We start from the raw sequence: 72,089 nt of genomic DNA, 5'->3' as shown, positions 1-72,089 counted from the left end.
CGAAGAAGTACCATGCTCAATTGTACCTCAAAAGATTGCAACTCAATCATTGTCCTTGAAGATCAAACAAGCAACTTATTATACAATACGGGCTAGAACAGTAAAACCATCAATGGTATTGCAAAAACAGTATTCAACATTGACGACCTATATTTCTTTGAAACAGCAGTTCTGATGTTCACTAATATATTTCCTCCAAATGTGATAGACAGCAATGAAAATGACTTATTAACCAGTATTTACCAATTTGACTACACATAGTTTATATTTACGGTCACAGCCATGTAACTAAAGAAAACATTTTGAAAACAACAACTGACGAATGCATACTATCTACTAAAATCATAACCTTCTGATCCAAGGGGCTCTAATTCTCTAATCCTCGGGCGGTTGGCTAGCCTAGTGGGTAAAGTGTTCGCTCGTCACGACAAAGACCCGGGTTCGATTCCCGACATGGGTACAATGTGTGAAGCCCATTTCTGGTGTCCCCGCCGTGATATTGCTGGAATATTGCTAAAAGCGTCGTAAAACAATACTCACCCACTCTAATTGTATCCTCCTCTAAGATCTGGTCAAAGGCCTTTCTGTTTCAGAATAAATTCACTTTCAAAAGGTAACCTTTTGATAAGTCCATTGAAGAAATGCATGAAATAATGAATGGTCAATTAGATGAAAACAAAGTCCGAAAATGAACCTGAACACAACTTAAATCAATGCAATGCACGCATGTAATGATAATTGCAGATGCACAATGTCACTGTTGGCGTCATAAAAATATCATTGCTGATGTTGTGCAGACGCCATTATTGACTTAAAATGTGATGGCGTAACAATGGTGTTTTTTGTACGTTAGTGAGTTGGATTTATAGTCGCTTTGAAGAACATTTCAGTTACATGACGACAGGTCAGCTTGACGTGGGAGTAAAGGAATTCAGGTCTTACACGGTTACCACTTTGGTGAAACCCACAAACTAAGGTATGGTGTTGACAAACCTAGACACGGTATCATGAGGAACCGGCATTTGCACTAACGATGATGTATTTCTGGTACGCCTAAAGGAAACACCTGTGCACGATGCCTTAGACGACAAGCCCATCCGCTCCCCGTGATTCACACAAAAGGTCTAAAATACCCAAATGATAGGTAAAGTAACTGCAAGCGTAAAGAAAATTACAAACATGCACCTTTCTATACATTGTAACAGCTTGAATTCTTTCTTCCTTCCACGAAAACATTTCCAAGATCCATCAGCCATTGTTGTGTCGCCATTATCAGTATTATCGTTAAGACGTTGTTGTTGAATGTGTCTCTCAATTCGGCTCCCTTGATCGGCTTCGTGCTCATTTTCCTTCTTCTTGTTGTGTTTGGTGAGGAGGAATAATGTTGCCAGGATACACAACGTGCTATGACACTGAACAAGAACAAGATACAATGCAAGCCGAGGCACTTTTTCGGACTTTGGGATGAGATCACTGACAGAGTTCAGGAACACAGCGTAGGTGACAAAGATCGACACCAGGAAGGATATCTTCTCTCCGGAGTCTGCTGGGAACAGGAAGACGAGGGAATTGAGGATGGAGAGAAGAACCATCGGAAACACTATTCCCCAAATGTAGAAGGAGGCTTTACGTTTAATACGAAACGTTATTATGTTCTCGTTCAGATTCTTGGAAACAGATATATTCAAAATGTCCCACTCACCAGGAAGCTTCTCTGAGCGTGTTAGCTGGGACATGTCAATGGATGATACAGTAAATTCACCATCATAATCGGCTAGTACAACGTTGCATAGCTGCTCATCGAATGGAAACAGAGTTATGTCCACATCACAAAACGTCTGTATTCCAATTACGTCGTATACCTGTATATTCCCTTCATCGTCCGCAAATATGGGCAGGTCTTGGTCCATTTTATGATACACGTTGCCCGTTGCACTGTTTTTGATAGCAAATATCGGCGTTTTAATCATGTTGGGGGTGTAGGACATTGTTATTCTACGTCCAGAGAAAAAATGCCTGAAACGCGTCATTTTATAATCAAGATTTGGGTCTCGCCATTTAAAACCAAACTGAGCAGTAACGGAGAATGTTTGTGTCTTTGTATCCAACCCAGAAATGGAATACGGCAGAACTGTTAGGTTCGCTTCAATAAAGACACTTGATCGCATAGGATATTGCTCAAGGACCACTGCCCTTATGTCCAACAACTCACGCGGTGACAACGTTCTCATCACATTAGCTGTATCAAATCCTGATATCACAGACAGAATCAAAAACAGACACATGACGCCATGAGTGCCCGTTGATGATGTGAGTGTAAACATTCCGAATATTAGCTGTTCGACTTCAATTGATCATCAATAATTAGTTGAAAATGTTGTTGAAACCGTCATGAAAGGACTGACGTACCTTTTATCTTCCTCGAGCGAATTCCTCTATCACAGATTCTGTAGATAATCTATGAAAGATAAGCAGCAACCCTGGGACCATCATGTACAGTCATCATTGTCACTAATGATCTGATAATGGCCTTTCTCCAACAACATAATGGCAGCAAAATGACATTTGTCTTTCAATAATACTATTCTGACATCACTTTCCACCAGTAGGATTGCATCCTCTATTTCGAAGTCCATGAGAAACATGTTAATGTGCTGTTAAACATGTTCATGGCATGAGGAATGTAAACTGAAAACACCTGCTTTTCTATTACTTTTTTTTACAAGTTGATGTGATGAAAAGGGAGATAACTTCTATATTACAATAAATGCGACGTTTCGGTGTAGATACTAAAACCGTTTACAGACAGAGCTACAGAGAGATAAAGACAGAGAGAGTAGGAGAGAAAGAGCGAGAGACAGAACGAACGAGAGAGATACACACACAGAGAAAGACACAGCGAGCGAGAAACAGAACGAGGAGTGAGAGAGCGAGAACAAGAGAAGAGAACGCGAGAACGAGCGAGAATAAGAGAGAGAGACAGAGCTGCAGAGAGAGCGAGAGTGTGTGAGAGAAAGAACAAGAGACAGCGAGCGAGACAGAGAGAGAGAGAGAGAGAGAGAGAGAGAGAGAGAGAGAGAGAGAGAGAGAGAGAGAGAGAGAGTTATATAACCAGGTTGATGCGACGTTTATGGTAGACTTGGTTCAACAGACTTGCCTAGAATGTGACTCCGTGATGGAACACCATTAAGCCGCAACATGGTTCTGCATTACGCGGGGTTTTACAGTTTGTACATCGGTTTTTCGATTCATACCTCGATTAACCGGAAAAAAACCAGTCAATCCTTGAATGATTATTAAGTCAAAATAAAGGGACAAAACTTGAAAGTTACCTACATCCCTTACCGGAGTAAGTGTTACTCAGCTACACTTCAACTAGAATGAAGACAATGGTAAATGAAACGAACATGTTCAATGAGGACAAACGCGGATAAATGTCAAAAACATTATATTAACACTATACGGAATCACAATGCAACTACCACTTAGGACCGCAGCCGAGGCCTTGCTAAACTCTGACTCGCATTCCGAACTTCAAAACTCACCACAGGGACTAGCTTTCAAATTCCAGCAATTATGCTCAGGGACACTGATGAGGCTATTAACATTTTGACACATTTTAATATTCATTGAGCATCATAGACAACGATGGAAAGTGGCGTGCCTCCAAAATACTCAACAAACTTTTAAAAACACTCACTAATATTTCAACCACAAGTATAAACACAAATACGGCCGTGAAGATCCGGATAAGAATAGGTCTTTAGCAACCCATGCTTGCTGTAGGAGGCGACTATGATTGTCGTTAGTGGCCATTATACCAGTTGGTCAGGCTGGCTGACTTGGTTGATGCATGTCATTGTTTCCAAACTTTGGGTCGATGCTCATGATATCAATCATTGTATGTTCTGGTCCAGTCTCGATTATTGACAGACCGCAGTCTTATAGCTGGAATATTGCGGTATTAAACAAACAAACAAACGACGCGCAGAACACATGTAATGTTGATATGTATAAAATGCCCCCACACCCTGAACCAGAACGTATGCAGTGCTGTGTAGCGTGGCATGTATAAACGTGTTTGTTTAACCCTCATTACATGAACAGCAGTATACATATCGACCATGGTGATCAGAAAGGCGAGGCATAGGTAAAGATAAACCTGTCACAGTTGTATTTGTAATGGAGAAGGAAACAACTAAAGAAACGACAAGGAAATCTTGGATGCATAATCTCCCATATAGAAGAGCTAAATATGATGAATACTACGCCCATGTTTGAGTGAAACAATACGGAAAATGATACAAAATAAATTCTTCGTTTGACAACAGCACAGAGGGAGAGGTAAGTGCAAAATTGGTATAAAACACCCGTTCGGAACAAAGCAAATGCGAGCGAGGGAGAGACAGGGAGAGAGACAGGGAGAGAGAGAGAGATAGAGAGAGAGAGACAGACAGACAGACAGACAGACAGACAGACAGACAGAGACAGACAGACAGAGCACCCGAGAGAGCAAAGCGAGAGATACAGAGAAAGAGCGAGACAGAGAGAGAGAGAGAGAGAGAGAGAGAGAGAGAGAGAGAGAACGATCGAGACATGGTGCAAGAGAGAAGGAGAGCGAAAGAGAGCGAGAACGAATGAGAGAGACAGAACTACAGAGAGCGAGTGAGAGAGAGAGTGTTAGAGCGAACGAGGGGGATAGAGAACGAGAGAGCGAGCGAGACACACAGAGAGACAGCGAGCGAAGGAGAGTCCGAAAGAGAAAAAGAGAGACAGATAGTGTAAGTGAGAGAGCGAGAGACAATCAGCGATAGAGATACAGTGAGCAAGAGACAGAGGGAGAGAGAGAGAGCGAGAGAGAGAGAGCGAGAGAGAGAGAGAGAGAGAGAGAGAGAGAGAGAGCGAGAACGAGTGAGAGGGAGAGCGAGAACGAGTGAGAGGGACAGAGCTACAGAGAGAGCGCGAGAGAGAACGAGAGACAGAGACAGAGCGAGCGAGACAGTGAGAGAAACGACAAAGGAAATCTTGGATGCATAATTCCCAGAAACCTTTGATTGTGGGTTCGAATCCCGGTTCGCCCCGATTATGTTTCTGGGTTTGTCAGCACCATACCCGTGCTCGTGGGTTTCACCGAAGTGGTAACCGTCTAAGACCTCGCATCACTTCGGGCTTTCCTCCCACATTAAGCTGACACGCCGTGATATAACTGGAATAATGTTAAAAGCGGCGTTAAACCCAACTCACTCACTCACTATGCGATTCATGCTTGGGGCTTTTACGAAGAACCATAAGCCAGCATTTATGACAATGGAACATGTCAGAGTTAGTTTATAGATGATCATAAGCTATTACAGTGTCCGTGACATGAGTACCACAGAGAATATTGATGGCATTATATATATAGGCATTATGGATATGTGTCTGACTCCACGAATACGATACTTCACATCGTATACAACCCATATTGCTTCCAATCAATCTAATGTACGTTTCTGAATAATTTACGTACTGTGAAAAACATTAAAACGACAAAACCCCTTCCTTATTCATAAGAAAACTCTTAGTAAGAGCTGAGTCGATTGTACGATTCCGACTATATCATCAGCATGTGTTTATGAATCACTGTCCAGTAGTAATGATAGCAGGTGTTCGAGTCTTGATATTTTACGACTTGGAAGACACGAGGGTGAGATTCTATATGAAGTCTTTCTTCATTTTTTGTACACTGTAATAGCGCGTGAGTGAGTGAGTATGGTTTTACGCCGCTTTTAGCAATATTCCAGCAATATCACGATGGGGGAATTTAGAAATGGGTTTCACACATCGTACCCATGTCGGGAATCGAACCCGGGTCTTCGTCGTGACGAGCGAACGCTTTAACCACTAGGCTAGCTGACCGCCCTGAACACAGTTGAGTGTAAATAGTGCAGCTTCAATGGCAGAGAAATTAGTGATGACATTTGATTGTGACGTCATGGTCTGCAAAGACGAGGGATGCGATTTAATTGTAGCGATATCTCCAAGGAGATATCGACACTTGATCTCACACAAGCGATATCGCATGTTGAAGTCAGTTTTGGATGATAAATATGCCTCACCTTCGGCATGAGCAATTCCATAAACAAAGTCTGCACGAAGGTGGTGGTTTGAGAAAGGTGAGTGAGTGTACTTTTACGCCGCCTTCAGCAAAATTTCAGCAGTATCACTTCCGTGAGAAAAGTAATTGTTCTCTTTCTTTTCTAACAGAAATATTGTGAGTTTGACTGAGCCCGTTATATGGAAACTCTGATCAATAACTTGTGGAAAGAGTTTAACCAAAAGTGTTGTTGTCAAATGATTTTGTGTTAACATTTAACACCAGATGTCGTTTATATGAATTGAAACTACCTGAGGTGGGATAAAACGTGACACAATATGAGTAGTCCACTACCAGGCATCATGCCAGTATTGACATTGGCCTATATACCATAATTGAATGTTAACTAAAATGAATATTTTTAGGGTAAAAGCAAGACATTTTATGGAAGAAAACTTCACTATTCTATTATGATGCGACGTTTCGGTAAAGATCCTTATACAGATGTCAAGCGGGACTCGTAATAGAAAGAACCCGTGAAGATCCGGGTTAGAATAGGTCTTCAGCAACCCATGCTTGCCGTAAAAGGCGACCTTGCTTGTCGTAAGAGGCGACTAACGGGATCGTGTGGCCAGGATCACTGATTTAATTGATGAATATCATCGAATCCCAATTGCGTGGATCGATCCTCATGATATCAGTCACTGTATTGTCTGGTCCAGACTCGATTATTTACAGACTGCTGTCATATAGCTGGAATATTGCTGGGTGCGGCGTTAAACAACAAATTAACATACTAGAAAGAAGAGTTCCATGCAGGAAGCTAAAGTACTGTAAGTCCCTGTGGTCCCTCGTATGGTGATCTAGCTTCAGCTGCTGGCGATCATAGAAATTTTATTTTGTATTGTTATTTATAGTGAAATCTTTTTATAGTTGTATGCTAGTTTTAAATATTAATCTGTGATATTCTAGTAATTTTACTGTCCATCGATGACATGTTTTTTTTTAGTTAAAATATATGTATTAAAAATGTATAATTTCTCGTCAGGATATGGCTGAAATATTGCCGATGTGACGTAAAGCATTAACTCTCTCACTCATTACTAGAAAGAAGAAGTTGTCATACATAAAGCATCTTGGCTTTTCTGTTACTTACCAAATTCTAAACATGCTAATCAAACACATTATTTAAGGAATATGAAACACTTTAAGTAAACGTTTCACAAACGAAAATATACCTCCAAAAAACTAGGAAGACTCGTACAGTAACATCAGATGAGATTTTATTTGAAAACAATATTGAAAAGTACAAGTTAAAAGTATGCAAATGGAAAGAATACATCTCACATGTCAAGATAGAAGATCCTGTATATAAAAGGGTATATGTCACAAACAACATATAATAAAGTGACAATATTATGGCAAAGTTTAATTATTGTGTCAAAGAAACACTGATACAGTTTGGGCAGCCGAGTGTAAGCTAACATGCAGTGTTAACGATGGCCTCTAAATACCCAAACGGAAAGGGTAGACGTAAATCTATTAAACTGTGATTTGGTCAAAATACACATTTTATGAAGTAAACATTTCATCCAGCGGAAATGGGAAAACACATTAGAGTTAAATATTAAAACTTTGAAATGTAATAGTACCATTTCATGGAATTTCAATTTAATATACTAAGTGACTAAAAGTAACTGTACTTCATATAAAGTTGTGTAAATGTTATGTTATTGAAAATATCAACATAATATTTCATGAATTCGTCTAATAAGTTTTTCACCAATTCGTCTAACCAGTTTTTCATCAATTCTTCTAATCAGTTTTTCATCAATTCGTCTAATCAGTTTTTCATCAATTCGTCTAATCAGTAAATCACTGACAAAACCCATACCATGTAACAGGAGACAGCCATGCGCCCCATTAGAGGGTAGTGTAACAACTCTGTGCATTGAAGCCAACAGATGAATGAAATCAGCCTAGGGGATGTTGTTCCAAACGTCAACCAAAGATTGACCCAACTGAGCTAGCGTTACCGGCTTGTTCTGGTCCTGTCGTAGACGTCTCGGGGGCGTACGTCATTCAAATTGCAATTAACAATGATGAGTTGTGTTCATCCAAGAGTTGTGATGCCACCCCATACCATTATACTTCAAACCCCAGACTCACGAGGTTGAGTAACCACAAAACCCCCCAAAACGTTCTAGTGGACGCCAGTAGTCCCTTGCACGACCATTAGAGATGTCCAGATGAAACCTGGACTTATCCGTGAACAGTACACTGTCCCAGTCTTGTCTTCCGAACCTCAGATGCTGTCTACACCAAGAAAGGCGTACCCGCGGGTGACGTGGCCTTTGGCTCCGTCACAAGTTGACCTCAACCCAGGAATTGTCCGAGCTTTTGAGGCAATTTGGTATCTATTCCATAGATGCAGCAACGCAATATGGTTGTCTTGCTGACGTGACGTCACACTTGGACGAACTGGTCGCGGCAAGTCAGGAGTGTTGCTCTGCTGTCTCCAAAGATTATATTGTGTTCCGAAGAACATTGTCTGGCAACATCGTTTTACGTCATTCCTGTTTAGCGGCATGCCCAGGCGCGTATATATAAAAGGATGCATTATTTAAGTTCATAATAAGTTTATAATTTGTGATAAATATATAATAATTACTTTATATGAAGCACAGTTACTTTGTTTTATATATGCAAATGGAATAACTATATCTGAAGATATCATATAGGTCACCATATACGACCATCAGCTATAACAATGGTATAAGCGTATGTTCACAATACTAAAAAAACATGCAAAATAGGAATTGCCTCTATTTGTTTTATGTCTCAGTGTCATGAATAAATTAAATATCATATCATCAATTCATGTGTAAATAGTATAAAATTGCATTGAATGTCACACACTGTTTTGCACATGGATCAGCAACGTTATACATTCGAAAAATCAGTTGAAGAGAATATACCATATTAATAAAAGTGGAAGCATTACTTTAACATTATAAATATGAAAATGCGACAGCTACGATATACATGTCAAGCTATCTATAATACTTGATATATTTTAGTCATGTAGATTATATTATATACACGAGTGATTAGATAATGAAAAGGAACACCACTCTTTCCACGCTAAAAATAAAAGTAAAAATTACTATGAAAGATCCTTGTACGATCCCGATTATATTAGTATGTGTTTATTAATCACTACCTAAGAACAGTACAAATCGCATAAATATGCCAAGAATAAATTCAATACAACAATATTTATCTAATTGAAATAACTTTTTATTAGATGTCAGTGATAAAAAGAATTAGGATAATGTATATAAATGTAATCGCTGCGTTGTTTACTTTTACTTTTAAATAAACAGGCCAACACAAGCACTATATCTCCGTCTCAAGCCAGAGTTAAACCTGCCAGTTTTAGACACGGATCTTCATGTAAATGTGAGCGACAAAACCATTTCCTTCATCACATGGAAGCCCTGCCAAAACCAGAGTCCACTGTGCGATTCCAACTTTGTCACGAGCATGACTTATGGATCGCTATGAAATAGTGATGATACCAGGTGTTCGCGAAAAGGCGAGCGTATCCTTGCCTACCAGTGGCATCCGTCACAACACATAGAAAGGGCTCATCAATTGTTCCCCCCTACCCACCCCCTAACACCCCCAAAAACAATGAATCGCACACGAAATAACCGTTAAATTCCGTATTGTCCCCATCCCCTGCATGTCTGCCCCAAGACCCGTGAACATTCCAGGGTAGAATAGGTCTTCAGCAACCCATGCTTGTAAAAGGCGACTAACGGGATCGGGTGGTCAGACTCGCTGACTTGGTTGATGCATGTCATCGATCCCAATTGCGTGGATCGATGCTCATGATACTAATCACTGGATTGTCTGGTCCAGACTCGATTATTTACAGACCGCCGTCATATAGCTGGAATTGCTGAGTGTGGCGTTAAACAACAACAAAACAAACAAACAAACAAACATGTCTGCCCCCAAATCTTCCGAATGCTCCACTGAGGCCCTCAATGTTGTAACCCATTGATCCGTTTTGGAATCCCCGAAGAAAGACCATGCTCAATTGTACCTCAAAAGATTGCAACTCAATCATTGTCCTTGAAGATCAAACAAGCAACTTATTATACAATACGGGCTAGAACAGTAAAACCATCAATGGTATTGCAAAAACAGTATTCAACATTGACGACCTATATTTCTTTGAAGCAGTAGTTCTGATGTTCACTAATATATTTCCTCCAAATGTGATAGACAGCAATGAAAATGACTTATTAACCAGTATTTACCAATTTGACTACACATAGTTTATATTTACGGTCACAGCCATGTAACTAAAGAAAACATTTTGAAAACAACAACTGACGAATGCATACTATCTACTAAAATCATAACCTTCTGATCCAAGGGGCTCTAATTCTCTAATCCTCGGGCGGTTGGGTAGCCTAGTGGTTAAAGTGTTCGCTCGTCACGACAAAGACCCGGGTTCGATTCCCGACATGGGTACAATGTGTGAAGCCCATTTCTGGTGTCCCCGCCGTGATATTGCTGGAATATTGCTAAAAGCGTCGTAAAACAATACTCACCCACTCTAATTTGATCCTCCTCTAAGATCTGGTCAAAGGCCTTTCTGTTTCAGAATAAATTCACTTTCAAAAGGTAACCTTTTGATAAGTCCATTGAAGAAATGCATGAAATAATGAATGGTCAATTAGATGAAAACAAAGTCCGAAAATGAACCTGAACACAACTTAAATCAATGCAATGCACGCATGTAATGATAATTGCAGATGCACAATGTCACTGTTGGCGTCATAAAAATATCATTGTTGATGTTGTGCAGACGCCATTATTGACTTAAAATGTGATGGCGTAACAATGGTGTTTTTTGTACGTTAGTGAGTTGGATTTATAGTCGCTTTGAAGAACATTTCAGTTACATGACGACAGGTCAGCTTGACGTGGGAGTAAAGGAATTCAGGTCTTACACGGTTACCACTTTGGTGAAACCCACAAACTAAGTATGGTGTTGACAAACCTAGACACGGTATCATGAGGAACCGGCATTTGCACTAACGATGATGTATTTCTGGTACGCCTAAAGGAAACACCTGTGCACGATGCCTTAGACGACAAGCCCATCCGCTCCCCGTGATTCACACAAAAGGTCTAAAATACCCAAATGATAGGTAAAGTAACTGCAAGCGTAAAGAAAATAACAAACATGCACCTTTCTGTACATTGTAACAGCTTGAATTCTTTCTTCCTTCCACGAAAACATTTCCAAGATCCATCAGCCATTGTTGTGTCGCCATTATCAGTATAATCGTTAAGACGTTGTTGTTGAATTTGTCTCTCAATTTGGCTCCCCTGATCGCCTTCGTGCTCATTTTCCTTCTTCTTGTTGTGTTTGGTGAGGAGGAATAATGTTGCCAGGATACACAACGTGCTATGACACTGAACAAGAACAAGATACAATGCAAGCCGAGGCACTTTTTCGGATTTTGGGATGAGATCACTGACAGAGTTCAGGAACACAGCGTAGGTGACAAAGATCGACACCAGGAAGGATATCTTCTCTCCGGAGTCTGCTGGGAACAGGAAGACGAGGGAATTGAGAATGGAGAGAAGAACCATCGGAAACACAATTCCCCAAATGTAGAAGGAGGCTTGGCGTTTAATATGAAACGTTATTATGTTCTCGTTCAGATTCTTGGAAACAGATATATTCAAAATGTCCCACTCACCAGGAAGCTTCTCTGAGCGTGTTAGCTGGGACATGTCAATGGATGATACAGTAAATTCCCCATCATAATCGGCTAGTACAACGTTGCATAGCTGCTCATCGAATGGAAACAGAGTTATGTCCACATCACAAAACGTCTGTATTCCAATTACGTCGTATACCTGTATATTCCCTTCATCGTCCGCAAATATGGGCAGGTCTTGGTCCATTTTATGATACACGTTGCCCGTTGCACTGTTTTTGATAGCAAATATCGGCGTTTTAATCATATTGGGTGTGTAGGACATTGTTATTCTACGTCCAGAGAAAAAATGCCTGTAACGCGTTATTTTACAATCAAGATTTGGGTCTCGCCATTTAAAACCAAACTGAGCAGTAACGGAGAATGTTTGTGTCTTTGTATCCAACCCAGAAATGGAATACGGCAGAACTGTTAGGTTCGCTTCAATAAAGACACTTGATCGCATAGGATATTGCTCAAGGATCTCTTTCCTTATTTCCAACAACTCACGCGGTGACAACGTTCTCATCACAATAGCTGTATCAAATCCTGATATCACAGACAGAATCAAAAACAGACACATGACGCCATGAAGGCCCGTTGATGATGTGAGTGTAAACATTCCGAATATTAGCTGTTCGACTTCAATTGATCATCAATAATTAGTTGAAAATGTTGTTGAAACCGTCATGAAAGGACTGACGTACCTTTTATCTTCCTCGAGCGAATTCCTCTATCACAGATTCTGTAGATAATCTATGAAAGATAAGCAGCAACCCTGGGACCATCATGTACAGTCATCATTGTCACTAATGATCTGATAATGGCCTTTCTCCAACAACATAATGGCAGCAAAATGACATTTGTCTTTCAATAATACTATTCTGACATCACTTTCCACCAGTAGGATTGCATCCTCTATTTCGAAGTCCATGAGAAACATGTTAATGTGCTGTTAAACATGTTCATGGCATGAGGAATGTAAACTGAAAACGCCTGCTTTTCTATTACTTTTTTTTACAAGTTGATGTGATGAAAAGGGAGATAACTTCTATATTACAATAAATGCGACGTTTTGGTGTAGATACTAAAACCGTTTACAGACAGAGCTACAGAGAGATAAAGACAGAGAGAGTAGGAGAGAAAGAGCGAGAGACAGAGCGAACGAGAGAGATACACACAGAGAGAAAGACACAGCGAGCGAGAAACAGAGCGAGGAGTGAGAGAGCGAGAACAAGAGAAGAGAACGCGAGAACGAGCGAGAATAAGAGAGAGAGACAGAGCTGCAGAGAGAGCGAGAATGTGTGAGAGAAAGAACAAGAGACAGCGAGCGAGAGAGAGAGAGAGAGAGAGAGAGAGAGAGAGAGAGAGAGAGAGAGAGAGAGAGAGAGAGAGAGAGAGAGTTATATAACCAGGTTGATGCGACGTTTATGGTAGACTTGGTTCAACAGACTTGCCTAGAATGTGACTCCGTGATGGAACACCATTAAGCCGCAACATGGTTCTGCATTACGGGGGGTTTTACAGTTTGTACATCGGTTGTTCGATTCATACCTCGATTAACCGAAAAAAAGAAGTCAATCCTTGAATGATTATTAAGTCAAAATAAAGGGACAAAACTTAAAAGTTACCTACATCCCTTACCGGAGTAAGTGTTACTCAGCTACACTTCAACTAGAATGAAGACAATGGTAAATGAAACGAACATGTTCAATGAGGACAAACGCGGATAAATGTCAAAAACATTATATTAACACTATACGGAATCACAATGCAACTACCACTTAGGACCGCAGCCGAGGCCTTGCTAAACTCGCATTCCGAACTTCAAAACTCACCACAGGGACTAGCTTTCAAATTCCAGCAATTATGCTCAGGGACACTGATGAGGCTATTAACATTTTGACACATTTTAATATTCATTGAGCATCATAGACAACGTTCATTTTAGATGGAAAGTGGCGTGCCTCCAAAATACTCAACAAACTTTTAAAAACACTCACTAATATTTCAACCACAAGTACAAACACAAATACGGCCGTGAAGATCCGGATAAGAATAGGTCTTTAGCAACCCATGCTTGCTGTAGGAGGCGACTATGATTGTCGTTAGTGGCCATTATACCAGTTGGTGAGGCTGGCTGGCTTGATTGATGCATGTCATCGTTTCCAAACTTTGGGTCGATGCTCATGATATCAATCATTGTATTTTCTGGTCCAGTCTCGATTATTGACAGACCGCCGTCTTATAGCTGGAATATTGCGGTATTAAACAAACAAACAAACGACGCGCAGAACACATGTAATGTTGAGATGTATAAAATGCCCCCACACCCTGAACCAGAACGTATGCAGTGCTGTGTAGCGTGGCATGTATAAACGTGTTTGTTTAACCCTCATTACATGAACAGCAGTATACATATCGACCATGGTGATCAGAGAGGCGAGGCATAGGTAAAGATAAACCTGTCACAGTTGTATTTGTAATGGAGAAGGAAACAACTAAAGAAACGACAAGGAAATCTTGGATGCATAATCTCCCATATAGAAGAGCTAAATATGATGAATACTACGCCCATGTTTGAGTGAAACAATACGGAAAATGATATAAAATAAATTCTTCGTTTGACAACAGCACAGAGGGAGAGGTAAGTGCAAAATTGGTATAAAACACCCGTTCGGAACAAAGCAAATGCGAGCGAGGGAGAGACAGGGAGAGAGACAGGGAGAGAGAGAGAGAGAGAGAGAGAGAGAGAGAGAGAGAGAGAGAGAGAGAGAGAGAGAGAGACAGAGACAGACAGACAGAGACAGAGACAGAGCACCCGAGAGAGCAAAGCGAGAGATACAGAGAAAGAGCGAGACAGAGAGAGAGAGAGAGAGAGAGAGAGAGAGAGAGAGAGAGAGAGACAGACAGAGACAGAGACAGAGCACCCGAGAGAGCAAAGCGAGAGATACAGAGAAAGAGCGAGACAGAGAGAGAGAGAGAGAGAGAGAGAGAGAGAGAGACATAGTGCAAGAGAGAAGGAGAGCGAAAGAGAGCGAGAACGAATGAGAGAGACAGAACTACAGAGAGCGAGAGAGAGAGTGCGAGAGCGAACGAGAGGGATAGAGAACGAGAGAGCGAGCGAGACACACAGAGAGGCAGCGAGCGAAGGAGAGTCCGAAAGAGAAAAAGAGAGACAGATAGTGTAAGTGAGAGAGCGAGAGACAATCAGCGATAGAGATACAGTGAGCAAGAGACAGAGGGAGAGAGAGAGAGCGAGAGAGAGAGAGAGAGAGAGAGAGAGAGAGAGAGCGAGAACGAGTGAGAGGGCGAGCGAGAACGAATGAGAGGGACAGAGCTACAGAGAGAGCGCGAGAGAGAACGAGAGACAGAGACAGAGCGAGCGAGACAGTGAGAGAAACGACAAAGGAAATCTTGGATGCATAATTCCCAGAAACCTTTGATTGTGGGTTCGAATCCCGGTTCGCCCCGATTATGTTTCTGGGTTTTTCAGCACCATACCCGTGCTCGTGGGTTTCACCAAAGTGGTAACCGTCTAAGACCTCGCATCACTTCGGGCTTTCCTCCCACATTAAGCTGACACGCCGTGATATAACTGGAATAATGTTAAAAGCGGCGTTAAACCCAACTCACTCACTCACTATGCGATTCATGCTTGGGGCTTTTACGAAGAACCATAAGCCAGCATTTATGACAATGGAACATGTCAGAGTTAGTTTATAGATGATCATAAGCTATTACAGTGTCCGTGACATGAGTACCTCAGAGAATATTGATGGCATTATATATATAGGCATTATGGATATGTGTCTGACTCCACGAATACGATACTTCACATCGTATACAACCCATATTGCTTCCAATCAACCTAATGTACGTTTCTGAATAATTTACGTACTGTGAAAAACATTAAAACGACAAAACCCCTTCCTTATTCATAAGAAAACTCTTAGTAAGAGCTGAGTCGATTGTACGATTCCGACTATATCATCAGCATGTGTTTATGAATCACTGTCCAGTAGTAATGATAGCAGGTGTTCGAGTCTTGATATTTTACGACTTGGAAGACACGAGGGTGAGATTCTATATGAAGTCTTTCTTCATTTTTTGTACACTGTAATAGCGCGTGAGTGAGTGAGTATGGTTTTACGCCGCTTTTAGCAATATTCCAGCAATATCACGATGGGGGAATTCAGAAATGGGTTTCACACATCGTACCCATGTCGGGAATCGAACCCGGGTTTTCGTCGTGACGAGCGAACGCTTTAACCACTAGGCTAGCTGACCGCCCTGAACACAGTTGAGTGTAAATAGTGCAGCTTCAATGGCAGAGAAATTAGTGATGACATTTGATTGTGACGTCATGGTCTGCAAAGACGAGGGATGCGATTTAATTGTAGCGATATCTCCAAGGAGATATCGACACTTGATCTCACACAAGCGATATCGCATGTTGAAGTCAGTTTTGGATGATAAATATGCCTCACCTTCGGCATGAGCAATTCCATAAACAAAGTCTGCACGAAGGTGGTGGTTTGAGAAAGGTGAGTGAGTGTACTTTTACGCAGCCTTCAGCAAAATGTCAGCAGTATCACTTCCGTGAGAAAAGTAATTGTTCTCTTTCTTTTCTAACAGAAATATTGTGAGTTTGACTGAGCCCGTTATATGGAAACTCTGATCAATAACTTGTGGAAAGAGTTTAACCAAAAGTGTTGTTGTCAAATCATTTTGTGTTAACATTTAACACCAGATGTCGTTTATATGAATCGAAACTACCTGAGGTGGGATAAAACGTGACACAATATGAATAGTCCACTACCAGGCATCATGCCAGTATTGACATTGGCCTATATACCATAATTGAATGTTAACTAAAATGAATATTTTTAGGGTAAAAGCAAGACATTTTATGGAAGAAAACTTCACTATTCTATTATGATGCGACGTTTCGGTAAAGATCCTTATACAGATGTCAAGCGGGACTCGTAATAGAAAGAACCCGTGAAGATCCGGGTTAGAATAGGTCTTCAGCAACCCATGCTTGCCGTAAAAGGCGACCTTGCTTGTCGTAAGAGGCGACTAACGGGATCGTGTGGCCAGGATCACTGATTTAATTGATGAATATCATCGAATCCCAATTGCGTGGATCGATCCTCATGATATCAGTCACTGTATTGTCTGGTCCAGACCCGATTATTTACAGACTGCTGTCATATAGCTGGAATATTGCTGGGTGCGGCGTTAAACAACAAATTAACATACTAGAAAGAAGAGTTCCATGCAGGAAGCTAAAGTACTGTAAGTCCCTGTGGTCCCTAGTATGGTGATCTAGCTTCAGCTGCTGGCGATCATAGACATTTTATTTTGTATTGTTATTTATAGTGAAATCTTTTTATAGTTGTATGCTAGTTTTAAATATTAATCTGTGATATTCTAGTAATTTTACTGTCCATCGATGCCATGTTTTTATTTAGTTAAAATATATGTATTAAAAATGTATAATTTCTCGTCAGGATATGGCTGAAATATTGCCGATGTGACGTAAAGCATTAACTCTCTCACTCATTACTAGAAAGAAGAAGTTGTCATCCATAAAGCATATTGGCTTTTCTGTTACTTACCAAATTCTAAACATGCTAATCAAACACATTATTTAAGGAATATGAAACACTTTAAGTAAACGTTTCACAAACGAAAATATACCTCCAAAAAACTAGGAAGACTCGTACAGTAACATCAGATGAGATTTTATTTGAAAACAATATTGAAAAGTACAAGTTAAAAGTATGCAAATGGAAAGAATACATCTCACATGTCAAGATAGAAGATCCTGTATATAAAAGGGTATATATCACAAACAACATATAATAAAGTGACAATATTATGGCAAAGTTTAATTATTGTGTCAAAGAAACACTGATACAGTTTGGGCAGCCGAGTGTAAGCTAACATGCAGTGTTAACGATGGCCTCTAAATACCCAAACGGAAAGGGTAGACGTAAATCTATTAAACTGTGATTTGGTCAAAATACACATTTTATGAAGTAAACATTTCATCCAGCGGAAATGGGAAAACACATTAGAGTTAAATATTAAAACTTTGAAATGTAATAGTACCATTTCATGGAATTTCAATTCAATATACTAAGTGACTGAAAGTAACTGTACTTCATATAAAGTTGTGTAAATGTTATGTTATTGAAAATATCAACATAATATTTCATGAATTCGTCTAATAAGTTTTTCATCAATTCGTCTAATCAGTTTTTCATCAATTCTTCTAATCAGTTTTTCATCAATTCGTCTAATCAGTTTTTCATCAATTCGTCTAATCAGTAAATCACTGACAAAACCCATACCATGTAACAGGAGACAGCCATGCGCCCCATTAGAGGGTGGTGTAACAACTCTGTGCATTGAAGCCAACAGATGAATGAAATCAGCCTAGGGGATGTTGTTCCAAACGTCAACCAAAGATTGACCCAACTGAGCTAGCGTTACCGGCTGGTTCTGGTCCTGTCGTAGACGTCTCGGGGGCGTACGTCATTCAAATTGCAATTAACAATGATGAGTTGTGTTCATCCAAGAGTTGTGATGCCACCCCATACCATTATACTTCAAACCACAGACTCACGAGGTTGAGTAACCACAAAACCCGCTAAAACGTTCTAGTGGACGCCAGTAGTCCCTTGCACGACCATTAGAGATGTCCAGATGAAACCTGGACTTATCCGTGAACAGTACACTGTCCCAGTCTTGTCTTCCGAACCTCAGATGCTGTCTACACCAAGCAAGGCGTACCCGCGGGTGACGTGGCCTTTGGCTCCGTCACAAGTTGACCTCAACCCAGGAATTGTCCGAGCTTTTGAGGCAATTTGGTATCTATTCCATAGATGCAGCAACGCAATATGGTTGTCTTGCTGACGTGACGTCACACTTGGACGACCTGGTCGCGGCAAGTCAGGAGTGTTGCTCTGCTGTCTCCAAAGATTATATTGTGTTCCGAAGAACATTGTCTGGCAACATCGTTTTACGTCATTCCTGTTTAGAGGCATGCCCAGGCGCGTATATATAAAAGGATGCATTATTTAAGTTCATAATAAGTTTATAATTTGTGATAAATATATAATAATTACTTTATATGAAGCACAGTTACCTTTTTTATATATGCAAATGGAATAACTATATCTGAAGATATCATATAGGTCACCATATACGACCATCAGCTATAACAATGGTATAAGCGTATGTTCACAATACTAAAAAACATGCAAAATAGGAATTGCCTCTATTTGTTTTATGTCTCAGTGTCATGAATAAATTAAATATCATATCATCAATTCATGTGTAAATAGTATAAAATTGCATTGAATGTCACACACTGTTTTGCACATGGATCAGCAACGTTATACATTCGAAAAATCAGTTGAAGAGAATATACCATATGAATAAAAGTGGAAGAATTACTTTAACATTATAAATATGAAAATGCGACAGCTACGATATACATGTCAAGCTATCTATAACACTTGATATATTTTAGTCATGTAGATTATATTATATACACGAGTGATTAGATAATGAAAAGGAGCAACACTCTTTCCACGCTAAAAATAAAAGTAAAAATTACTATGAAAGATCCTTGTACGATCCCGATTATATTAGTATGTGTTTATTAATCACTACCTAAGAACAGTACAAATCGCATAAATATGCCAAGAATAAATTCAATACAACAATATTTATCTAATTGAAATAACTTTTTATTAGATGTCAGTGATAAAAAGAATTAGGATAATGTATATAAATGTAATCGCTGCGTTGTTTACTTTTACTTTTAAATAAACAGGCCAACACAAGCACTATATCTCCGTCTCAAGCCAGAGTTAAACCTGCCAGTTTTAGACACGGATCTTCATGTAAATGTGAGCGACAAAACCATTTCCTTCATCACATGGAAGCTCTGCCAAAACCAGAGCCCACTGTACGATTCCAACTTTGTCACGAGCATGACTTATGGATCGCTATGAAATAGTGATGATACCAGGTGTTCGCGAAAAGGCGAGCGTATCCTTGCCTACCAGTGGCATCCGTCACAACACATAGAAAGGGCTCATCAATTGTTCCCCCCCCCCCCCCCCTACCCACCCCCTAACACCCCCAAAAACAATGAATCGCACACGAAATAACCGTTAAATTCCGTATTGTCCCCATCCCCTGCATGTCTGCCCCAAGACCCGTGAACATTCCAGGGTAGAATAGGTCTTCAGCAACCCATGCTTGTAAAAGGCGACTAACGGGATCGGTTGGTCAGACTCGCTGACTTGGTTGATGCATGTCATCGATCCCAATTGCGTGGATCGATGCTCATGATACTAATCACTGGATTGTCTGGTCCAGACTCGATTATTTACAGACCGCCGTCATATAGCTGGAATTGCTGAGTGTGGCGTTAAACAACAACAAAACAAACAAACAAACAAACATGTCTGCCCCCAAATCTTCCGAATGCTCCACTGAGGCCCTCAATGTTGTAACCCATTGATCCGTTTTGGAATCCCCGAAGAAAGACCATGCTCAATTGTACCTCAAAAGATTGCAACTCAATCATTGTCCTTGAAGATCAAACAAGCAACTTATTATACAATACGGGCTAGAACAGTAAAACCATCAATGGTATTGCAAAAACAGTATTCAACATTGACGACCTATATTTCTTTGAAACAGCAGTTCTGATGTTCACTAATATATTTCCTCCAAATGTGATAGACAGCAATGAAAATGACTTATTAACCAGTATTTACCAATTTCACTACACATAGTTTATATTTACGGTCACAGCCATGTAACTAAAGAAAACATTTTGAAAACAACAACTGACGAATGCATACTATCTACTAAAATCATAACCTTCTGATCCAAGGGGCTCTAATTCTCTAATCCTCGGGCGGTTGGGTAGCCTAGTGGGTAAAGTGTTCGCTCGTCACGACAAAGACCCGGGTTACGATTCCCGACATGGGTACAATGTGTGAAGCCCATTTCTGGTGTCCCCGCCGTGATATTGCTGGAATATTGCTAAAAGCGTCGTAAAACAATACTCACCCACTCTAATTGTATCCTCCTCTAAGATCTGGTCAAAGGCCTTTCTGTTTCAGAATAAATTCACTTTCAAATGGTAACCTTTTGATAAGACCATTGAAGAAATGCATGAAATAATGAATGGTCAATTAGATGAAAACAAAGTCCGAAAATGAACCTGAACACAACTTAAATCAATGCAATGCACGCATGTAATGATAATTGCAGATGCACAATGTCACTGTTGGCGTCATAAAAATATCATTGCTGATGTTGTGCAGACGCCATTATTGACTTAAAATGTGATGGCGTAACAATGGTGTTTTTTGTACGTTAGTGAGTTGGATTTATAGTCGCTTTGAACAACATTTCAGTTACATGACGACAGGTCAGCTTGACGTGGGAGTAAAGGAATTCAGGTCTTACACGGTTACCACTTTGGTGAAACCCACAAACTAAGTATGGTGTTGACAAACCTAGACACGGTATCATGAGGAACCGGCATTTGCACTAACGATGATGTATTTCTGGTACGCCTTAAGGAAACACCTGTGCACGATGCCTTAGACGACAAGCCCATCCGCTCCCCGTGATTCACACAAAAGGTCTAAAATACCCAAATGATGGGTAAAGTAACTGCAAGCGTAAAGAAAATAACAAACATGCACCTTTCTATACATTGTAACAGCTTGAATTCTTTCTTCCTTCCACGAAAACATTTCCAAGATCCATCAGCCATTGTTGTGTCGCCAGTATCAGTATTATCGTTAAGACGTTGTTGTTGAATGTGTCTCACAATTTGGCTCCCTTGATCGGCTTCGTGCTCATTTTCCTTCTTCTTGTTGTGTTTGGTGAGGAGGAATAATGTTGCCAGGATACACAACGTGCTATGACACTGAACAAGAACAAGATACAATGCAAGCCGAGGCACTTTTTCGGACTTTGGGATGAGATCACTGACAGAGTTCAGGAACACAGCGTAGGTGACAAAGATCGACACCAGGAAGGATATCTTCTCTCCGGAGTCTGCTGGGAACAGGAAGACGAGGGAATTGAGGATGGAGAGAAGAACCATCGGAAACACTATTCCCCAAATGTAGAAGGAGGCTTGACGTTTAATACGAAACGTTATTATGTTCTCGTTCAGATTCTTGGAAACAGATATATTCAAAATGTCCCACTCACCAGGAAGCTTCTCTGAACGTGTTAACTGGGACATGTCAATGGATGATACAGTAAATTCCCCATCATAATCGGCTAGTACAACGTTGCATAGCTGCTCATCGAATGGAAACAGGGTTATGTCCACATCACAAAACGTCTGTATTCCAATTACGTCGTATACCTGTATATTCCCTTCATCGTCCGCAAATATGGGCAGGTCTTGGTCCATTTTATGATACACGTTGCCCGTTGCACTGTTTTTAATAGCAAATATCGGCGTTTTAATCATGTTGGGGGTGAAGGAAAATGTTGTTCTACGTTCAGTCCAATGGTAACCCGGGAAAAAGGTTCTAAAATCAAGATATGGGTCTCGCAATTTAAAACCAAACTGAGCAGTGACGGAGAATGTTTGTGTCTTTGTATCCAAGCCAGAAATGGAATACGGCAGAACTGTTAGGTTCGCTTTAATGAAGACACTTGATCGCATAGGATATTCCTCAAGCATCTCTTTCCTTAATCCCAACAAGTCACGCGGTGAGTACGTTCCCATCACATTAGCTGTATCAAATCCTGATATCACAGACAGAATCCATAACAGACACATGACGCCATGAAGGCCCGTTGATGATGTGAGTGTAAACATTCCGAATATTAGCTGTTCGACTTCAATTGATCATCAATAATTAGTTGAAAATGTTGTTGAAACCGTCATGAAAGGACTGACGTACCTTTTATCTTCCTCGAGCGAATTCCTCTATCACAGATTATTTAGATAATCTATGAAAGATGAGCAGCAATTCTGGGACCATCATGTTCAGTCATCATTGTCACGAATGATCTGATAATGGCCTTTCTCCAACAACATAATGGCAGCAAAATGACATTTGTCTTTCAATAATACTATTCTGACATCACTTTCCACCAGTAGGATTGCATCCTCTATTTCGAAGTCCATGAGAAACATGTTAATGTGCTGTTAAACATGTTCATGGCATGAGGAATGTAAACTGAAAACACCTGCTTTTCTATTACTTTTGTTTACATGTTGATGTGATGAAAAGGGAGAGAGTTCTATGGATAACTCCTATATTACAATAAATGCGACGTTTCGGTGTAGATACTAAAACCGTTTACAAGAGAGAGAGAGAGAGAGAGAGAGAGAGAGAGAGAGAGAGAGAGAGAGAGAGAGAGAGAGAGAGCAAGCGAGAACACAGAGAGAGTAAGAGTAAGAGACAGCTAGAGAAAACGAAAGAGAGGGAACGAGTGAAAGAGAGAGACACAAAGCGAGTGAGAGAGACAGAGAAAGAGAAAAGCGAGGAAGCAAGAGAGAACGGGAGAGAGACAGGGCGAGCGATACAGAGAGAGACAGAGCGAGAGAGATAGACAGAGTGCGAGAGACAGCGAGAGAGAACGAAAGAGAATGAACGAAAGAGAGAGAAAAAAGACAGAGCGAGCGAAAGAGATACAGAAAAAGAAAAAGCGCGAAAGAGTGAGAAAGAGAGAGTAGGAGAGCGAGAGATACAGAGAGAGAGAACGAAAAAGAACGAGAGGGAAAAGCGAGCGAGAGACAGAGAGAGAGGAGTGAGAGAGCGAAAACGAAAGAGACAGAGGTACAGAGAGATAAAGACAGAGGGAGTAGGAGAGAAAGAGCGAGAGACAGAGCGAACGAGAGAGATACACACAGAGAGAAAGACACAGCGAGCGAGAAACAGAGCGAGGAGTGAGAGAGCGAGAACAAGAGAAAAAGAGAACGCGAGAACGAGCGAGAATAAGAGAGAGAGAGATAGAGCTGCAGAGAGAGCGAGAGTTTGTGAGAAAAGAACAAGAGACAGCGAGCGAGAGAGAGAGAGAGAGAGAGAGAGAGAGAGATAGAGAGAGAGAGAGAGTTATATAACCAGGTTGATGCGACGTTTATGGTAGACTATGTTCAACAGACTTGCCTAGAATGTGACTCCGTGTGGCCACGCCCATTGAAGATAGAACACCATTAAGCTGCAGCTTGGTTCTGCATTACGCGGGGTTTTGCAGTTTGTACATCGGTTTTTCGATTCATACCTCGATTAACCGGAAAAAGACAGTCAATCCTTGAATGATTATTAAGTCACAATAAAGGGACACAACTTAAAAGTTACCTACATCCCTTACCGGAGTAAGTGTTACTTCGCTACACTAGAATGAAGACAATGGTAAATGAAACGGGAATATTGCGGTATTAAACAAACAAACAAACAAACGACGCGCAGAACACATGTAATGTTGATATGTATAAAATGCCCCCACACCCTGAACCAGAACGTATGCAATGCTGTGTAGCGTGGCATGTATAAACGTGTTTGTTTAACCCTCATTACATGAACAGCAGTATACATATCGACCATGGTGATCAGAAAGGCGAGGCATAGGTAAAGATAAACCTGTCACAGTTGTATTTGTAATGGAGAAGGAAACAACTAAAGAAACGACAAGGAAATCTTGGATGCATAATCTCCCATATAGAAGAGCTAAATATGATGAATACTACGCCCATGTTTGAGTGAAACAATACGGAAAATGATATAAAATAAATTCTTCGTTTGACAACAGCACAGAGGGAGAGGTTAGTGCAAAATTGGTATAAAACATCCGTTCGGAACAAAGCAAATGCGAGCGAGGGAGAGACAGGGAGAGAGAGAGAGAGAGAGAGAGAGAGAGAGAAAGAGAGAGAGAGAGAGAGACAGACTGAGACAGAGACAGAGCACCCGAGAGAGCAAAGCGAGAGATACAGAGAAAGAGCGAGACAGAGAGAGAGAGAGAGCGATTGAGACAGAGTGAGAGACATAGTGCAAGAGAGAAGGAGAGCGAAAGAGAGCGAGAACGAATGAGAGAGACAGAACTACAGAGAGCGAGAGAGAGAGAGAGAGAGAGAGTGAGAGAGAACGAGAGGGATAGAGAACGAGAGAGCGAGCGAGACACACAGAGATACAGCGAGCGAAGGAGAGTCCGAAAGAGAAAAAGAGAGACAGATAGAGTAAGTGAGAGAGCGAGAGACAGAGAAAGAGCGAGACAGAGAGAGAGAGAGAGAGAGAGAGAGCGATCGAGACAGACTGAGAGACATAGTGCAAGAGAGAAGGAGGGCGAGAGAGAGCGAGAACGAATGAGAGAGGCAGAACTACAGAGAGCGAGAGAGAATGTGAGAGATCGAGAGGGATAGAGAACGAGAGAACGAGCGAGACAGAGAGAGAGGCAGCGAGCGAAAGGAGAGTCCGAAAGAGAAAAAGAGAGACAGAAAGAGTAAGTGAGAGAGCGAGAGACAATCAGCGATAGAGATACAGTGAGCAAGAGACAGAGACAGAGGGAGAGAGAGAGAGAGCGAGAACGAGTGAGAGGGAGAGCAAGAACGAGTGAGAGAGACATAGCTACAGAGAGAGAACGAGAGACAGAGACAGAGACAGAGACAGAGCGAGACAGTGAGAGAAACGACAAAGGAAATCTTGGATGCATAATTCCCCACATAGAAAAGCTAAATATGGTGAATATTACAGGCTTGAAAAAAGAAGCTTGAGCTGAAGGGAGAAAGCTTTCAGCAGTATTTTCGGATGACCAAAGATCTGTACGAAGAGATTATTGCAATTATTGGAGAATAATAAACACCTCAATGTTTATAGTGAGTGAGTGAGTTGGGTTTAACGCCGCTTTTAACAGTACTCCAGTTCTATCACGGCGTGTCAGCTTAATGTGGGAGGAAAGCCCGAAGTGATTCAGGTCTCAGACGTTTACCACTTTGGTGAAACCCACGAGCACGGGTATGGTGCTGTCAAACCCAGAAACATACTCGGCTCGAACCGGGATTCGAACCAACAACCATCCCATTCTTTCATCAGCACCAGGATATGCACACCTTCCAGCAAGATAATGCAAGAGCGCACACAGCACGTGTTTCAACACAGTACCTAGCGAACAATAATGTGCCTCTGCTTCCATGGCCAGCCCTGTCACCCGATCTATCGCCAATTGAACATCTATGGGATTACCTGGCTCAACGCCTCTCACGTCGTCCGCAAGTACAGAACCTGAGAGAACTTGAAGATACACTACGACAAGAGTGGAATGCCCCAGAACACTATTCGCAGACTTATTCGATCAATGAGAGGACGTTGCATGGCCTGTGTTGCTGCCAATAGCGGACATACCAGATATTGACTTTTCATTTTAACCCTATGTGTCTTCCTTACACTGATGACGTAAATGTAATTACTGTGTGGTATTCCTGTTTCCTTTGTCGTCTTTCTTAATATTCCGTCTATGGCTGTTCTAATTAAAATCGGTGATTGCTCAAGTTGTTTTTGTAATATTTCAAGATTTATTGCTGGTGCGTTTTCAATGCTGTTCAGTATATAACAAACATGTACCTTCTATACATTGTAACAGTCTGAATTCTTTCTTCTTGTCGTCGCTATCCGTGTAATCGTTAAGACATTGTTGAATGTGTCTCCGAACCCAGCTTACGTGATCGCTCTCGTGGGTCTTTTCCTTCTTCTTGTGATTTCTGTTGAGGATGAAAGTGTTGCCAGGTTACACAACGTGCTGTGACACTGAACAAGAACAAGATACAGGGCAAGCCGAGGCAGTCTGTCTGACTTTGGGATGAGATCACTGACAAAGTTCAGAAACACAGCGTAGGTGACAAAGATCGACACCAGGAAGGATATCTTCTCTCCGGAGTCTGCGGGGAGCAGGAAGAAGAAGGAATTGAGGATGGAGAGAAGGACCATGGGAAACACAATTCCCAATATGTAGAAGGAGGATTGGTGTTTAATATGAAACGTTATTATGTTCTTAGGTTAGATTCATATCTTAATTCATATCGTCAAAAATAATATTATTCTGATAATACTTTCCACTAGTAGGACAGCATCTTTTGTACTGTTTCTGCTGTGCCAACAACACTTATTTAGCTTACCTGTGGACGTCGATGTCCCAATAATGAATAGTCAGCTTTCCCTTTATGTCTAGCAATATTCCAACAGCTCCAGCCTTTGGTGTCTACATTTCACCACTTTTCAAGTTCAATCGAGCATGCTCCTTCTTCAAATGTTTTAAAGAGCGTCATGCGACACTTGCTAAAAGTGTGTTTGATCAGGGTTACAACATTCGAATCCTCACTAAAGCTTTAAAAGTTTTTATAGTAGACACGTGTGTGGCATTTCCAAATCTGACGCATCAGTCACAAAAATGATGTCCGATGCAATTCCCTATTTTGATTATACCATATGTTCCAATGACTTTTTTAGGCGTGCAATTGACTTGCTTTTGTATGTGTTTGTGACGGGCGTCACCGTGGGACAAGATACTCTCACCTTCTCGCAAAAACTCTTTTCATCAATGTTTGATAGTGCTTCATAAACACATGCTTCTGAGGTAGTCGGAATTGTACAGAAGACTAAGTTTTCAGTAGGTATTTCTTTTGATTATGGTCGTGGTTTCTGTTCCTTTTACATACGTCCTCTTACCTGATTTATCCCTTTTTTTAATGGTCCAATCATATGTTTGCACAGCTATTTTAGCCTTTACGCCAAATGGAATCAGTTTCGGAAGAAAATCCAGACTTGTTATTCTCTTGCATTGACTTTACATTTACAGCACATGTGACGTGAAACCTCGTTTCAGATAATCCGTTTCTGATTGTGTTCTTATGACGTATGAATGATGACTTGCACCGTGGTTATCAAACTTGTTGTCAAGTGGTGAACGACCCAAGGGCTTCACAGTCGTATCACGCGTCTGTTCATGGTTATCGTTGGATTGTATGGTACTTTTTAAATAATTAATACGGTAATTATGTTACAAAGTGAGGTATATGTTTCAGATAAGCGTAAACTTAAAAATGTTAGTAACATTGATGTACCTGCCACATTCATCTCTTCAAATGTAGCAAGTTCATCAGACATATGTTAATTTGTTGTTATAGATGTGGACATAACGTTAAAGCGCAACTCAGAGCTACTAACGAGATGAGAATATCCATGAAATATTGATTAATGCTACAGAATGTACACATCGAACTTCATGTTTTAGCGTTCCACTGATGACCAATATTGTCCAACTGTAGTCCCACTGAAAGCTACTAACGAGATGAGAATATCCATGAAATATTTATAAAAACTACAGAATGTACACATCGAACTTTATGATTCAGTGTTCCACTAATGACAAATATTGTCCAACTATAATCCCACTGAAAGCTACTAACGAGATGAGAATATCCATGAAATATTAATAAATGCTACAGAATGTAATCGTCGCATTTCATTTTTTTGGTTCCAACGATAACGAATATTGTTAAACTTTAGATTCGTTGAGAACTACAAACGAGATAAAAACTTCAATGCCCGCCTGCGTACAATCGAAATTTAGTTTTATTAAACGATATTCCTGCTTCAAACACGGGGTCTAAGGAAGTCCCTGTGCTTATTGAAGCATTTAAGAAAGTATTTCATGGATTTATGTTCAGTTGATGGGGATTGAATCAATTGATAGTTTCGTCTTACGTGTTTCCAGGTGGAGTGATTGAACTCCCCTTTTGATGTTTCAACCCGATACACAACTATCCCAAGTGATACATTAAACCAAAAGCGACACGTATGACAAATTGAAAGAAAAACTAAGTTCTCTGATAAATAGGGGTGTTGTTTTCAAGAAAGGGGTTCGGACTTTTGATATTATTGATACATTTAAAGTATGGAGTTTATTAACTCTGAAGGTATTTTATTTTATTCAGAAAGTTGGGGACAAGTGATACTTGTTCAAATATTTGCGGGGCGGTCGGGTAGCCTAGTGGTTAAAGCGTTCGCTCGTCACGCTGAAGACCCGGGTTCGATTCCCGACATGGGTACAATGTGTGAAGCCCATTTCTGGTGTCCCCCGCCGTGATATTGCTGGAATATTGCTAAAAGCGGCGTAAAACCAAACTCACTCACTCAAATATTTGCGAAATGTGGACGTCAAAGCCTGGAGCTGCTGGAATATTGCCGCACAGATAATATTGCTGGAAAGTGGAATGTTAGACATTTGAAGTCGTCACTCTTGAAAACGCCTTCTGATGATGCGGTACATCACCTTCAATAACTGTTATTGTGCTGTATAAGTGCCATATTAGATCGGCAGTACTTGCATGCTAAATTGTCACTGTTTGTATTCCCATGACATGCAAAACCTACCATGTTTGGTGCACTGTGTAGTCTTCGTTATGGAATACTGAAAGTGACATTCTCTCTTTGCTGGCACTCTCGCGATCTCGACTTTTGGAAACGAGCTAAATGTGCCCCCAACCCGAGAATGGGAGAACGCGAGAACGCGAGAATTGACCAAAATATCGCGTTGCCGCGATCTCGGATTCCCGGGTTTTTTTTACACATAGCACTTTTTGTCAAAAGTCGCCAACGCGGGAATGAGACATTTGGACATGATGCAAAATTTCGTAATCTCGACTTGTCAAATTAGGCCACAAAAACACGAAATCGCGAGAACGCGAGAATGCGACATTTCATTTTCTCAAGATCTCGCGTTTTCTCGTTCTCGCGTTTTAGACGCTGTCCGTGCGCATGCGTAATATCTTAAGGTCAAATCGCAAGCGCACATTAGTAGTCCTGTGGTCATGCTTCTTTAATGCTCTTCATTCTCCATGTAGCATTTAGCAAACTTGAGCATGACTTGAGCTTGAAAATGCTATGTAATGTACATAAACAAGGTCCTTTGTTGACAACAGTCCTCTCCAGATGTTTCAGTTTCCTATGTACTTTATATTAAAACCCTCAACATGCTCACTATAATTTAACAAAAGAAATTATGTACAACTATTCAATGATAGTGAAAAGATAAAATTGTCCGGAAGCTGGAAACAAAATATCACCGTCAGTGAGTGAGTGAATATTGCTTAAAGCCGGATTAGCAGTATTGCAGCTATTCGCGGCAACAACGTCAGTTATAGAAATAATCTCAGGCCAGTGAGTTTCTCAATGAGGTAATATTTTACACGGCTAACATATTCATTAAAACACAATTCTCGCAGACCAATTTGTAGCATTCGTCGAAAATGAGATTGCCACGACACCGTTTTCGCTACTTTAGTCATACAAAATTAATGAATAGATTTTCATCCGCTCCCACCGGCTTACGCCGGTTAAGTATAGTCGCCATCTTTACTGAGGCTTAGTTTCAAATGATGTACTTCGCTATTTCTGTTTCAAGTGGATGTATTTGAAATTGAATTTTGATTCTCAATCATATTAATATACCCAAAGACAGCCGGGTCCAGTTTATGTTTATCAGCTTAGTTTTCAAATAGGCAAGCTGTCATGTTGCATATCAGGAACAGGAGTTTATTTCACAGCCCGTTGGACAAAATGCGTAGATACACAAATGTACGGAAACGTATCCGTGATAACCCTTGAGCAAACACTAAATACACAATTAAGTGAGATATTTATCTGAATATCTTTGATCGGATATTTCATGAGCGAAAATATTTATTCAAAAGCGATAATGTAACTGCAAGATTTAATTTAAATTCAAAAGTCCACATCGTGGTTTTAAAACGAAACCATCATTTTTATCTTAATGACATATGCATAATGAGACATTTTTGTCTGTATGTGAGAGTGCGTGTGTGCGTAGGTAGGGACATTATGCAGTCGGGTACACGCCAGGCAGATACCGGGGATGTAGCCTGAAGGAAGGTAAGGCTGCCTGATTGAGTTGCACCTGGCGAAGAATGACCAGTCGGAGACTCTCAAATATCCTCGTAACTTCTGGCACGTGTGTGTGTGTGTGCGTGCGTGCGTGCGTGCGTGTGTGTGAGTGTGTGTGTGTGTGTGTGTGTGTGTGTGTGTGTGTGTGTGTGTGTGTGTGTGTGTGTGTGTGTGTGTGTGTGTGTGTGTGTGTGTGTGTGTGTGTGTGTGTGTGTGTGTGTGTGTGTGAGAGAGTGTGTTGCGTGTGTTGTGTGTGTGTGTGTGTACGTGTGTGTGTGCGTGAGGATGTGGGTGTGGGTGTGCGTACCGTATCAGTAATATCGACTTCCAGCACAAAAAATTATTAGGGGGCGGTCGGGTAGCCTAGTGATGAAAGCGTTCGCTCGTCACGCTGAAGACCCGGGTTCGATTCCCGACATGGGTACAATGTGTGAAGCCTATTTCTGGTGTCCCCCGCCGTGATATTGCTGGAATATTGCTAAAAGCGGCGTAAAACCATACTCACTCACTCACTCTAAAATTATTATGTTATTTAAAATTCTACGAAAACGGACAGCACAATTATTCTACTTTGTTAAAGAAACATTACGGTATTGTAAATCTGTGTTGGAGTGAGGGAGTTAATTTGGTTTAACGCCCCCTTTAAAAGAAGTCCAGTTATGTCGCGGCGTGTCAGCTTAATGTTGGAGGAAAGCCCAAAATGATGCAGGTCTCAAATGTTAACCACCTCGGTGAAACGCACGAGCCCGGGTATAGTGCTGACAAACCCAGAATCATCGGGGCGAATCGGGATTCGAACCCACAATCACTTTCTGGCAGTTTCTGGCGTTTCCAAGGGACGCAACTCTGCACAGCAAATCGCGGCGCCTTAGACGACTTGGCCAATCTGTGTTGAAGGTGTAAATAAGCCCATATCATGACATGAGAATGACCAATGTTTATGCTCTTTATTTCAACACCAAGAACATGAACAGAACAGAGGTTACACTGTGTTTAAACACATGCATATTGAGATATTTCTAGCAGACGTTGTCCTTGAGGACGAAATACCGGAAGTAGACATGAGTATCAACAGGACTTCCGGAACATGACGATGTCCCGCCGAAATAGTTGGAAAACAGAATGCCGTCGACTTTCACATCCGGGGATTCTCTGATTACAACGTTACTGACGTCGTACACTTTACCGACGCCCCCAACAACGATTCGAACGTAGCCATCAGCCTGGCCGAGTGTGTTAAGGCGGACAGTTTGCTGGATTGTGTACCAGGTCCCGTTCTGGAACTGGAAACTTCCGCTGCCCAGTCGGTGCCCCCAAGCATCATTACACTCCACCCCTTCAGTGGTACAGAACTCGGGTGTCTGCTGAGATGTGGTGAAGAGTGCCACTCCACCCATGCCTCCTGTTCTCCAGATGAAGCGGGATGTGAAACAGTCCTTGCCTGGGTCACCTCCAGCCGTACAGTTGACCCCGCCACCGTACAGACCCGGCAACTTTCCACCGTAGGCGAAGTCGAAGTTGTCGTCGAACCACACTTTGTAGGAGAGCGTCAGGCACTCCCTGGGCTCTAGAGGAGTGGAGTAGAACTCAGCTCCACTGTAGAGATCGGTGAGGCCGTAGGATCCCTGGGAGAGAAAGATGCTGCTGACTTTGTAGTTGCTGCCGTCGGGGTTTGGTTCAGCAGACACCGACTCCTGACCCCTGTATGTGGAGGTATCCATGTTCCAGTTCCCGCGCCATATTGTGTTGCTTCTTGAGGTCTTAGAGTTCCAGAGTTTAATACCAACTGGATGGAGAAATAATAAAAAGCGTTTAGATGAAATGTCATAAAGCATTAACGTGCTGTAGTGAAAAGTCATATATATAACGTCATGCATTTTATGAAGACGGAGAAATAGCAGGAGTGTGATATAAACGAGATTGATGCCATTGTGGTGTTGTAATATCAAGTAATCAATACAGAAATAAGAGGCGGTCGGGTAGTCTAGTGGTTAAAGCGTTCGCTCGTCACGCCCAAGGCCCGGCTTCGATTCCCCACATGAGTACCATGTGTGAAGCCCATTCTTGTGTCCCCGCCGTGATATTGCTGGAATATTGCTAAAAGCGGCGTAAAACCATACTTACCCACTCACTGAAGAAATAAACGATTCAGAAATAAAAATATTTCTGATAATCGTCTGAGTAGTTGTGGACTGCCATTAAGAGGTATAAAATAAACTCCAAATACAACACGTGGATTTATATTGCCGCTCGCGAACATTATCCCACCCCTTTCCTTTTGTCAATATCAGTAATACAGCTATTGATAGAAAGTCAGTTCAGTAAAATTCTTCTAACGGAACCACACGGACTAAATGGTCTACCTGTCTGGAGTGAGCGATCTTACCTGTAGAATGACTGAGAGTGACAGCAGCCAGGATGAAGCATAGAAGCTGAGACATCGTTCTGAAACAGAAACATGGACATTGTAGAAACATGGACATTGTAGAAACATGGACATTGTAGAAACATGGACATTGTAGAAACATGGACAGTGTAGAAACATGGACATTGTAGAAACATGGACATTGTAGAAACATGGATATGTAGAAACGTGGACAGTGTAGAAACATGGACATTGTAGAAACATGCACATTGTAGAAACATGCACATTGTAGAAACATGGACATTGTAGAAACATGGACATTGTTGAAATATGGACATTGTAGAAACATGGACATTATAGAAACGTGGACATTGTAGAAACATGGACATTGTAGAAACGTGGACATTGTAGAAACATGGACATTGTAGAAACATGGACATTGTAGAAACGTGGACATTGTAGAAACATGGACATTGTAGAAATATAGACGTGCAGTCGAGGATCATGGACAAGGCCATTCCAGGAACATGGACGTGGCCACAACAAAGGTCATACTACGAACATGGATATTAACAGAAACATTGGAGATAGCATATATGATGGAGTTTACATCAAATAGAGTTGATCTAAAGTCGCAGTGGATATCGTTTTCGGCTATATCACGGCGTGTCAGTTAAATGTGGGAGGAAAGTCTGAGGTGATGCAGATCTTAGGCGTTTACCACTTTAGTTAAACCCATGCATACGGTTATAGTGCTGACAAACCTTGAAACATAATACTGGCGAATCTTGTTCGTACCCACGATCAAAGGTCTCTGGTACACTAAATGACGCTACTATACAGCCATTTGAGGTGCCTCTGGGCGACTGGGCCACTCGTGCCCCCATAAGAAATAGAACACTGACAGAAACACTAACATAGACAAGTTTATTGCAATAGCTCTATCGGCACTAATGGCTTATATCGGAATTGTTTATATATTCAATAATCATATGAACGTGTCATTGCTGTAGTTTCCGTATATAAAACAAATGTCTTCACTCAGTAAGTCAGTTCTAGCCGACATCCAGAAACGGCGATTAGTTTGGCATATAAACAGGTGGCACGTATCATTGTACAACATCTGGAAATACAACCATATATAGGAAACTACGTTTATAACGAACACGCTTATAACGACCGTCCTTTTTGTGTATATATGTTGTACATCTGCTAATAACCAACTACTGTTATAACGAATTCAAATTAGTGGTCCCTTTGAGTTCGTTATAACCGTAGTTGACAGTATAACATACCTTGGTTTGTTCCGTTCTGTTCCGTTCTGTTCTGTTGACGCCGTGTAGAGTGAAGATTCAACGTATGTGCCCTGCTTATAAACGACTACACCTTATCGTAGGATCGTTTTATTTGTTTATAAGTGATAAGTGAACTCCGTATTATCTATATTTCATTACTTTATTAAAGAGGATGCATTGATTCAGTTTCCCCCAGGTCACGATGACCTGAAAGACCACATGTATGGCGACGTCATGAAGAATTCATATGCACCTGCTCAGTCTGACATATTATGTCATCGCGCCTCCGTGGTCTAGTGAGCAAGAGCGTCTGTCAGGATATCGGATTTCATGATTTCGATCCCCGCCCGTAAATACAAAAATACGGTTTTAAGATGGTACTTATTGTTACCCTGTCTCGCGCTCGGCATTAAAGGGCTAAAAAGAGGACTGATCGGCCAGGAGTCAGTACACTGTGTCTGAGTGGGGTATGCATGTTAAACAGCGGCATGGTGATTCAGTTGGCTGGCACTAAAAACCGGCACTAAAGTACTCACGGAAATGAAAAAAACCTGTTTTTTCGATCTCGGATTTTATATAAATGCAGTTAATATACAAAATATATAAATATTAAAAAAACTCAATTAGTACTAATTGGGCCTTGGCACAAATACAGTGTATCAAAGGTTTTTATGTCTTTTTACATGTAAAAGTGTGTAAAAATATGAACAAAACAGATTATTGTGAAACTGAGCATAACCAGGTGTTAGTAGACCAAGGTGAATGTCCATGACCTATGACACCTTGACGACAGGTGAAAACAGGTGCTTGAAACCCACGTGCATGTGATTTGTCAGTGGTTAATTATTTGTGAGTGGCATTGTGGGATAGTGAATCATCGTCACAATATCAGAACGTAAAAGTAACATATTCCCTTCTCAAACAACAACTTACATGTCATTATTATTATGTACATAAACATAGCTGTTATATATTTTTATTGTTGTTTTGATAACTTTTTTCCAGGCTGATTTGCATAATGCCTACAGCCTGTTTCTGCCATGTCAATTTTGACTTAGTTTTATTTTTGAATGTTGAAAGTGCCTACAAATTACCTCCTGTAAAGTACATTTTGTATTGAGCACTGAGATAAAACTAGCAAATCCAGACTAGTACTTTTCTAGTTGTTTTGTTATTTCGTATTTACATCTACGTAATGCTTTGTGTCGATTATTAAATCCAGCAAAACAGGGTTTTTTTTCATTTCCATGAGTACTTTAGTCCCAACCACAAACTAAAAACATGCACGTCGCTATACGAGTGAGACATAAACCCCTTCATCGCACATAATGTCAATGCGGGGAGTATAAGATTGGAATGGCTGTGTAAGGTTCGTCCAGATTAACTGTACACATTTTGAAGTTTTCTAAAATATTGTTTCTCAATGGTGTAGTTTGTGCTGAGCAATATATTTTAGGCTAGAGTACACCATCAACTGTCTAGATAGTGTATAATCCATATTGGTTTCAGAATAGATGTATTGAACTATTATTCCATGAGTGAGTCCATTCATGATCTTTTTTAATGTTATTTCAAGAAGGCAGTGGTTAGAACATATTTCGGAATCGTGACTGACAAAACGTTTATTCCTCATATTGATGTTTCAAGTTTAAATGTAAATACCCAAGGTGAGGTGAAAATAAGGTTTAAACACGTGTGTGCGCGTGTGTGCGTGTGTGTGTGCGCGTGTGTTTGTGCGTGTTTGCGTGTGTGCGTGTGTGTGTGCGTGTGCGCGCGTGTGTGTTCGTGTGTGCGTGTGTGCGTGTGCGTGTGCGTGTGTGTGTGTGTGCGTGTGCGTGTGTGTGCGGTGTATGCGTGTGTGTGCGGGTGTGCGTGCGGGCATGTGTACTAGTCCGGACTAATGCTGGTATTATAGAACTAGCTTACTGAGATACCATGCTGAAGATTAACGTGGATATCTCACTCACACACGTGACAGTAACTCCAAATCGATCAGTTCTTGTTTTTAAATCTAGAAAACCCTTCAAAATGTGTCAAAAAACCCAGAAAACCCCAATACAACCACGTGCTATATCTTGTAAACCCCGCTATGACATTAAATGATTCAAAAAGGGGTTTAAAGGAGCGTTCAAGATTATTGCACTCATATAGCGACGTGCATGCACGTGTGTGTGTGTGTGCGTGCGTGCGTGCGCGCATGCGTCCGTGTGTGTATGTGGCTGCTTGTATACGTTCTAGTACGGTCTCATGCCGGTTTTATAGTACTAACCCACTGAGCTACCGTACCGCGGTTACCCCATCCAGACACAGTTTACTGACTCCGAGCCGACTATTCCTTGTTTTGTCCCCTTAATACCGAGCTCCAGACATGGTAACAACTGCAAGTGACATCTTTTAAAGTCTTTTTGTATGATGCGAGCGGGCATCGGACCACCGACCTTCCGTTCTCGTCGCAGGCGCTCTATCCACCAGGCCCAAGAGGCGGTCCTTGCCCTGCCTTTGAGAACTGACATAATATGCTGCTGATTATCCGACAGAATATGATTTACCTTTGAATAATCAATCTCATTAAAATCACATCTTAGTTCTCGCTACCGCTGAACAAAGATCTGAGGATATCCCATTTGGGGTCACGTCAGAACGACCTTTCATCCGACCAATCAGAGCGTCGCTTACCAGATCATGAAAGTGATAGTCGGAATGTGATTTCTAATCAAGCAGCCTCGAAAACTTTAAAACGGAGTATTCCGAACGATAGTTACGGACTTAACGACTGATTCTATACAATCTAGACGATATATTAGCCATTCGAGAATGTTCTTTTGTTCAGGTTTCAAAATTTTAAGCGAGAATTTGTCAAAATATGTTTCGAAACGTAGTCGCCAATTTGAAATTAGTGCCGTAAAGCACGAAAAAGCTGCCTTCTGATTGGCTAATGTCGACTTCATGTCAGTATTTCCATTGATCGGTCAGAGTTGGCGAAAGGTCGGTCTGACGTGACCCGTAATGGGATGTCCTCAGATATTTGTTTAGCGGCAGCGAGAATTAAGATCTGATTTCAATGAGATTGTTGAATAATATACTCCTGTATTTTAACATTTTCCACCGAAATGACAGTTCATGAAATAATAATAATTTGTTTCGCACACATCTCGAAAAGTAGTAACCCTAGATGAATCGATGATCTTGAAATATTTGAAGTTAAATGTTTTTAGGGAACAAAACCCAAACTCACATAAAAATGTAACTAATATTATACTGGGCTTGTCTATTTCAGTAATTTGCAGATACTTGCATTCAAATAGGTAATATTTTGATATCTCGTGATTCCTCTGTGTTTATTTTAATACTTCAACTCCGCGGCGATACAGTGATGCGTGGATCAGACTATGCTTCCAGTACTCCATGCTTGTAAGATCCAATAATGTGTTTAGCTGCGGCGTAAAACAGCTTCCACTCATTCCTGCGTGTACTACCATATCGTTCCCCGACTGCTGACACATGTTCTGATTTAAATTTGATCTGCTGCAGTTTGGTGTTTTCCCTGACATATTCTCTTTGTTGTCATTATTAATTTATTCCAACTGTGTTCCACTGCGAGACAGCTGAGAACGTGACGTCAAGCCCACATTGTCTCATGATGCTGATAATGATCTACATTCAAACGTCCAGCACACATACACACACGTGCCAGAAGTTACGAGGATATTTGAGAGTCTCCGACTGGTCATTCTCCGCCAGGTGCAACTCAATCAGGCAGCCTTACCTTCCTTCAGGCTTCATCCCCGGTATCTGCCTGGCGTGTACCCGACTGCCTAATGCCCCCACCTAATAAAATCTCTCATCATCTCATCATCTAATTAACACCGAACCCCGAGTGGTACCTAATATTTGTAATCACTGAGCCGTACCGACTCGCTTTCTACACACTGCAGTTTTTGTTACAGCATACCTCTGAAAATACATTCATTTTTTTGTTAGTATGAGGTGGTTCAGACAAAACTGTTTCAGACAAAATAGATTAGTTCTAGTTATATATATTTTGCGGCGTTCTTACTGGTTGTATTCTCGAACATTACAAGCAAAGTTTGGTAATTTGTATTTGGTGTTTATTCTGAAACTACAGATGTTGAAGTGTTGTGGAATGTCATCGCCCTGATATTACTGTTGATGCTTCTACGAGATGAGGCCTGTGTGTGTTCACAGGCCCTGTCAGAGTGTGTTCAATTTACGGCCTCGCTTATCACACACTTGATTTGAAACCCATCTCTAAAACATACACAAGGTTAGTCGTAAACACAGCATCTTAGAAAAGTAATAAAGCTTGCACTAACACCATGTGTATGTAATACGGTATGGTTTTGCCGTGGACTATGAACGTAAACGTCAACATGAAGCTTGACGTTATAATAGCTCATGGCAAAACGATACTTTGTAGCACTACTTACGGGGGTAGGGTAAACGTTATTTCGTAAGTACAGTGACTCAATCTAGCAGTACTTTCTGATATAACATTGACTACATTGCTATAGCAACCCGAGACTGTGTCAATGTAAGTGGAGAACACTTGTGACATCTGCGCGCCTACGCATAAATCTGCAGGTGGTCTTTCGCTAGGTCACCGTGACCTGAGGGAACGCGGAAATATTGAATGTAATAATACTCGTTGATAAAGTAATTAAATGTGAATTAAATGGTACACGTATCCTATCTACCAACACAAACAAAATGATCCGACGATAAGAAATACCCGTTTATAAGCACAGCACCTCCGAAGAATCGTCACTCCACGTCAATAGAACAGCGTTGGACAGGTATGCTACCCACAGTCGAATAGTGTCACTTTTTATTAAATAACGCATAGTGCCCAACTAACCTTCATCTTCTATAACAGCGATTCTCTAAGTGAACATAACTATTATGATTGAGTGATATTTCGATAACAGCAACACTTATTCCGATTCTGTGACTGGAATATTACGCTCGTTTGTAAATGTTTTGTATCTGAAGTACACTTAAGGTTCTAATTTGTCCTATATATTCAATGTCTTATGCTCAGTATATGAGGGGGCGGCGGGTAGCCTAGTGGTTAATGCGTTCGCTCGTGCGCCGAAGGCTCAGTTCGATTCCCCACATGGGGACATTGTGTGAAGCCCATATCTGGTTTCCCTAGCCGTTATATAGCTGGAATATTGCGAAAGGCGGCGTAAAACAATACTCACTTCGTTTATGTCACAAAGGTATTATTCTTTTAATGCCTATGTGTTTTATGTCCGTTATTGTCCATATGTCCATATATCTGTAATATCCGTGTTTCTGATACGTCCTTGGTAGGTCCTTCACGTGTTGTGTTGTGTTCTTCACTCCGATAATGTTTCGCATGTTTGGGGTACGTCAGTGTTACAGGACGATGTCTCAGCTCCGATACCTGCTCCTGGCCGCTGTCACCCTCAGCCATTTCACAGGTAAGATAACTGACCCCCGTACAGGTAGATATATAAACCCATGTAGGTATTAAGTATATACGAAACTCATTCTTGTATTTCTGTTACAAAATGTGCCTGGAAGGAACCGGTCTTGATTGTGTTTCACTGAATGTAATGTTAAGAGGCCATCATGTGTCCCTTAATGCGAGGTAAAAATTATATGTTTTCCGATTCTGAGTATTTTGGGTATTTGCGTCGCGAAAGTGAATTTTAACATTGAATTTGAAACCATTTATATAAAGCAAAACAATGATTTAAACTGTATACATGACACTTCACAGCACGTATATGAATTTAATATTATATTTAAACAAACTTTATGTTTTCCTCCCTCCAGCTCGGACTAAATTTACATACACACATTATTATGCTTTGATTTCCCTTAATTACAACATACTAATGGCATATTACCTACGATTGTTATATCAATTCTCCCCTTCTGACTAGATGGTATTAAACTCTGGAACTCTAAGACCCCAAGACGCAACACAATATGGCGCGGGAACTGGAACATGGATACCTCCACATACAGGGGTCAGGAGTCGGTGTCTGCTGAACCAAACCCCGACGGCAGTAACTACAAAGTCAGCGCCATCTTTCTCTCCCAGGGATCCTACGGCCGCACCGATCTCTTCAGTGGAGCTGAGTTCTACTCTTCTCCTCTAGAGCCCAGGGAGTGCCTGACACTCTCCTACAAAGTGTGGTTCGATGACAACTTCGACTTCGCCTACGGTGGAAAGTTGCCTGGTCTGTACGGTGGCGGGGTCAACTGTACGGCTGGAGGTGACCCAGGCAAGGACTGTTTCACATCCCGCTTCATCTGGAGAACAGGAGGCATGGGTGGAGTGGCACTCTTCACCACATCTCAGCAGACACCCGAGTTCTGTACCACTGAAGGGGTGGAATGTAATGATGCTTGGGGGCACCGACTGGGCAGCGGAAGTTTCCAGTTCCAGACCGGAACCTGGTACACAATCCAGCAAACTGTCCGCCTTAACACACCCGGCCAGGCTGATGGTTACGTTCGAATCGTTGTTGGGGGCGTCGGTAAAGTGTACGACGTCAGTAACGTTGTAATCAGAGAATCCTCGGATGTGAAAGTCAACGGCATTCTGTTTTCCAATTATTTCGACGGGACATCGTCATGTTCCGGAAGTCCTGTCGATACTCATGTCTACTTCCGGTATTTCGCCCTCAAGGACAACGTCTGCTAAAACCTGCCCAATTGTGTTTTCTCTCAACCTCGAAGTTTCCACATCCTCATCATCGTCATTAAAAATATAATAAATGGGCATCATGTGAACATAATCAAAGTATACCAGATGTTATTTGAATTTAAATAAACAGTGAAACACACTTTCTGTTTTTGTTTTACATATTCATATTTCGAAACTTGTCTCAAGAGATTGTTTTAGGCGCCCTGCTCCCAAACATGTTGTGTATCCCTTAGCAAGTGACTTTGTTTGATGTTGATGGATCAGTGTGCACTCAAATTTCACTCTCATTCCCATTGGGAGTATACACCAAGGTTTAGTCATATTACAATTCCATCCTACCGGGTACCCACTCACTGCTGGGTGAAGAAAGGCTTTCTTTTGAGCGAAACCCTTGAAGACCCAGACAATGTAATGGCTATGAACATTCACTTGGTGAACTGAATCTGAAGCATTATTAATGGACTTATATGTTCTGATATACACGTCAAACAGCTTTAAAATCAATACAAATCTTGCAGCGTAACTTGTCTGTAAAAATAACGTTCTGACATACAAATAAAATGCAATATGTGTATTTTATAGACGCTTCTGTGGTTTCTCTAAACAATCTCCTGTTTCTAGTGCATTTGTCACCATGACCATTCGACTTGTCCCGCTGCAAATGCAAATGAGTAAGTGTATGTTGCTTAACGCCGCAGTCAACATAGCACTTTTTGTCAAAAGTCGCCAACGCGGGAATGAGACATTTGGACATGATGCAAAACTTCGCAATCTCGACTTGTCAAAGTAGGCTACAAAACACGAAATCGCCAGAACGCGAGAATGCGACATTCTATTTTCTCACGACCTCGCGTTCTCTTGTTCTCGCGTTTTAGACACTGTCCGTGCGCATGCGTAATATTATAAGGTCAAGACGCATGCGCTCGTTATTAGTCCTGTGGTCGTGCTTCTCTAATGCTCTTCATTCTCCAAGTAGCATTTAGCAAACTTATGACTTGAGCCTGAAAATGCTATGTTATGTACATACACAAGGTCCTTTGTTGATAACAGTCCTCTCCAGATGTTACAGTTTCCTATGTACTTTAAATTAAAACCCTCAACATGCTCACTATAATTAAACAAAAGAAATTATGTACAAATATTCAATGATAGTGAAAAGATAAAATTGTCCGGAAGCTGGAAACAAAATATCACCGTCAGTGAGTGAGTGAATATTGTATAAAGCCGGATTAGTAGTATTGCAGCTATTCGCGGCAACAGCGTCAGTTATAGAAATAATCTCAGGCCAGTGAGTTTCTCAATGAGGCAATATTTTACACGGCTAACATATTCATTAAAACACAATTCTCTTTCGACCAATTTGTAGCATTCGTCTTAAATGAGATTGCCCGATGTTTTACCACAACACCGTATTCGCTACTTTAGTCCATACAAAATTAATTACGCCGGTTAAGTATAGTCTGAGGCTTAGTTTCGAATGATGTACTTCGCTATTTCTGTTTCAAGTGGATGTGTTTGAAATTGAATTTTGATTCTCAATCATAATATACCCAAAAGACAGCCGGTGTCAGAGAGTGGGATTTCCCCCCTAGCCTAAATTCCCCCCGGAAAAGGGGCTATATAGCTAAATTTCCCCCGGGGAAAAATGACTACATAGCCATATTTCCGCTTTAGAGTCAGATTGTCCCCCTTAACACAAGGGGAAGTATGGCTATATTGCAGAATTTCCCCTATATCCCTCAGATTTTTCAATGCAGTATTAAAAAACATAACCTACTGCACCATTTAACAAACACTGATCAAACAGCAATGGCAAAAGCGAACTTCTTGCATGCCATATTTGACAGAGAAATTGGAGTTAAACGTGTCTCAATTGAAAACAAGCTTTTAGGAATCCTGTATAACAAGTTTAGTGTTGAAAACAGAGGATTCCGACTTGCCACTTGTTATTCATGCCAGAGAACTTATTTATGAACTGTTGCTGGATACTAGTAAATACTTCACGTCAGTGATTTTCTACAATGCAGTGATTAAGGGTGTGTTTGAATCAACAAACAGCAAAACAGTGGAAGACAGTTATATTTTAGAATTTCTGGAAAAGTTTTGTCCTGTGTTTCTGGCGCAATAGACCAGCTTGAACTCCAACTCCATTAGTATTCAGTAAAATGAATAAAATTCTTTTTACATAGAAATTATGTTCACCAATGTTATGGTTTTAATGGTGCTGAAAATTTCACTGTCGCCTTTATCATGCTGAAGAGCAAGAGGTCCCAGGTTCGAACCCCGTTAGTGTTATTTAGAATAAAGCTTTATTACCCCGAGGGGAATTTGGATTATATTTGAAGTGAAAAGAGTATACATACACTCATTACGAACAATACAATTACAGACCAACACATATATCTGCACTCATACATACATGTAGCACTCCATGCAAACTTACATAACACTCCATGCATACAAAGATACACGCAGAACATACATTCATAACATAAAGCAACAAAATATGCACTATTAAAGAAGATAAAATATGTATTAACACTAGCACATAAAAAATTTGGCTCTATTTGATTAAAAACAAGGTACACGATATCTTCTTCCAGATGGTAAAACGTCATAACAAGGATATAAAAAGTGATTTGGTTGGTCTAAAATTCTATTTGCAAGCTGTAAAACACGTTGATTGTGAAGAGAGTCCAGACTGTTGAATTTGCATCCTGAAATTTTGCTAGCCACAGTAGTTATTTTAGTTATTTAACCTAAGGGCTGACATTAGTACAGGTCCTAAAAGTGTTGTCGCAAGCATAGCCTGCAGTTCACAACCCTGTGCACTAAACAGAATCCGCTCATCAGTTGGTAAATGAACAGATGACGGAAACAGTACTCACGTATATATCTTCCACTGAAACACGAGTTGAAAAAATGGCGGCGTCACCTTTGGCAAGTGATCTTGTTCATGCATGCCTCTGTCCACAAACAGTAAATGGGTACTAAGGAGTTGATGTGGTAATGGTAATGTGAATGGGTAACCTTCAAGCGCCCGACAGGCAGCTTTGGTTGCATATTTCACATGTAGCTGGGAAGTTCTGGAATGCAAAATATACGGACCTCTGATCGGGGTAAGAAACGCCATGAGCACGCACAGATATTTGCGCTATATACGTTGTAAATATACTTTATAATATACTTGGCAGTGAGCGACTGAGGATTCTCGATGACAGAAAAGTGATATGTCACTGCAACCATGATAAGGAGAACGGCTGCCGTTCAAGTTTACAGTGCAGACCTGATAGAAATCAACTAGCAAAGTGTGTTTCAACTAGCAATGTGACGTATTGTAACTGAAGACAGTTGGAAGATTTTAGATTCGCTGATTTACCTCAAATACACAACAACACAACAAGCTTTTGTGTGTGTGTGCTTTTTGTGTGTGCTTTGTGTGTGCTTTGTGTGTGTGTGTGCTTTGTGTGTGTGTGTGCTTTGTGTGTGTGTGCTTTGTTTGTGTGTGCTTTGTTTGTGTGAGCTTTGTGTGTGTGTGCTTTGTGTGTGTGCTTTGTCTGTGTGTGCTTTGTGTGTGTGTGCTTTGTGTGTGTGTGCTTTGTGTGTGTGTGTGTGTGCTTTTTGTATGTGTGTGTGTGTGTGCTTTGTGTGTGTGTGTGTGCTTTGTGTGTGTGTGTGTGTGCTTTGTGTGTGTGTGTGTGTGTGTGCAAAAACCGTATCAGTAATATCGTGACTTCCAGCACTTGGAATCTAAAATTATTATGTTAATATAAATTCTACGAAAACGGGCAGCACAATTATTCTACTTTTTTTAAGAAACATTACGGTATTGTAAATCTGTGTTGGAGTGAGTGAGTTAATTTGGTTTAACGCCCCCTTTAAAAGTAGTCCAGTTATATCGCGGCGTGTCAGCTTAATGTTGGAGGAAAGCCCGAAATGATGCAGGTCTCAGATGTTAACCACCTCGGTGAAGCCTACGAGCCCGGGTATGGTGCTGACAAACCTAGAAACAAAATCTGGGAGAACCGGGATTCGAACCCACAATCATAGGTTTCTGGCGTTCCCAAGGGACGCAACTCTGCACAGCAAATCGCGGCGCCTTAGACGACTTGGTTAATCTGTGTTGAAGGTGTAAATAAACCCATATCATGACATGAGAATGACCAATGTTCATGCTCTTTATTTCAACAACAAGAACATAAACAGTACAGAGGTTACACTGTGGTTGTTTAAACACATGCACATTGAGATATTTCTAGCAGAAGTTGTCCTTGAGGACGAAATACCGGAAGTAGACATGAGTATCAACAGGACTTCCGGAACATGACGATGTACCGCCGAAATAATTGGAAAACAGAATGCCGTCGACTTTCACATCCAGGGATTCTCTGATAACAACGTTACTGACGTCATACACTGTACCGACACCCCCAACAACGATTCGAACGTACCCATCTGCCTGGCCGGGTGTGTTAAGGCGGACAGTTTGCTGGATTGTGTACCAGGTTCCGGTCTGGAACTGGAAACTTCCGCTGCCCAGTCGGTGCCCCCAAGCTTCATTACACTCCACCCCTTCAGTGGTACAGAACTCGGGTGTCTGCTGAGATGTGGCGAAGAGTGCCACTCCACCCACGCCTCCTGTTCTCCAGATGAAGCGGGATGTGAAACAGTCCTTGCCTGGGTCACCTCCAGCCGTACAGTTGACCCCGCCACCGTACAGACCCGGCAACTTTCCACCGAAGGCGAAGTCGAAGTTGTCATCGAACCACACTTTGTAGGAGAGCGTCAGGCACTCCCTGGGCTCTAGAGGAGAGGAGTAGAACTCAGCTCCACTGAAGAGATCGATGAGGCCGTAGGATCCCTGGGAGAGAAAGATGGCGCTGACTTGGTAGTTACTGCCATCGGGGTTTGGTTCAGCAGACACCGACTCCTGACCCCTGTATGTGGAGGTATCCAGGTTCCAGTTCCCGCGCCATATTGTCTTGCTTCTTGGGGTCTTAGAGTTCCAGAGCTTAATACCAACTGAATGGAGAAAAAATAAAGAGCTTTCAGATGTAATGTCATAAAGCATTAACATGCTGTAGTGAAAAGTCATATATATAACGTCATCATTTTATGAAGACAGGGGAATAGCAGGAGTGTGATATAAACAAGAATCATGCCATTGTGGTGTTGTAATATCAAGTAATCAATACAGAAATAAGAGGCGGTCGGGTAGCCTAGTGGTTAAAGCGTTCGCTCGTCACGCCCAAAGCCCGGCTTCGATTCCCCACATGAGTACCATGTGTGAAGCCCATTCTTGTGTCCCCGCCGTGATATTGCTGGAAAAGTGCTAAAAGCGGCGTAAAACCATACTTACCCACTCACTGCAGAAGTAAACGATTGAGAAATAAAAATATTTCTGATAATCGTCTGAGTAGTTGTGGACTGTTATTAAGAGGCATAAAATAGACACCAAATACAACACGTGCATTTATATTGCCTCTCGCGAACATTATCCAACCCCTTTTTTTGGTCAATATCAGTAATACAGCTATTGATAGAAAGTCAGTTCAGTAAAATTCTTCTAACGGAACCACACGGACTAATTGGTCTACCTGTCTGGAGTGAGCGATCTTACCTGTAGAATGACTGAGAGTGACAGCAGCCAGGATGAAGCATAGAAGCTGAGACATCGTTCTGAAACAGAAACATTGTAGAAACATGGACATTGTATAAAACATGGACATTGTAGAAACATGGACATTGTAGAAACATGCACATTGTAGAAACATGGACATTGTAGAAACATGCACATTGTAGAAACATGGACATCGCAGAAACATGGACACTGTAGAAACATGGACATTGTAGAAACATGGACATTGTAGAAACATGCACATTGTAGAAACATGGACATTGTAGAAACATGGACATTGTAGAAAGGTGGACATTGTAGAAACATGAACATTGTAGAAACATGGACAGTATAGAAAGGTGGACAGTGTAGAAACATGGACATTGTAGAAACGTGGACATTGTAGAAATATAGACAGTCGAGGATCGTGGACCAAGCAAAAACACGGACGTTCCAGGAACATGGGCGTGGCCACGACATAGGACATACTACGAACATGGATATTGACTGAAACATTGGAGATAGCATGGATGAAGGAGTTTACATCAAATAGAGTTGATCTAAAGTCGCATTGAATATTCATTTTCGGCTATATTACGGCGTGTCAGTTAAATGTGGGAGGAAAGTCTGAGGCGATGCAGATCTTAGACGTTTACCACTTTAGTTAAACCCATGCACACGGCTATAGTGCTGACAATCCTTGAAACATAATACTGGCGAATCTTGTTCGTACCCACGATCAAAGGTCTCTGGTACACTAAATGACGCTTCTATACAGCCATATGAGCTACTACACATGCCTAAGACGACTGGGCCACCCGTGCCCCCATAAGAAATAGAACACTGACAGAAACACTAACATAGACAAGTTTATTGCAATAGCTCTATCGGCACTAATGACTTATATCGGAATTGTTTAAATATTCAATAATCATATGAACGTGTCATTGCTGTAGTTTCCATATATAAAACAAATGTCTTCACTCAGTAAGTCAGTTCTAGCCGACATCCAGAAACGGCGATTAGTTTGACATATAAACAGGTGTCACGTATCATTGTACAACATCTTGAAATACAACCATATATATAGTAAACTACGTTTATAACGAACACGCCTTCAACGAACTTCCGAATAAAACGAACTGTTTCTTGGTCCCGTCCATTTTGTATATATATGTTGTACATGTGCTAATAACGAACTACGGTTCTAACGAATTCAAATTAGTGGCCCCTTTGCGTTCGTTATAACTGTAGTTGACAGTATAACATACCTTGGTTTGTTCCGTTCCGTTCTGTTCTGTTCTGTTGACGCCGTGTGGAGTGAAGATTTAACGTATGTGCCCTGCTTATAAAGGACTACACCTTATCGTGGGATAGTTTTATTTGTTTCGTATTATCTATTTTTCATTACTTTATTAAAGAGGATGCATTGATTCAGTTTCCCTCGGGTCACGGTGACCTGAAAGACCACATGTATGGCGACGTCATGAAGAATTCACATGCACCTGCTCAGTCTGACATATTATGTCATCGCGCCTCCGTGGTCTGGTGAGCAAGAGCGTCTGTCAGGATATCGGATTTCATGATTTCGATCCCCGCCCGCGAATACAAAAAGACGTTTTTAAGATGGTACTTATTGTTACCCTGTCTGGCGCTTGACATTCAAGGGCTAAAACAAGGACTGGTCGGCTCGGAGTCAGTTCACTGTGTCTGAGTGGTGTATCCATGTTAAACTGCGGCATGGTAATTCGGTTGGCTGGCACTAAAAACGGCCACTAATCTCAACCACACACTAAAAACATGCACGTCGCTATATGAGTGAGACGTAAACCCCTTCATCGCACATAATGTCAATGCGGGGAGTACAAGAAGGGCATGGTTGTGTAAGGTTCGTCCGGATTTATTTTACACATTTTGAAGTTTTCTAAAATATTGTTTCTCAATGGTATAGTTTGTGCTGAGCAGTTTATATTAGGCTAGAGTACACCATCAACAGTCTAGATAGTGTATAATCCAAATTGGTTTCAGAATAGATATATTACACTATTATTCCACGAATGAGTCCATTCATGATGTTTTTTAATGTCATTTCAAGAAGGCAGTGGTTAGAACATTTTTCAAAATCGTGACTGACAAAAACATTATTCCTCATATTGATGTTTCAAGTTTAAATGTAAATACCCAAGGTGAGGTGAAAATAAGGTTTAAACACGTGTGTGCGTGTGTGTGTGCGTGTGCGTGTGCGTGTGTGTGTGTGTGTGTGTGCTTGCGGGCATGTGTACTAGTCCGGGCTAATGCTGGTATGATTGAACTAGCATACTGAGATACCACGCTGAAAGATTAACGTGGATACCTCACTCACACACGTGAAAGTAACTCCAAATCGACCAGTTGTTGTTTTATCCTCTAAATCTAGAAAACCCTTCAAAATGTGTCAAACAAAACCAGAAAAAAACAATACAACCACGTATTATATCTTGTAAACCCCGCTGTGACATTAAATGATTCAAAAAATTTTAAACGGGCGTTCAAGATTATTGCACTCATATAGCGACGTGCATGCACGTGTGTGTGTGTGTGTGCGTGCGTGCGTGCTAGCATGCGCGTGTGTGTGTATGTGGCTGCTTGTATACGTACTAGTACGATCTCATGCCGGTTTTATAGTACTAACCCACAGCTACCGTACCGCTGTTACCCCATTCAGACACAGTATACTGACTCCGAGCCGACTATTCCTTGTTTTGTCCCCTTAATGCCGAGCTCCAGATAGGGTAACAACTGCAGGTAACATCTTTTAAAGTCTTTTTGTATGATGCGAGCGGGCATCGGACCACCGACCTTCCGTTCTCGTCGCAGCCGCTCTATCCACCAGGCCCAATAGGCGGTCCTTGCCTTGCCTTTGAGAACTGACATAATATGCTGCTGATTATCCGACAGAAAATGATTTACCTTTGTATAATATACTCCAGTATTTTAACATTTTCCACCAAAATGACAGTTCATGAAATAAATAGTAATAAATTGGTTCGCACACATCTCAAAAAGTAGTAACCAAACGATGATCTTGAAATGTTTGAAGTTTCCATGGGATTGTCAAGTTAAATTTTTTTAGGGCAAAAAACCCAAACACACATAAAAGACAGCTGAGACAGCTGAGAACGTGATGTCACGCACATATTGTCTTATGTTGCTGATAATGATCTACATTCAAACATCCAGCACACACACACACACACACACACACGCACACACGCACGCACGCACGCACGCACGCACGCACGCAAGCACAAACACACACACACACACACGCACGCACGCACGCACGCACACACGCACGCACACACACGTGCCAGAAGTTACGAGGATATTTGAGAGTCTCCGACTGGTCATTCTTCGCCAGGTGCAACTCAATCAGGCAGCCTTACCTTCCCTCAGGCTTCATCCCCGGTATCTGCCTGGCGTGTACCCGACTGCCTAATGTCCCCACCTAATAAAATCTCTCATCATCTCATCATCTAATTAACACCGAACCCAGAGTGGTACCTAATATTTGTAATCACTGAGCCGTACCGACTCGCTTTCTACACACTGCAGTTTTTGTTAAAGTTTTCTCTACATTGTTAGTATGAGGCGGTTCAGACAAAACTGTAGTCCCCAAAAAATAGATTAGTTCTAGTTATATATATTTGTGGTGTTCTTACTGGTTGCATTCTCGAACATTACAAGCAAAGTTTGGTAATTTGTATTGGGTGTTTATTCTGAAACTACAGATGTTGAAGTGTTGTGGAATGTTTCGTCTTCATATTACTGTTGATGCTTCTTCTAGATGTATAAACAGTATTTAAGGCCTGTGTGTGCTTTTTCGGCCACTGCTCCAAGGCAAACACTGATATATATATATATATATATATATATATATATATATATATATATATATATCTCTCTCTCTCTCTCTCTCTCTCTCTCTCTCTTTGCACAGCTTCTTTTTTTCCAACAATGCCATTGTGTCCAGTGAACAAATCTTGTTTTTGTAAAAAGTGAAGCAAAATTATTTTGTCCCGGAATTTTCATTGCTGCATTTAAGCAGTCTGCTTACATCAAATGTGATTTTTTTACGACAGAAAACACGTAAACTCACACTAACCAGCGACACAGGACATCAGCAGTGTTTCCGTGTGTACCTCAAAGCACTCTGGAATGTTTCGAATCATGTGATTAAACTGAAGCAAATTTATATATTAAGAAACTAAGATTTAAATCTTATTTACATGGGATTGTGAACAGTCATACACTGAACGGATGATATAATGGGACATATTTAACCATATACTACCCATTTTGAGGGTGTATTATTATGCCTAAAAGTACTTTGTCTCTCAACGTAAGGGTGCGGGTAACTAGGTGAAACAACTCCTCAGTTAGCCCTGTCAGAGTATGTTCAGTTTACGGCCTCGCTTATCACACACTTGAAATGAAACCCACCTCTAAAAAATACACAAGGTTACTCGTAAACTCAGCATCTTAGAAAAGTAGTAAAGCTTGCGCTAACACCATGTGTATGTAATACGGTATGGTTTTGCCGTGGACTATGAACGTAAACGTCAACATGAAGCTTGACGTTATAATAGCTCATGGCAAACGATACTTTGTAGCACTACTTACGGGGTTAGTGTAAACGTTATTTCGTAAGTACAGTGACTCAATCTAGCAGTACTTTCTGATATAACATTGACTACATTGCTATAGCAACCCGAGACTGTGTCAATGTACGTAGAGAACACTTTTGACATCATCGCGCCTACACATTTATCTGCAGGTGGTCTTTCGCTAGGTCACCGTGACCTGAGGGAACGCGGAAATAATGAATGGTATAATACTCGTTGATAAAGTAATTAAATGTGAATTAAATGGTTCACGTATCCTATCTATCAACACAAACAAAATGATCCGACGATAAGAAATACCCGTTTATAAGCACAGAACATCCGAAGAATCGTCACTCAACGTCAACGGAACAGCGTTGGACAGGTATGTTACCCACAGTCGAATAGTGTCACTTTTTATTAAATAACGCACGTTGCCCAACTAACCGTCATCTTCTATGACAGCGATTCTCTAAGTGAACATAACTATTATGATTGAGTGATATTTCGATAACAGCAACACTTATTCCGATTCTGTGACTGGAATATTTCGCTCGTTTGTAAATGTTTTGTATCTGAAGTTCACTGAAGGTTCTAATTTGTCCTATATATTCAATGTCTTATGCTTCGTATATGAGGGGGCGGTGGCTAGCCTAGTGGTTAATGCGTTCGCTCGTGCGCCGAAGACTCAGTTCGATTCCCCACATGGGGACATTGTGTGAAGCCCATTTCTGGTTTCCCTCGCCGTTTTATAGCTGGAATATTGCGAAAGGCGGATTAAAACTATACTCACTTCGTTTATGTCACAAAGGTATTATTCTTTTAATGTCTATGTGTTTTATGTCCGTTATTGTCCATATGTCCATATAGCTGTAATATCCATGTTTCTGATACGTCATTTGGTAGGTCCTTCACGTGTTGTGTTGTGTTCTTCACTCCGATAATGTTCCGCATGTTTGGGGTACGTCAGTGTTACAGGACGATGTCTCAGCTCCGATACCTGCTCCTGGCCGCTGTCACCCTCAGCCATTTCACAGGTAAGATAACTGACCCCCGTACAGGTAGATAGTATAAGCCCATGTAGGTATTAAGTATATACGACACTCATTCATGTATTTCTATTACAAAATGTGACCGGAAGAAACCTGTCTTGATTGTGTTTCACTGAATGTAATGTTCAGAGGCCATTATGTGTCCCTTAATGCGAGGTAAAAATTATATGTTTTCCGATTCTGAGTATTTTGGGTATTTGCGGCGCGAAAGTGAATTTGAACATTGAATTTGAAACCATTTATATAAAGCAAAACAATGATTTAAATTGTATACATGACACTTCACAGCACGTATATGAAATTAACATTATATTTAAACAAACTTTATGTTTTCCTCCCTCCAGCTCGGACTAAATTTACATACACAAATTATTATGCTTTGATTTCCCTTAATTACAACATACTAATGGCATATTACCTACGATTGTTATATCAACTATATTCTGACTAGATGGGATTAAACTCTGGAACTCTAAGAACCCAAGACGCAACACAATATGGCGCGGGAACTGGAACATGAATACCTCCACATACAGGGGTCAGGAGTCGGTGTCTGCTGAACCAAACCCCGATGGCAGTAACTACCAAGTCAGCGCCATCTTTCTCTCCCAGGGATCCTACGGCCTCACCGATCTCTACAGTGGAGCTGAGTTCTACTCCTCTCCTCTAGAGCCCAGGGAGTGCCTGACACTCTCCTACAAAGTGTGGTTCGATGACAACTTCGACTTCGCCTACGGTGGAAAGTTGCCGGGTCTGTACGGTGGCGGGGTCAACTGTACGGCTGGAGGTGACCCAGGCAAGGACTGTTTCACATCCCGCTTCATCTGGAGAACAGGAGGCATGGGTGGAGTGGCACTCTTCACCACATCTCAGCAGACACCCGAGTTCTGTACCACTGAAGGGGTGGAATGTAATGATGCTTGGGGGCACCGACTGGGCAGCGGAAGTTTCCAGTTCCAGACCGGAACCTGGTACACAATCCAGCAAACTGTCCGCCTTAACACACCCGGCCAGGCTGATGGTTACGTTCGAATCGTTGTTGGGGGCGTCGGTAAAGTGTACGACGTCAGTAACGTTGTAATCAGAGAATCCTCGGATGTGAAAGTCAACGGCATTCTGTTTTCCAATTATTTCGACGGGACATCGTCATGTTCCGGAAGTCCTGTTGATACTCATGTCTACTTCCGGTATTTCGTCCTCAAGGACAACGTCTGCTAAAACCTGCCCAATTGTGTTTCCTCTCAACCTCGAAGTTTCCACATCCTCATCATTGTCATTAAAAATATAATAAATGGGCATCATGTGAACATAATCAAAGTATACCAGATGTTATTTGAATTTAAATAAACAGTGAAACAAACTTTCTGTTTTTGTTTTACATATTCATATTTCGAAACTTGTCTCAAGAGATTGTTTTAGGCGCCCTGCTCCCAAACATGTTGTGTATCCCTTAGCAAGTGACTTTGTTTGATGTTGATGGATCAGTGTGCACTCAAATTTCACTCTCATTCCCATTGGGAGTATACACCAAGGTTTAGTCATATTACATTTTCATCCTACCGGATACCCACTCACTGCTGGGTGAAGAAAGGCTTTCTTTTGAGCGAAACTCTTGAAGACCCAGACAATGTAATGGCTATGAACATTCACTTGGTGAACTGAATCTGAAGCATTATTAATGGACTTATATGATCTGATATGCACAAACAGCTTTAAAATCAATACAAATCTTGCAGCGTAACTTGTCTGTAAAAATAACGTTCTGACATACAAATAAAATACAATATTAGTATTTTATAGACGCTTCTGTGGTTTTTCTAAACAATCTCCTGTTTCTAGTGCATTTGTCACCATGACCATTCGACTTGTCCCGCTGCAAATGCAAATGAGTAAGTGTATGTTGCTTAACGCCGCAGTCAACATAGCACTTTTTGTCAAAAGTCGCCAACGCGGGAATGAGACATTTGGACATGATGCAAAACTTCGCAATCTCGAATTGTCAAAGTAGGCCACAAAAACACGAAATCGCCAGAACGCGAGAATGCGACATTTTATTTTCTCACGACCTCGCGTTCTCTTGTTCTCGCGTTTTAGACACTGTCCGTGCGCATGCGTAATATTATAAGGTCAAGTCGCATGCGCTCGTTATTAATCCTGTGGTCATGCTTCTCTAATGCTCTTCATTCTCCAAGTAGTGAAAAGATAAAATTGTCCGGAAGCTGGAAACAAATATCACCGTCAGTGAGTGAGTGCATATTGCTTAAAGCCGGATTAGCAGTATTGCAGCTATTCGCGGCAACAGCGTCAGTTATAGAAATAATCTCAGGCCAGTGAGTTTCTCAATGAGGCAATATTTTACACCGCTAACATATTCATTAAAACACAATTCTCGCAGACCAATTTGTAGCATTCGTCTTAAATGAAATTGACCGATGTTTTACCACAACACCGTATTCGCTACTTTAGTCCATACAAAATTAATTACGCCGGTTAAGTATAGTCACCATCTTTACTGAGGCTTAGTTTCAAATGATGTACTTCGCTATTTCTGTTTCAAGTGGATGTGTTTGAAATTGAATTTTGATTCTCAATCATAATATACCCAAAAGACAGCCGGTGTCAGAGAGTGGGATTTCCCCCCCTAGCCTAAATTCCCCCCGGAAAAGGGGCTATATAGTCTAATTTCCCCCCAGAAAAAGGGCTATATAGCTAAATTTCCCCCGGGGAAAAATGACTTCATAGCCATATTTCCGCTTTAGAGTCAGATTTCCCCCCTTAACACAAGGGGAAGTATGGCTATATTGCAGAATTTCCCCTATATCCCTCAGATTTTTCAATGCAGTATTAAAAAACATAACCTAAACAGCAATGGCAAAAGCGAACTTCTTGCATGCCATATTTGACAAAGAAATTGGAGTTAAACGTGTCTCAATTGAAAACAAGCTTTTAGGAATCCTGTATAACAAGTTTAGTGTTGAAAACAGAGGATTCCGACTTGCCACTTGTTATTCATGCCAGAGAACTTATTTATGAACTGTTGCTGGATACTAGTAAACACTTCATGTCAGTGATTTTCTACAATGCAGTGATTAAGGGTGTGTTGGAATCAACAAACAGCAAAACAGTGGAAGACAGTTATATTTTAGAATTTCTGGACAAAGTTTTGTCCTGTGTTTCTGGCGCAATAGACCAGCTTGAACTCCAACTCCATTAGTATTCAGTAAAATGAATAAAATTCTTTTTACATAGAAATTATGTTCACCAATGTTATGGTTTTAATGGTGCTGAAAATTTCACTGTCGCCTTTATCATGCTGAAGAGCAAGAGGTCCCAGGTTCGAACTCCGTTAGTGTTATTTAGAATAAAGCTTTATTACCCCGAGGGGAATTTGGATTATATTTGAAGTGAAAAGAGTATACATACACTCATTACGAACAATACAATTACAGACCAACACATATATCTGCACTCATACATAGCACTCCATGCAAACTTACATAACAGTCCATGCATACAAATATACACACAGAACATACATGCATAACATAAAGCAACAAAATATGCACTATTAAAGAAGATAAAATATGAATTAACACTAGCACATAAGAATTAAACAATGATTAAGAGACAGGTTGACTTGGTTCATCATTTAAAAATCAAATACTAACGGGAACAAATGAAGATTTGGCTCTATTTGATTAAAAACAAGGTACACGATATCTTCTTCCAGATGGTAAAACGTCATAACAAGGGTATAAAAAGTGATTTGGTTGGTATAAAATTCTATTTGCAAGCTGTAAAACACGTTGATTGTAAAGAGAGTCAAGACTGTTGAATTTGCATCCTGAGATTTTGCTAGCCACAGTAGTTATTTTAGTTATTTAACCTAAGGGCTGACATTAGTACAGGTCCTAAAAGTGTTGTCGCAAGCATAGCCTGCAGTTCACAACCCTGTGCATTAAACAGAATCCGCTCATCAGTTGGTAAATGAACAGATGACGGAAACAGTACTCACGTATATATCTTCCACTGAAACACGAGTTGAAAAAATGGCGGCGTCACCTTTGGCAAGTGATCTTGTTCATGCATGCCTCTGTCCACAAGCAGTAAATGGGTACTAAGGAGTTAATGTGGTAATGGTAATGTGAATTGGTAACCTTCAAGCGCCCGACAGGCAGCTTTGGTTGCATTGGGGGAATAGGCTAGAGGGGAAATTCCACTCTCTGACACCGGGTCCAGTTTATCTTTATCACTTAGTTTTCAAATAGGCAAGCTGTCATGTTGCATATCAGGAACATCAAACAAAGACGGCGAAGTTAAGTTTATTTCACGGCCCGTTGGACGAAATGCGTAGATACACAAAAGTACGGAAACGTATCCGTGATGTGTGCTTTTGTGTGTGTGCTTTTGTGTGTGTGCTTTTGTGTGTGTGTGCTTTTGTGTGTGTGTGTGTGTGTGTGTGTGTGTGTGTGTGTGTGTGTGTGTGTGTGTGTGTGTGTGTGTGTGTGTGTGTGTGTGTGTGTGTGTGTGTGTGTGTGTGTGTGTGTGTGTGTGTTACGGTATTGTAAATCTGTGTAAGTGAGTGAGTTAATTGGGTTTAACGCCCCCTTTAAAAGTAGTCCAGTTATATCGCGGCGTTGTCAGCTTAATGTGGGAGGAAAGCCCGAAATGATGCAGGTCTCAGATGTTAACAACCTCGGTGAAGCCTACGAGCACGGGTATAGTGCTGACAAACCTAGAAACATAATCGGGGCGAACCGGGATTCGAACCCACAATCAAAGGTTTCTGGCGTTCCCAAGGGACGCAACTCTGTACAGCAAATCGCGGCGCCTTAGACGACTTGGTCAATCTGTGTTGAAGGTGTAAATAAACCCATATCATGACATGAGAATGACCAATGTTCATGCTCTTTATTTCAACAACAAGAACATAAACAGAACAGAGGTTACACTGTGGTTGTTTAAACACATGCACATTGAGATATTTCTAGCAGAAGTTGTCCTTGAGGACGAAATACCGGAAGTAGACATGAGTATCAACAGGACTTCCGGAACATGACGATGTCCCGCCGAAATAATTGGAAAAAAGAATGCCGTCCACTTTCACATCCAGGGATTCTCTGATTACAACGTTACTGACGTCATACACTGTACCGACACCCCCAACAACGATTCGAACGTAGCCATCTGCCTGGCCGGGGGTGTTAAGGCGAACAGTTTGCTGGATTGTGTACCAGGTTCCGGTCTGGAACTGGAAACTTCCGCTGCCCAGTCGGTGCCCCCAAGCATCATTACACTCCACCCCTTCAGTGGTACAGAACTCGGGTGTCTGCTGAGATGTGGTGAAGAGTGCCACTCCACCCATGCCTCCTGTTCTCCAGATGAAGCGGGATGTGAAACAGTCCTTGCCTGGGTCACCTCCAGCCGTACAGTTGACCCCGCCACCGTACAGACCCGGCAACTTTCCACCGTAGGCGAAGTCGAAGTTGTCATCGAACCACACTTTGTAGGAGAGTGTCAGGCACTCCCTGGGCTCTAGAGGAGAGGAGTAGAACTCAGCTCCACTGTAGAGATCGGTGAGGCCGTAGGATCCCTGGGAGAGAAAGATGGCGCTGACTTTGTAGTTACTGCCGTCGGGGTTTGGTTCAGCAGACACCGACTCCTGACCCCTGTATGTGGAGGTATCCAGGTTCCAGTTCCCGCGCCATATTGTCTTGCTTCTTGGGGTCTTAGAGTTCCAGAGTTTAATACCAACTGAATGGAGAAAAAATAAAGAGCTTTCAGATGTAATGTCATAAAGCATTAACGTGCTGTAGTGAAAAGTCATATATATAACGTCATCATTTTATGAAGACGGAGAAATAGCAGGAGTGTGATAGAAACAAGAATCATGCCATTGTGGTGTTGTAATATCACGTAATCAATACAGAAATAAGAGGCGGTCGGGTAGCCTAGTGGTTAAAGAGTTCGCTCGTCACGCCCAAAGCCCGGCTTCGATTCCCCACATGAGTACCATGTGTGAAGCCCATTCTTGTGTCCCCGCCGTGATATTGCTGGAAAAGTGCTAACAGCGGCGTAAAACCATACTTACCCACTCACTGCAGAAGTAAACGATTCAGAAATAAAAATATTTCCGATAATCGTCTGAGTAGTTGTGGACTGTTATTAAGAGGTATAAAATAGACACCAAATACAACACGTGCATTTATATTGCCTCTCGCGAACATTATCCCATTTTTTGTCAATGTCAGTAATACAGCTATTGATAGAAAGTCAGTTAAGTAAAATTCTTCAAACGGAACCACACGGACTAATTGGTCTACCTGTCTGGAGTGAGCGATCTTACCTGTAGAATGACTGAGAGTGACAGCAGCCAGGATGAAGCATAGAAGCTGAGACATCGTTCTGAAACAGAAACATTGACACTGTAGAAACATGGACATTGTAGAAACATGGACACTGTAGAAACATGGACATTGTAGAAACATGGACATTGTAGAAACATGGACACTGTAGAAACATGGACATTGCAGAAACATGGACATTGTAGAAACATGCACATTGTAGAAACATGGACATTGTAGAAACATGGACACTGTATAAACATGGACATTGTAAAAACATGGACATTGCAGAAACATGCACATTGTAGAAACGTGGACATTGTAGAAACATGGACATTGTAGAAACTTGGACATTGTAGAAACATGGACATTGTAGAAACTTGGACATTGTAGAAATATGGACATTGTAGAAACATGCACATTGTAGAAACGTGGACATTGTAGAAACATGGACATTGTAGAAATATGGACATTGTAGAAACATGGACATTGTAGAAACATTGATATTGTAGAAACCTGGACATTGTAGAGACATGGACATTGTAGAAACCTGGACATTGTAGAAACATTGATATTGTAGAAACGTGGACATTGTAGAAACGTGGACATTGTAGAAACATTGATATTGTAGAAACGTGGACATTGTAGAAATATAGACGTGCAGTCGAGGATCGTGGACCAAGCAAAAACACGGACGTTCCAGGAACATGGGCGTGGCCACAACATAGGACATACTACGAACATGGATATTGACTGAAACATTTGAGATAACATGGATGATGGAGTTTACATCAAATAGGGTAAATAAGTCGCAGTGAATATTCATTTTCGGCTATATTACGGCGTGTCAGTTAAATGTGGGAGGAAAGTCTGAGGCGATGCAGGTCTTAGACGTTTACCACTTTAGTTAAACCCATGCACACGGTTATAGTGCTGACAAACCTTGAAACATAATACTGGCGAATCTTGTTCGTACCCACGATCAAAGGTCTCTGGTGCACTAAATGACGCTACTATACAGCCATATGAGCTACTACACATGCCTAAGACGACTGGGCCACTCGTGCCCCCATAAGAAATAGAACACTAACAGAAACACTAACATAGACAAGTTTATTGCAATAGTTCTATCGGCACTGATGACTTATATCGGAATTGTTTATATATTCAATAATCATATGAACGTGTCATTGCTGTACTTTCCATATAAAGAAAACAAATGTCTTCACTCAGTAAGTCAGTTCTAGCCGACATCCAAAAACGGCGATTAGTTTGACATATAAACAGGTGTCACGTATCATTGTACAACATCTTGAAATACAACCATATATAGTAAACAACGTTTATAACGAACACGCTTATAACGAACTTCCGAATAAAACGAACTGTTTCTTGGTCCCGTCCATTTGTGTATATATGTTGTACATGTGCTAATAACGAACTACGGTTATAACGAATTCAAATTAGTTGTCCCTTTGCGTTCGTTATAACCGTAGTTGACAGTATAACATACCTTGGTTTGTTCCGTTCTGTCCCGTTCTGTTCTGTTGACGCCCTCTGGAGTGAAGATCCAACGTATGTGCCCTGCTTATAAACGACTACACCTTATCGTAGGATCGTTTTATTTGTTTAGTGAGATGCGATAAGTGAATTCCGTATTATCTATTTTTCATTACTTTATTAAAGAGGATGCATTGATTCAGTTTCCCCCAGGTCACGGTGACCTGAAAGACCACATGCATAGCGACGTCATGAAGAGTTCATATGCACCTGCTCAGTCTGACATATTATGTCATCGCGCCTCCGTGGTCTGATGAGCAAGAGCGTGTGTCAGGATTTCGGATTTCATGATTTGGATCCCCGCCCGCGAATACAAAAAGACGTTTTTAAGATGGGACTATTGTTACCCTGTCTGGCGCTTGGCATTAAAGGGCTAAACCAAGGACTGGTCGGCTCGGAGTCAGTATACTGTGTCTGAGTGGGGTATCCATGTTAAATTGAGGCATGGTAATTCATTTGGCTGGCACTAAAAACCGGCACTAGTCTCAACCACACACTAAAAACATGCACGTTGCTATATGAGTGAGACGTAAACCCCTTCATCGCACATAATGTCAATGCGGGGAGTACAAGATGGGCATGGTTGTGTAAGGTTCGTCCGGATTTATTGTGCACATTTTGAAGTTTTCTAAAATATTGTTTCTCAATGGTGTAGTTTGTGCTGAGCAATATATTTTAGGCTAGAGTACACCATCAACATTCTAGATAGTGTATAATCTAAATTGGTTTCAGAATTGATATATTACACTATTATTCCACGAGTGAGTCCATTCATGATGTTTTTTAATGTCATTTCAAGAAGGCATCGGTAAGAACATTTTTCAGAATCGGGATGACAAAAACATTATTCCTCATATTATTGTTTCAAGTTTAAATGTAAATACCCAAGGTTAGGTGAAAATAAGGTTTAAACACGTGTGTGCGTGTGTGTATGTGCGTGTGTGTATGTGCGTGTGTGTGTGCGTGTGTGTTCGGGTGTGCGTGCGGGCATGTGTACTAGTCCGGGCTAATGCTGGTATGATAGAACTAGGATACTGAGATACCACGCTGAAGATTAACGTGGATACCTCACTCACACACGTGAAAGTAACTCAAAATCGACCAGTTGTTGTTTTATCCTCTTCATCTAGAAAACCCTTCCTTCATCTAGAAAACAGCCACGTGCTATATCTTGTAAACCCCGCTGTGACATTAAATGATTTAGAAAGGGTTTAAAGGAGCGTTCAAGATTATTGCACTCATATAGCGACGTGCATGCACGTGTGTGTGCTTGCGTGCGTGCGTGTATGTGACTGCTTGTATATGTACTAGTACGGTCTCATGCGGGTTTTATAGTACTAACCCACTGAGCTACCGTACCGCGGTTACCCCATTCAGACACAGTTTACTGACTCCGAGCCGACTATTCCTTGTTTTGTCCCCTTAATGCCGAGCTCCAGGGTAACAACTGCAGGTTACATCTTTTAAAGTCTTTTTGTATGATGCGAGCGGGCATCGGACCACCGACCTTCCGTTCTCGTCGCAGGCGCTCTATCCACCAGGCCCAAGAGGCGGTCCTTGCCCTGCCTTTGAGACTGACATAATATGCTGCTGATTATCCGACAAAAAATTATTTACCTTTGTATAATATACTCCAGTATTTTAACATTTTCCACCAAAATGACAGTTCATGAAATAGTAATAATTTGTTTCGCACACATCTCGAAAAGTAGTAACGATGATTCGATGATCTTGAAATATTTGAAGTTTCCATGGGATTGTCAAGTTAAATGTTTTTAGGGAATAAAACACAAACACACATAAAAGACAGCTGAGACAGCTGAGAACGTGATGTCACGCACATATTGTCTTATGTTGCTGATAATGATCTACATTCAAACACCCAGCACACACACACACACACAGGCACGCACACACGCACGCACACGTGCCAGAAGTTACGAGGATATTTGAGAGTCTCCGACTGGTCATTCTCCGCCAGGTGCAACTCAATCAGGCAGCCTTACCTTCCTTCAGGCTACATCACCAGAATCTGCCTGGCGTGTACCCGACTGCCTCATGCCCCCACCTAATAAAATCTCTCATCATCTCATCATCTAATTAACACCGAACCCAGAGTGGTACCTAATATTTGTAATCACTGAGCCGTACCGACTCGCTTTCTACACACTGCAGTTTTTGTTAAAGCATACCTCTGAAAATACATTCATTTGTTAGTATGAGGCGGTTCAGACAAAACTGTAGTCCCCCAAAAATAGATTAGTTCTAGTTATATATATTTGTGGTGTTCTTACTGGTTGCATTCTCGAACATTACAAGCAAAGTTTAGTAATTTTTATTGGGTGTTTATTCTGAAACTACAGATGTTGAAGTGTTGTGGAATGTCTTCGTCCTGATATTACTGTTGATGCTTCTTCTAGATGTATAAACAGTATTTAAGGCCTGAGTGTGCTTTTTCGGCCACTGCTCCAAGGCAAACACTGATCTCTCTCTCTCTCTCTCTCTCTCTCTCTCTCTCTCTCTCTCTCTCTCTCTCTCTCTCTCTCTCTCTCTCTCTCTCTCCACAACTTCTTTTATTCCAACAATGCCATCGCTGCATTTAGGCAGTCTGCTTACATCAAATGTGATTTTCTTACGACAGAAAACACGTAAACTCACACTAACAAGCGACACAGGACATCATCAGACATCATTCCGTGTGTACCTCAATGCACTCTGGAATGTTTCGAATCATGTGATTAAACTGAAGCAAATCTATATATTAAGAAACTAAGATTTAAATCTTATTTACATGGGATTGTGAACAGTCATACACTGAACGGATAATATAATGGGACATATTTAACCAGATACTAAAAAATACACAAGGTTAGTCGTAAACTCAGCATCTTAGAAAAGTAATAAAGCTTGCACTAACACCATGTGTATGTAATACGGTATGGTTTTGCCGTGAACTATGAACGTAAACGTCAACATGAAGCTTGACGTTACAATAGCTCATGGCAAAACGATACTTTGTAGCACTACTTACGGGGGTAGGGTAAACGTTATTTCGTAAGTACAGTGACTCAATCTAGCAGTACTTTCTGATAAAACATTGACTACATTGCTATAGCAACCCGAGACTGTGTCAATGTACGTGGAGAACACTTGTGACATCATCGCGCCTACACATTTATCTGCAGGTGGTCTTTCGCTAGGTCACCGTGACCTGAGGGAACGCGGAAATAATGAATGGTATGATACTCGTTGATAAAGTAATTAAATGTGAATTAAATGGTTCACGTAACCTATCTATCAACACAAACAAAATGATCCGACGATAAGAAATACCCGTTTATAAGCACAGAACATCCGTAGAATCGTCACTCCACGTCAACGGAACAGCGTTGGACAGGTATGTTACCCACAGTCGAATAGTGTCACTTTTTATTAAATAACGCATGTTGCCCAACTAACCGTCATCTTCGGCGATTCTCTAAGTGAACATAACTATTATGATTGAGTGATATTTCGATAACAGTAACACTTATTCCGATTCTGTGACTGGAATATGAGCATACGCTCGTTTGTAAATGTTTTGTATCTGAATTTTATTTAAGGTTCTTATTTGTCCTATATACTCAATGTCTTATGCTTCGTATATGAGGGGGCGATAGGTAGCCTAGTGGTTAATGCGTTCGCTCGTACGCTGAAGACCCGGTTCCATTCTTGACATGAGGACATTTTGTGAAGCCCATTTCTGGTTTCCCTCGCCGTGATATAGCTGGAATATTGGGAAAAGCGGCGTAAAACTATACTCACTTCGTTTATGTCACACAGGTATTATTCTTTTAATGTCTATGTGTTTTATGTCCGTTATTGTCCATATGTCCATATAGCTGTAATATCCATGTTTCTGATACGTCCTTGGTAGGTCCTTCACGTGTTGTGTTGTGTTCTTCACTCCGATAATGTTCCGCATGTTTGGGGTACGTCAGTGTTACAGGACGATGTCTCAGATCCGATACCTGCTCCTGGCCACTGTCACCCTCAGCCATTTCACAGGTAAGATAACTGACCCCCGTACAGGTAGACAGTATAAGCCCATGTAGGTATTAAGTATATACGACACTCATTCATGTATTTCTGTTACAAAATGTGACCGGAAGGAACCGGTCTTGATTGTGTTTCACTGAATGTAATGTTCAGAGGCCATTATGTGTCCCTTAATGCGAGGTAAAAGTTATATGTTTTCCGATTCTGAGTATTTTGGGTATTTGTGGCGCTAAAGTAATTTGAACATTGAATTTGAAACCATTTATATAAAGCAAAACAATGATTTAAACTATATACATGACACTTCACAGCACGTTTATGAATTAATTATTATATTTAAACAAACTTTATGTTTTCCTCCCTCCAGCTCGGACTAAATTTTTACACACACAAATTATTATGCTTTGATTTCCCTTAATTACAACATACTAATGGCATATTACCTACGATTGTTATATCAACTATATTCTGACTAGATGGGATTAAACTCTGGAACTCTAAGAACCCAAGACGCAACACAATATGGCGCGGGAACTGGAACCTGGATACCTCCACATACAGGGGTCAGGAGTCGGTGTCTGCTGAACCAAACCCCGATGGCAGTAACTACCAAGTCAGCGCCATCTCTCTCTCCCAGGGATCCTACGGCCTCACCGATCTCTTCAGTGGAGCTGAGTTCTACTCCACTCCTCTAGAGCCCAGGGAGTGCCTGACACTCTCCTACAAAGTGTGGTTCGATGACAACTTCGACTTCGCCTACGGTGGAAAGTTGCCTGGTCTGTACGGTGGCGGGGTCAACTGTACGGCTGGAGGTGACCCAGGCAAGGACTGTTTCACATCCCGCTTCATCTGGAGAACAGGAGGCATGGTTGGAGTGGCACTCTTCACCACATCTCAGCAGACACCCGAGTTCTGTACCACTGAAGGGGTGGAGTGTAATGATGCTTGGGGGCACCGACTGGGCAGCGGAAGTTTCCAGTTCCAGACCGGGACCTGGTACACAATCCAGCAAACTGTTCGCCTTAACACACCCGGCCAGGCAGATGGCTACGTTCGAATCGTTGTTGGGGGCGTCGGTAAAGTGTACGACGTCAGTAACGTTGTAATCAGAGAATCCTCGGATGTAAAAGTCGACGGCATTCTGTTTTCCAATTATTTCGGCGGGACATCGTCATGTTCCGGAAGTCCTGTTGATACTCATGTCTACTTCCGGTATTTCGCCCTCAAGGACAACGTCTGTTAAAACCTGCCCAATTGTGTTTTCTCTCAACTTCGAAGTTTCCACATCCTCATCATCGTCATTATAAATTATAACAAATGGGCATCATGTGAACATAATCAAAGTATACCAGATGTTATTTGAATTTAAATAAACAATGAAACACACTTTCTGTTTTTGTTTTACATATTCATATTTCGAAACTTGTCTCAAGAGATTATTTTAGGCGCCCAGTTCCCCAACATGTTGTGTATCCCTTAGCAAGTGACTTTGTTTGATGTTGATGGATCAGTGTGCACTCAAATTTCACTCTCATTCCCATTGGGAGTATATAACAAGGTTTAGTCATATTACAATTTCATCCTACCGGGTACCCACTCACTGCTGGGTAAAGGAAGACTTTCTTTCGACCGAAACCCTTGAAGACCCAGACAATGTAATGGCTATGAACATTCACTTGGTGAACTGAATCTGAAGCATTATCAATGGACTTATATGATCTGATATACACGGCAAACACCGTTAAAATCAATAAAAAGCTTGCAACGTGACTTGTCTGTGAAATATATCGTTCTGGCATACAAATAAAATGCAATATGTGTATTTTACAGACGCTTCTGTGGTGTCTAAACAATCTCCTGTTTCTTGTGCATTTGTCACCATGACCATTCGGCTTTTCCCGCTACATATGCAAATGAGTAAGTGTGTGTTGCTTAACGCCGCAGTCAACGGTAGAATTCAGTTATGTCCCCGTGTAAAATAAAGATAAAAACAACAAACATTATGCTATTTTGAATAACATGTATTTTTTTACAGGCGCCGTTTTTATTTATAATTAACGAACTAGTTCTTGTCATCTCAAATATACCAAATATATACTCTTAAAAAAAGAAACGCAATACGGCTATTTTTGGCAATAAAAGCAAAATTACTGGACCAAGAGGTGCAAAATGAAGAGGTTTAATGTGTTATAATTTCAGTGACAAATTTCCAAGATCATAATGATTACAAGGACATGCAAACCATTAGTCGGGAAACACGTACGATTCGGAAAAAAACCCGCGCCCAGTGCATTAACAAAAGGGCCACGGAGATGCACGTACTGCACGTGCAGCAGCAGTATAAACGGTATTAAAGTGCAGGGGTTTTGTTTGCCTGGCAGCAGCGTCAATTGAACAGTGACAGTTCAACAGCATGCCAAGATTTACAGAAGTGCAAAGAAACAACGTCCCAATCAGCTGTAGCCAGGGTTATCAATGTAGCGCCCAGCACACATCACAAGGTCGGTTTCAACAGCATGGGTCAACACGTGATCGGCCAAGGTCGGGACGACCAAGAGTATCCATTCACGCCTAGATCGCTACATCCGACTGCGCCACCTACGTGAAAGGACGACCACAGCCACCTCAACCGCATCCCAAATACCCGGACTGCGCAGAATCTCCGACCAGACTGTACAAAACCGTTTAAGAGCAGCAGGTCTACGAGCAGGACATCCTGTTCGACGCGTCATATTGAGTCGACAACAATGGTGTATGGCCTCAACTGCGATGGAGAGATGTCTGGTTCAGTGACGAATCAAGGTTTCTCCTCCGTCGAGGGGATTGAAGACGTCGGTGAGACCGGAAACCGCGTACAGGAAGTGGACAGGTTTGGTGGGGGTAGTGTTATGATGTGGGCGGCTATCTCTCATCATGGCAGAACAGGTTTGGTCCATATCCAGGGCAATCTTATGGCTCAACGATACATCAACGAAATTCTTCTACCACATGTCCTCCCAATTGCAACCAACGGCAACGGTGTATTCCAGCAGGACAACGCTCGACCGCATACAGCACGGATCACAAGAGTCTGTCTACACAATAACAACGTTGAAGTTCTCCCCTGGCGCTCTAGATCCCCGGGTTTGAACTCGATAGAGCACCTGTGGGTTGAATTGGATAGACGGCTACGCCGACGTCAACCACAACCCAAGACGTTGCAGCAGTTGGCTTTTGCGTTGCAGGCCGATTGGGCTAACATTTTCAAGGATGTGATTCGCATACTCGTCTCTTCCATGGGCAGGACATGTTTGGCCGCTATCGATTCCAACGGGAGACATACGCGTTATTGATGGTAGCTGACCTTCACCTTGGACCTATCCTATGTACCTATAACTGAGATGATTACAATCACCAAGTGTTCTCTCCACATCATTTTGGCTCAATACCTTGTAAGGTTCCTCGTTTAAATGTATTTTCCTACCTCACACAAATCTGGCTTTGCGTTTCCTTTTTTGAAGAGTATATAAATAGAAGAGTTCAGAATTATTATTTTTTTATGTCATAGTGTTTTCTGCATCACATTTAACCTATAGGCAATCTACGGTTTTAAAAACATTTCGTGACTGGATAACTTAAAAGGGCAGCTAAAGGGCATCCACTGACAGCCTACGGCTACTGCAGCTATAGCCTCCAGACAGCAATACGTAGCTACAAGCAGTCTGCAGGAGGCTAGATGCGCATTCTACAAGCAGTCAATAGGCTGATTAAGGGCAGTATACTGGCAGTCAGTCGGCAGTTTACGGGCGGTCTAAAGGCAGTCAATAGGCAGTTTACGGGCAGTCAATAGGCAGTTTACGGTCAGTCTACCTGCAGCCAACAGGCAGTTTACGGGCAGTATACTGGCAGTCAAGAGGCGGTTTATGGGCAGTATACAGGCAGTCAATAGGCGGTTTACGGGCAGTATACTGGCAGTCAATAGGCGGTTTACGGGCGGTCTACAGGCAGTCAAGAGGCGGTTTATGGGCAGTATACAGGCAGTCAATAGGCAGTTTACGGGCAGTATATACGGGCAGTATACTGGCAGTCAATAGGCGGTTTACGGGCGGTCTACAGGCAGTCAATAGGCGGTTTACGGTCAGTCTACCTGCAGCCAACAGGCAGTTTACGGGCAGTATACTGGCAGTCAAGAGGCGGTTTATGGGCAGTATACAGGCAGTCAATAGGCGGTTTACGGGCAGTATACTGGCAGTCAATCGGCGGTTTACGGGCGGTCTACAGGCAGTCAATAGGCGGTTTACGGTCAGTCTACCTGCAGCCAACAGGCAGTTTACGGGCAGTATACTGGCAGTCAAGAGGCGGTTTATGGGCAGTATACAGGCAGTCAATAGGCAGTTTACGGGCAGTATACTGGCAGTCAAGAGGAGGTTTATGGGCAGTATACAGGCAGTCAATAGGCGGTTTACGGGCAGTATACTGGCAGTCAATAGGCGGTTTACGGGCGGTCTACAGGCAGTCAATAGGCAGTTAAAGGTCAGTCTACCTGCAGCCAACAGGCAGTTTACGGGCAGTATACTGGCAGTCAATCGGCGGTTTACGGGCGGTCTACAGGCAGTCAGTAGGCAGTTTACGGGTGGTCTACCTGCAGTCAATAAGCAGTTTACGGTCAGTCTACAGGCAATCAATAGGCGGTTTACGGGCGGTCTACTACCGGTCAATAGGTGGTTTACGGTCAGTCTACAGGCAGTCAATCGGCGGTTTACGGGCAGTATACTGGCAGTCAATAGGCGGTTTACGGGCGGTCTACTACCGGTCAATAGGTGGTTTACGGTCAGTCTACAGGCAGTCAATAGGCAGTTTACGGTCAGTCTACCTGCAGCCAACAGGCAGTTTACGGGCAGTATACTGGCAGTCAAGAGGCGGTTTATGGGCAGTATACAGGCAGTCAATAGGCGGTTTACGGGCAGTATACTGGCAGTCAATAGGCGGTTTACGGGCGGTCTACAGGCAGTCAAGAGGCGGTTTATGGGCAGTATACAGGCAGTCAATAGGCAGTTTACGGGCAGTATACTGGCAGTCAATAGGCGGTTTACGGGCGGTCTACCTGCAGGTTTACGGGCAGTATACAGGCAGTCAATAGGCGGTTTACGGGCGGTCTACAGGCAGTCAATAGGCGGTTTACGGTCAGTCTACCTGCAGCCAACAGGCAGTTTACGGGCAGTATACTGGCAGTCAAGAGGCGGTTTATGGGCAGTATACAGGCAGTCAATAGGCGGTTTACGGGCAGTATACTGGCAGTCAATAGGCGGTTTACGGGCGGTCTACAGGCAGTCAAGAGGCGGTTTATGGGCAGTATACAGGCAGTCAATAGGCAGTTTACGGGCAGTATACTGGCAGTCAATAGGCGGTTTACGGGCGGTCTACCTGCAGGTTTACGGGCAGTATACAGGCAGTCAATAGGCGGTTTACGGGCGGTCTACAGGCAGTCAATAGGCGGTTTACGGTCAGTCTACCTGCAGCCAACAGGCAGTTTACGGGCAGTATACTGGCAGTCAAGAGGCGGTTTATGGGCAGTATACAGGCAGTCAATAGGCGGTTTACGGGCAGTATACTGGCAGTCAATAGGCGGTTTACGGGCGGTCTACAGGCAGTCAATAGGCGGTTTACGGTCAGTCTACCTGCAGCCAACAGGCAGTTTACGGGCAGTATACTGGCAGTCAAGAGGCGGTTTATGGGCAGTATACAGGCAGTCAATAGGCGGTTTACGGGCAGTATACTGGCAGTCAATCGGCGGTTTACGGGCGGTCTACAGGCAGTCAATAGGCGGTTTACGGTCAGTCTACCTGCAGCCAACAGGCAGTTTACGGGCAGTATACTGGCAGTCAAGAGGCGGTTTATGGGCAGTATACAGGCAGTCAATAGGCAGTTTACGGGCAGTATACTGGCAGTCAAGAGGAGGTTTATGGGCAGTATACAGGCAGTCAATAGGCGGTTTACGGGCAGTATACTGGCAGTCAATAGGCGGTTTACGGGCGGTCTACAGGCAGTCAATAGGCAGTTAAAGGTCAGTCTACCTGCAGCCAACAGGCAGTTTACGGGCAGTATACTGGCAGTCAATCGGCGGTTTACGGGCGGTCTACAGGCAGTCAGTAGGCAGTTTACGGGTGGTCTACCTGCAGTCAATAAGCAGTTTACGGTCAGTCTACAGGCAATCAATAGGCGGTTTACGGGCGGTCTACTACCGGTCAATAGGTGGTTTACGGTCAGTCTACAGGCAGTCAATCGGCGGTTTACGGGCAGTATACTGGCAGTCAATAGGCGGTTTACGGGCGGTCTACTACCGGTCAATAGGTGGTTTACGGTCAGTCTACAGGCAGTCAATAGGCAGTTTACGGGCAGTATACTGACAGTCAATAGGCGGTTTACGGGCGGTCTACCTGCAGTCAATAGGCAGTTTACAGTCAGTCTACTGGCGGTCAATAGGTGGTTTACGGGCAGTATACTGGCAGTCAATCGGCGGTTTACGGGCAGTATACTGGCAGTCAATCGGCGGTTTTCCGGGCGGTCTACAGGCAGTCAATAGGCAGTTTACGGGCGGTCTACAGGCAGTCAATAGGCGGTTTACGGGCAGTCAAAAGGCAGTTTACGGACAGTACACAGGCAGTCAACAGGCAGACTACTGGCAGTGTACAAGCAGTTCACAAGCTGTTGCTTATTTTACCCCTTGTATTGCCGTTCTTTATCGAACACCTGAAGTGGGTGTTTGAAAATCTTTTATTAAATATTCATGGGTCTTGTGTGGTCATTTAAATCTTCCTGATTTGGTAACCATTGCGCTTTGATTTGAAAATCGTTGCACAACAGTTGTAGAACGTGTCAACTTAAAGCCTTGTACAGTTAGGCCTAATACATTTCTCTGTCCTTACTCATGGCAGAAATACAGGATTAGATTTCGATTTTCAATAACAGAGTATAACGTTATGTACACTCAGGACGTCGTGGCTGTAGAAAGCGACAAGAGGTTAATGCGCCAATAGTGTTCGATATGCAATATCATCACATATGAAATGCCAAACGGCTAAATAAACACCAGGCTGTTAAACGTGCACTGTGAAGTCATCCTCCATCCTTTCCAAGCGTTTACTTTAAAAGTTAGTGAGTGAGTTGGGTTTAACGCCGCTTTTAACAGTATTACAGTTATATCATGGCGTGTCAGCTTAATGTATGAGAAAAGCCTGAAGTGATGCAGGTCTCAGACGTTTACAACTTCGGTGAAACCCACGGGCACGGGTATGGTGCTGACAAACCTAGAAACATAATCGGGGCGAAACTGTTATCGAAACCACAATCATAGGACAGAACTCTGCACAGCAACTCCAACTCCAAAACCTGTTATTCATATCCCAGTTTCATCAAAACATTAAGCAATGTCTGTGTGATGGGAAATGACATGTTTAAAATGACTGCCTTGGTGGCCATGTTTAATATAGAATCGGGATTCAGCGAACGTTTTGAGCAATATTTATCAACGCCGAAGCATCATTACAACTGGGAGAGACAGTAAAAAACAGATAAACAGAGCCACAAATACACGGAATTGCAGCTTCACCAACACAGGTTGAGGTCAGGTGAAATGGGGTTTAACGTCGCGTCCAAG

The 72,089-nt window shown here is 41.8% G+C and overlaps 6 protein-coding genes across 6 annotated transcripts; 3 read left to right on the top strand and 3 right to left on the bottom strand.

Annotated features, from left to right (window-relative positions):
• Positions 1-31,793: 31,793 nt before the first annotated feature.
• Positions 31,794-34,538, bottom strand: LOC125383693. The gene is made up of 3 exons (XM_048402397.1): positions 34,497-34,538; positions 33,223-33,281; positions 31,794-32,622 (listed from the first exon to the last, which is right to left on the bottom strand). Exons 2-3 carry the CDS (start codon positions 33,275-33,277, stop codon positions 31,856-31,858), a joined length of 822 nt encoding a protein of 273 aa, XP_048258354.1. The 5' UTR covers positions 33,278-33,281; positions 34,497-34,538; the 3' UTR covers positions 31,794-31,855.
• Positions 34,539-39,897: 5,359 nt separating this feature from the next.
• LOC125383694 lies at positions 39,898-41,328 on the top strand. The gene is made up of 2 exons (XM_048402398.1): positions 39,898-39,961; positions 40,430-41,328. The coding sequence occupies exons 1-2, from the start codon at positions 39,907-39,909 to the stop codon at positions 41,194-41,196; spliced, it is 822 nt and encodes a 273-aa protein (XP_048258355.1). The 5' UTR covers positions 39,898-39,906; the 3' UTR covers positions 41,197-41,328.
• A 4,126-nt stretch (positions 41,329-45,454) lies between these two features.
• Positions 45,455-46,874, bottom strand: LOC125383655. Its single transcript, XM_048402352.1, has 2 exons — positions 46,820-46,874; positions 45,455-46,221 (listed from the first exon to the last, which is right to left on the bottom strand). The coding sequence occupies exons 1-2, from the start codon at positions 46,872-46,874 to the stop codon at positions 45,455-45,457; spliced, it is 822 nt and encodes a 273-aa protein (XP_048258309.1).
• Positions 46,875-52,376: 5,502 nt separating this feature from the next.
• On the top strand, positions 52,377-53,855 carry LOC125383695. The gene is made up of 2 exons (XM_048402399.1): positions 52,377-52,496; positions 52,963-53,855. Exons 1-2 carry the CDS (start codon positions 52,403-52,405, stop codon positions 53,727-53,729), a joined length of 861 nt encoding a protein of 286 aa, XP_048258356.1. The 5' UTR covers positions 52,377-52,402; the 3' UTR covers positions 53,730-53,855.
• Positions 53,856-57,450: 3,595 nt separating this feature from the next.
• On the bottom strand, positions 57,451-60,404 carry LOC124141434. The gene is made up of 3 exons (XM_046509447.2): positions 60,369-60,404; positions 58,858-58,916; positions 57,451-58,265 (listed from the first exon to the last, which is right to left on the bottom strand). Exons 2-3 carry the CDS (start codon positions 58,910-58,912, stop codon positions 57,499-57,501), a joined length of 822 nt encoding a protein of 273 aa, XP_046365403.2. The 5' UTR covers positions 58,913-58,916; positions 60,369-60,404; the 3' UTR covers positions 57,451-57,498.
• Positions 60,405-63,802: 3,398 nt separating this feature from the next.
• Positions 63,803-65,745, top strand: LOC124141433. The gene is made up of 3 exons (XM_046509446.2): positions 63,803-63,812; positions 64,396-64,462; positions 64,930-65,745. The coding sequence occupies exons 2-3, from the start codon at positions 64,408-64,410 to the stop codon at positions 65,694-65,696; spliced, it is 822 nt and encodes a 273-aa protein (XP_046365402.2). The 5' UTR covers positions 63,803-63,812; positions 64,396-64,407; the 3' UTR covers positions 65,697-65,745.
• Positions 65,746-72,089: the final 6,344 nt, after the last annotated feature.

Source organism: Haliotis rufescens, unplaced genomic scaffold, assembly GCF_023055435.1.
Source record: "Haliotis rufescens isolate VD_foot unplaced genomic scaffold, xgHalRufe1.0.p SCAF_26, whole genome shotgun sequence".
Lineage (NCBI taxonomy): Eukaryota > Metazoa > Mollusca > Gastropoda > Lepetellida > Haliotidae > Haliotis > Haliotis rufescens.
This window is presented reverse-complemented; position numbering and strand designations above follow the sequence as displayed.

What these genes read in the sequence shown, in the direction of transcription:
- LOC124141433 (XM_046509446.2), top strand. Translation starts at nt 64,408, where the DNA reads ATGTCTCAGATCCGATACCTGCTCCTGGCCACTGTCACCCTCAGCCAT. An exon ending in CACCCTCAGCCATTTCACAG is followed by an intron (nt 64,463 to 64,929) that starts GTAAGATAACTG and finishes TATTCTGACTAG; the next exon opens with ATGGGATTAAACTCTGGAAC.
- LOC125383694 (XM_048402398.1), top strand. Translation starts at nt 39,907, where the DNA reads ATGTCTCAGCTCCGATACCTGCTCCTGGCCGCTGTCACCCTCAGCCAT. An exon ending in CACCCTCAGCCATTTCACAG is followed by an intron (nt 39,962 to 40,429) that starts GTAAGATAACTG and finishes CCTTCTGACTAG; the next exon opens with ATGGTATTAAACTCTGGAAC.
- LOC125383655 (XM_048402352.1), bottom strand. Translation starts at nt 46,874, where the DNA reads ATGTCTCAGCTTCTATGCTTCATCCTGGCTGCTGTCACTCTCAGTCAT. An exon ending in CACTCTCAGTCATTCTACAG is followed by an intron (nt 46,222 to 46,819) that starts GTAAGATCGCTC and finishes TTCTCCATTCAG; the next exon opens with TTGGTATTAAGCTCTGGAAC.
- LOC124141434 (XM_046509447.2), bottom strand. Translation starts at nt 58,912, where the DNA reads ATGTCTCAGCTTCTATGCTTCATCCTGGCTGCTGTCACTCTCAGTCAT. An exon ending in CACTCTCAGTCATTCTACAG is followed by an intron (nt 58,266 to 58,857) that starts GTAAGATCGCTC and finishes TTCTCCATTCAG; the next exon opens with TTGGTATTAAACTCTGGAAC.
- LOC125383693 (XM_048402397.1), bottom strand. Translation starts at nt 33,277, where the DNA reads ATGTCTCAGCTTCTATGCTTCATCCTGGCTGCTGTCACTCTCAGTCAT. An exon ending in CACTCTCAGTCATTCTACAG is followed by an intron (nt 32,623 to 33,222) that starts GTAAGATCGCTC and finishes TTCTCCATCCAG; the next exon opens with TTGGTATTAAACTCTGGAAC.
- LOC125383695 (XM_048402399.1), top strand. Translation starts at nt 52,403, where the DNA reads ATGTTCCGCATGTTTGGGGTACGTCAGTGTTACAGGACGATGTCTCAG. An exon ending in CACCCTCAGCCATTTCACAG is followed by an intron (nt 52,497 to 52,962) that starts GTAAGATAACTG and finishes TATTCTGACTAG; the next exon opens with ATGGGATTAAACTCTGGAAC.